This window comes from Trichosurus vulpecula, chromosome 3, assembly GCF_011100635.1.
Source record: "Trichosurus vulpecula isolate mTriVul1 chromosome 3, mTriVul1.pri, whole genome shotgun sequence".
Classification (NCBI taxonomy): domain Eukaryota; kingdom Metazoa; phylum Chordata; class Mammalia; order Diprotodontia; family Phalangeridae; genus Trichosurus; species Trichosurus vulpecula.
This window is the reverse complement of record NC_050575.1, coordinates 206,865,201-206,937,289: the sequence shown is the minus strand read 5'-3', so window position 1 is coordinate 206,937,289 and position 72,089 is coordinate 206,865,201. Positions and strand designations below refer to the sequence as shown.

The following is a 72,089-nucleotide window of genomic DNA, read 5'->3' as shown; positions in this document are numbered from 1 at the left end:
TTATCAAAGACTCCCAATTTAATCAAAGACTCTTGATTGAAACAAAGGCAAGACTCAAAGGCACTTGATGGCCTTAGTGCTGAGAAGCACTCCAAAACAAAAAATAGCAAAAAAGTCCCACCCTGCTTGCTATTACACTATTCAATTGTAGGAATTTCTAGGAATTGTGAGAAAACTTTATTGTATTGTTTGAACATTGTTTGTTTCCCTGGGTAGTTGGGAAGCTGAACCACCCTCTACCTGCTGTTTAGAGACCCTTAAGAACATAGGTTATACTGATCAGAAATACAGTCAGATCTGAAGATTGATAAAAAGCATTTTCTCACAGTTATACATCTTGAGCAACTCATACATCTTATCTGAAAACTGGTCCTGTAATGGAACACTTGGGTGGGAGGGGGATACTCCTTTTCTGATTTCAGGGAATCGTACCTGTTCGTTCATCACCTTCCAACTTGGAAAGTCCCTGATCTTTCCTCCAATTAGAAATCAGGTAATTTAATCTCACATCTTGGTTTATATACTGTTAATCGTTTGCTTTTAATGCACAAAAATCTGTCTCCCCCTGTATTTGTGGTCCAGCGACAACCTGAGGGTGCCTGGTCCTGATTTGTTATATAATTGGCATGCATTGCTTAATAAATCAAAATTCTAGGAAGCTCGAACCTTTGTTTTCTCAGTTATTTCAGATTTCACCCACCACAGGGAAAAGGTACTAATATAGAGGCCTAGAGAAGTCCAGAGAGTCAGGACCAGACCCTGGAGAAGAGTGAAGGAGTGAGTATGGCTAGGCTGAACACTTCCTCAAAATGGAGGTTCTGGAAGGAACTCACCAATTTGAGAAGGGGGCTGCATGGGCAGAGAGATCTTCTAGGGTAAGAAGGTTTCAGAGAAAGATGCTTGATGGAGAAGTATAGATAATAAATAACCTTACCTCTAGTCATTAAAATAGCTAGAGTAACATAACGAAAAGAAACAAAAAGCAGCATTCTGACCATAACAAGATAGCCCACAGAGGCCTGTGCAATGGTGGGGAAGAGAGAGAAACAAGTGTGTTTCTTGCACAATACAAAAAGTAAGTAATGGATCCTTGAAGTCAAAAGTGTGAGTTGAAAGTCCAGGCCAGAAGATATTGAAAGGAATAGGTAGTGCTCTTATACTGTTTTTTTGTCCTTTGTTTTCAAAGAGGACCAGTGATGTCGGGGTGCTGTCTTGATTTGTGGGAGAATTGGATTTAAGTGAGGCAGAGTTGCACAAAGTCATCACCCTCACTCTCTCTTCCAGTCATCAAAGTTCAGTGGCAGGATATAAGATGACTGGAGATGGCCCAGGATGCAGCGGATGACCAAGATGTCTGACCAAGGTCTAAGTGCTTTACAACGCCTGCTTCCGCTGCCTTCATGACTGTCAGAACAGATTGTTCTCATCCACCTATTCCACTGGGGGCAGTGTTCACACGCTTTGCATAGACTTATTCTGTTATGCTAAAAACTATAGAAAGACTAGATGTAAACAGGAGACACCATAATTACATCAATCCTTAGTAATTTTATTTAGAACATCTTACTCATGGGGTGGTCTGTGGAGGAGCTTTGGCTCAGGAGGAAACTTTTCCACCTCATCTTGCCTGGGCATAGGCCTCCATGCCACTTCCCAGCCATCTCCTCGTCATGCTGCCCACCCTCCAGCCATCATTTTCATTTCCTTTCTTGGATTTCACGCCTGGTTCTCTCAGCTCCAATAGGTGAGCTTTTACCTTGCCTTGCCTGTAATCAGGCCTCCATGTCTCTTCCAGCCATCTCCTCACCAGGTAACCTTCTCTGTCCTTTCCACTCTTTTTCCCACTCCCCTTTATGTGTTGTCTTCTCCCATTAGAACGTAAGTTCCTTGAAGGCAGGATCTATCTTGATGGCTTGTATTTGTATCCTCAGAATGTCTAGCACTAACAGGGTCTAACACATAATAAACACTTAATGAATGCTCTTTCAATCTCTATATCTACCTAGATATATCTGTATCTATCTATATAGATCTAGATCCAAATAGATATTTATCTATATTTATGGATCTATATCTATCTTTAGATAGATATTGATCTATATCTATATTTATAGAGAGAGACATATCTAGTTAACCATAGTTGTTCCGTCATTTTAGTCATGTCCAACTCTTTGTGACCCCATTTGGGATTTTCTTAGCAAAGATACTAGAGTGGTTTGCTATTTCCTTCTCCAGCTCATTTTATAGGTGAGGAAACTGAGGCAAATACAGTTAAGTGACTTGCCCAGGGTCACACAGCTTAATAAATGTTTGAGGCTAGATTTGAACTCAGGAAGAAGAGTCTCTCTGACTCCAGGCCTGACACTCTATCCATTGTGCCACCTAGCTGCATATAAATGTCTCTCTATTTACATGTGTGTATGTATATGTATTATGCATGTATATACATATATACGTGTGTATGTATATATATATATATATATATATATATATATTTACATCTAGAAATAGATACAGATCCATAAATGTAGATGTCTCACAACACTATCTTCCCAGGGAATTCCTTATACCACTGATAACATGATATTGGTCCTCCAAACACAATTCAATAGATATGAAGTCACAAACTAACTTAAGGTCAAGTATCACCATCAACCACCACCAGCCGATCAGCTGACCAGCTTGAGAACTACCTCCAGACTCACCCAATGACAGACAAGGAGAAACCTTGTAACTGTCCTCTCTCTCCCAGGATCACGAGACCAGACCACTTCTCCTTTACCATAACCCAGGAAGAAAAAAGGCAAAAAAGAAGTTGGCAGTAGAGACTAGTTCTAAAGAGATTAAGTCCAAATGTGAACATTTCTAGCACTTTTCTCTCCAAGATATGATATAGTACTCTTAACCCAAAAGGAAAACATATGGTAGTTGGTGGCAGCCTCTGAGTCAACAGAAAATTGCATGTTTCTTGTACAAAGCTTTTGTCACTTAGGAAAAATGAAAGCAGGGTAGTATGACAGTTCCACCCAGTCCTGCCTTATATTTATTCTTGGCCTGCCTCACCCTTCACTGTGTTAACTTTCAGGGGCCTGCCAACACCTTCAGAATATCCCTGTGATATTATCTATAGAGAGAGGAAAAGGAGAGGTTGTCTTGGATGCATTCCATTTCTTTCCTTCTGAGGTCAAGTATCACTGGCCCACAGAGCCATTCCAATCATTCTAATCTAACCTTTCCTACCCTCCAATAAGTAAAGCCAAGATGTACCACATGACATACATTCCCTACCATTCTCCTGGAGTTGGTAGTGTTCTGACACTGTATGTTCTTGGCTGTCCAGGGTCCTGACCTTATCTACCTTGATTTACTTTTTTTTTTTTCCAAGTATGACCATAAGGGTTTCCTTTCCAAGATGTAATGACCTGGGTTCTGGAAACTCTGTAGGGACTCTTTTCCATTGTCTCATGGAATTCACAATTCAAAAATATTTCCTGTGATTTAGTATAAATTCCCTTTTGCATAGTTCATCCCATCTCTCTTTTCTTGTCCCATCCCCGTGCAGCCCCAAACAGATGGCTCTCATTAACAATCAGAGATAGCCTTCATAGATGACTTGGCTTTGCCAAAACTTCATTATTTTAATCTGAAAGATTCCTCTGAGCACAGGATCAGGTCTCCCAATAGAAATACAGGCATCTTTTCTTCTAACTTAGCTTGTCATACAGAATGTCAGACTTAGAGAATTCTTAAGAAAAACACCATTAGCTAATTTTGCAAAACACAAAGCTTTAACTTACAGAATTTACAAGTTAGATTGTATATATTATATAGCAGGACCTATTGGTAGGGTATAGTATTGTAAGCCACATCTATCAGACATCAGAACACTCAAGAAAGCTGTTCCAAGGGATCTTCATGCCTTGCATCTCATGAGCTCTCTTCTTTCAAGAACCATACAATCTGTTTGCCCCTACTTTTCCCCATCCTTGTTGCTGTCACCTGATGAGCTACATGCCATTCTCACAACTTTTTCAGTGACTATGATGCTTACCTAGGTAGTACTGTTCCTCTCTGCTCCTCCCTCTGTCATCATCTTTGGAAGATCAATGTATCCATTGATGAACCTGAACACACACTTCCCCAACTCTGGCTTCCTCTTCCACCCCATGTCAGCCACACACTGACATGGTCACATCTTAAATTTCAATATCTGTGTAAATGTTCTAGATCCAAGATCTAGAATTTGAAAAAAGTCATCCTCTGACCACAACCTCTTATCCTTCTATGTCTCCCACATTTTCATGCACACTAAGCCCATTCCTTGCCTTATCAGTGGCCATCCATATTCTCCAATCCGTGTCCCACACCCTAACTTCCCTTTCTGCCATATCCATCCTTAAGTCCATGGTCTAATCTTAATCTTTCACTCTCTGTTACCATAACATCCCCTGAACTTCTGCCATTCTCAATGTGTAAATCCTCATCCCTGGGTAACTCCTGATATCTCTGATTTCTGTCCTCTACCTCCAGGGCTGCTAAAGGTAGATAGGGAAAATCAGAAAATTAAGCCAATTTCACCTATGCCAAATCTGTGCTATGTAACCTTCTTCACGGCGCACAATCTCTCCATTTCCCATGAGCTTGCTTTCCTCTGGATTTTTCTATCACATACCAGTATGATGTACCATCTGTGCTTTGTCATGTACCTGGAAAATCCCTTCAGCCCTGGAACTCCTACCTGGGAAGTAAGCTCTGCTTCTGGGGCCCCTCCCTCTGATTGGAGGGTGGAGGATTCTGTTCAGAACCTCTCTTTATGGAAGGAGCCCAGGTCAGCCATCACTTCATTTCCCCCAGGACTGCACTCCTCCAGACTTTATCATTTCTGGTGTCAGATACTTTCCCACACACACACCCTAATTTTCAGTTTCCTTTTTTGTTGTCCTCCCCATTAGAATATAAGCTTTTTAAAGGCAAGGCTATCTTTCTTTTTGCTTATATTTTTATTCCCAGTTCTTATCATAGTGCCTGGCACATAAGTGATTAATAATGTGATTATATATATGTATATACCACATTGTATATATAATATGGCATATTATTACATATCATAAGTGAATAAGTGATTAATAAATGTTTCTTGATTGACTGACTAAGCTAGGTCTTCACTGTTACTCAACAATCCTATTCTCCTTGCAAAGCCCCATGATAAACTTCTTTAAAACATTTACTTTGCCAATGACTTGGCCTTTACTGGTCCTTCAAAGTTACACATACACATTTGGTGTATATTGTTATATATGCATATTCACTCCCCTTTTTGAATGTAATGTCCTTGAGGGCAGGGACTGTTTCAACCAACTGCCTGCATTGGCAGAGCCCTACAACTAAGAATAGTTTTTAGAGTATTACCTTATTACAATATGTAAAAACTATTCTTAGCTCCTACCTATACTGGATTTGGCCAGCTGAGATCCCCGAGTCCTGTCACAGTGCTGGGTATACAGTAGGTGCTTAGTAAATACTTCCTGATTGTCTTCGTGACTGATTGCTACACCAGATGCTTCTGGGTTCTCTCTATGTACTCACTTCAGCTGTGCTCCAGCTTCTGCCCTCCCCTCTCTAATGAAACCATCTATTCACAGATTACCAGTGTCTTCCTAATCAACAAATACTTTTGAAAGTCCTTTTATGAAATTTCACCCTCCTTCACGAGAAGCTAGGCGACACAGTGGATAAAGTGCCAGGCCTGGAGTCAAGAAGACTTATCTTAATGCGTTCAAATTCAGCCTCAGACATTTACTAATTTTGTGACCCTGAGTAAGTCACTTAACCCTGTTTGCCTTGGTTTCCTCATCTGTAAAATGAACTGGAGAAGGAAATGGCAAATCATTCCAGTATCTTTGCCAAGAAAACCCCAAATGTGGCCATGAAGAGTCAGACAGGACTGGAAACAACTGAACAGCAAATCCTCCTGCACATCTCTATACTCTTGATCATCCTCTCTGGCTGCCCATTTCATTCCAACTTCTTTTTTTTATCCCAACCCTATACGACCTCAAGTAAATCCAGATGGTGCTCATTAGCTAAAAGAGATGACCATCATAAATGACTTGGCTTTGCTAAGACTTTACTATTTTAATCTGAAAGATTTATCTGAATTCTCTCTTCCTTTGGCTTCAGAGATCCCATGCTTTCCAGTTCCTCCTGTTTCTCCACCTACTCCTTTTCTAACTCTTTCACTGGCTCCTCACCCTCTCCACAATCCCTCACTGTAGGTGTTTGCCAAAGGTCTGTCCTTGGCCGTCTCCTCTTTTCTCTTTATTACCGTCTCCCTTTGGTAATCTCATTGATCCTCTAATTTGTAAGTATTTCCTCTAAGCAGATGACTCCCAAGTCTGTATGTCCACTTCCGATGCCTCTTTTGAGTTCCAGAGCCACATGTCCAAATGCCTACAGGAATCTTCAGGCAGATGTTCTCTGTCTATTTCAAATATCCCAAACTGAGATAGTATACTTAGATAGATACTATCATCATCTGCTCCGCCCCAGCGCCAAACTTCTCCTGTCATCACTTTTTCTTTCCAGAGAGCTACCGTTCACCGGTCTCCCCTGTTTATAAACTTGGGATTATCTTTGATTCTTTACTCCTTCCTCACCTCTCATATCAGATCAGATACCAGAGCCAATGGATTCCAGTTCCACACCATCTCGTACGTCTCTACCCTCTTCTCTATTCCTACCATCACCACCGCAGTGAAAACACTTTTTACCACTCTTCTTAATTCTTAATGCAGCCTCCAATGTGTCCATGCTGCTACTAGAACCCGCTTTCTTGGGCAAAGATCTGACTGTGTCATTCCTCTCTACTCAATGAAGGGCAAACTTCTCTGCACGGCATTCAAGCCCTCAGCAAAGAGGCAGCGACCTACCTTTCCAGTCTTATCTCATATTAACATCTATGTTCCTCAACACATGAATCTTGGCTCTTACTAGCTGTGTGACCCTGAGAAAAACATCTAACCTCTCTCGGCCTCAGTTTCTTCATCAATAAAACGCAAATTGTAATAGGACCTCTCTCATGGGGTTGTTGTGAGGTTCTAATGAGGTCATGTGTACAAAGCACTTTGTAAACCTTGTCACTTTTTAAGTCTTAGCTATTACACTCCGAGCCTCAATCTATCAAGCATTTATTAAGTGCCTGCTGTTTGCCAGGCACTGTGCTAGGCCGATATGCCCTGTGCTGTCAGGCCCACACAAAAACTGTGTTGGTAATTGTGCAGAAAATGAAGCCTTACCTTAATGAATTCACAGGCTGGATTGTAAGTTCCTGTGACTCAAAACATACGAAATTGAACTCAGTATCTTTCCCCCAAAATACTCCCCCCCTTCCAAGCTTCCTTAAACTATCAGGGGCACCACTATTTTCCCAAACACCCAGGCTCAAAACCTAGATATCATTCTTGACTCCTCAGGATCTCTCATCCTCCACATCCAATCCGTTGCCGAAGCCCATCTATTTTCCCTTTGTAACATCTCTCTTCTATGTCCTCATTTCTCCTCTGGCACTGCCACTATCCTGGTGCAGAAAGAAAGGAAACATTCATTAAGTGCCTACTATGTGCCAGGCACCGTGAAGTGCTTTTACAAATATCTCATTTGATCCCTGAGTGGTAGATGTGAATATCATCCCCATTTTACAGTTGAAGAAACTGAGGCAGATAGCGATTAAGTGACTCACCAAGGATCATAGAGCTAATGAGTGTCTGAGGCTGGATTTGAATTCAGGTCTTCCTGACTCCAAGTCCAGCACTCTATCCACTGCACAACCCAGCTGCCCCTATACCTCATAGCTCACAGACTCTTACAGTAGTTTGCTGGTTGGACTCCCCCATCCCTCTCCCAAGTCTCTTCCCACTTCAGTCTTCTGCTTAAGCTGTCAATCGTCTTCAGGTGCAGATCTGATACTATGCTCTGTCCCATTCAATAAATTCCAATGGCTCCCTATTGCCTTCAGAACCAAATATAAAATCCTCTGCTTGGTATTCAAAGTCCTTCATAACCTCCTCCCCGCCATCCCACCCCCACACTTTTCTAGGCTTCTTATAATTCACACCCTAGCCACACACTCTTCAATCCAATAACACTGACTTCTTTGCTGTTCCATCTCCAGACACTGGGTATTTTTACTGGCCGTCCCCAATGCCTGGAATGCTCTCCCTCTCCATCTCTGCCTTCTGAATTCTTGGCTTCCTTCAAGCCCCAGCTACAAGCCCACCTTCTACAAGAAGCCTTTCCCAATTCCTCTTAATTCTAGTGCCTTCTTTCCATTGTTATTTTGTCGATTAGTCATGTCTGATTCTTCATGACCCCATTTGGGATTTTCTTGGAAAGAATACTGGTTTGTCATTTCCTTCTCCAGCCCATTTTACAGATGAGAAAACTGAGGTATACAGGATTAAGTGACTTTCTTCAGGGTCACGCAGCTAATAAGCATCTGAAGCCAGATTTGTATTCAGGCCTTCCTGACTCCAGGCTGGGCACTCAATCTACTGGGGCTTCTAGCTGTCCTTTTCTCTCTGTTAATTATTTCCAATTTATTCTGTATATATCTTGTTTGCATGTAGTTGTTAGCATGTCGTCTCCCCCATTTCGCTGTGAGCTCCTTTAGAGCAGGCACTGTTGGAGTTTTTTGTATTCTCAGTGTTTACAGTGCCTTGCACACAGTAAGTCCTTAACAAATGCTTCCTGACTACTTGCCCTCTTTTCTAGACCTGTAATATCCTTCCTCCCCTTCCTGGCCTATTTAATTCCTCCCCATCCTAGTTCAAACCCTAACTCAAATACCAATCTCTCCAAAAATTCTTCTTTCCTCCCTCAGGTTTGTAAGGACCTTCCAGAAGTGGAGCAGTATACAGGAGTGGGAAAAGAGCTTAATTGGAAGCTAGAGGACCTGGGTTTACCTCCAGCCTCTGCTACTTAAGGTCTCTAGACTGTCCTAGACCTATATAGCCCATTTCTGTTACAGGGCAAATCTTTCGACCTCTCTGCTCCTAGGTTTTCTCATCTGTAAAGTGAGGTGGTGGGACTAGGTGAATACTGGGGGCCCGAGAAACTCTAAATCTACAAAGGGCCAGGCCTGGAATCAGGAAGACCTGAATTCAATCTGACCGCAGACACTACTAGCTACGTGACTTTGCACAAGTGACTTACCCTTTGTTTGCTTCAGTTTCTTCAAATAGGGATGGGGCAGCAGGGTGGTGCAGTGGATACAGTGCCAGGCCTGAAGTCAGGATGAGTCATCTTCCTAAGTTCAAATCTGACCTCAGACACTTACTGTGTGATCCTGGACCCTGTTTGCCTCAGTTTCCTCATCTATAAAATGAGCTGTCAAACCATTCCAGTATCTTTGCCAAGAAAATCCCAAACAGGGCCATGAAGAGTCAGACAAGACTGAAAGGATTGAACAACAGCAAAAAATTGGGGATAACAGTGGTAACTACCTCCCAAGGTTGCCATCACGATCAAACAAGATCATGATTGTGAAGCCAAAGCACTATATGAGTATTAGCTATTATTATGATTATTAATCCTAAAGCTTCAGATAATGCTTTGTTTTGCGATACTTTAATATGCTTCAGGGCAGGATCTGTTTCCTTTTTCGTTTGTACACCCAGGGAACCCAACACCTAATAAGCATTTAACAAGTGTTTGTCCAATTGCATTGAAACTGAAATTGTGTTCGGTCTCATGCCCTCTGCTGAACTGTAAGCTCCTGGAGGACGGGTGCTAGGTCCTCTCTAAACATTCTGTCCTCCCCAGGGATTAGCATTGCGCTTTGTGCCCATAGGCGTTTAATCAGTATTGTTATTGTTTATACTTGCTAAACCCTGATTCCAACCCCTCTGCCCAGGAAGGTATGGCCTCAATCTTCCTCCTTCTGGACACTCATCAAAAACATCTGCTAATGGGCAACACTCCCCAGTGCCATGTCTGTAGAGCATACGTTGGAGAAGGGAGAAACTTGAGGCTGGGAGACCAACCAGCAGGCAATACAGTAGACCAGGAAAAAGGTGACAGGGACCTGAACTGAGGTGGTGCCTGTATAAATAGCAAGAAGGTAAGGATTAGAGTTGTTATACAATCAGTGCTTAATAAGGATTTGTGGAGTAAGTCATTGAACTTGGCAACTGATTGGCAGGATCAGGCGGGGGAGGGAGGAAGAGGGAAAGAGAGAGAGAGACAGAGAGAGAAAGACAGAGAAGACAGATGGAGACAGAGAGAGACAGAGAGAGAGGACTTGAAGCAAACTCTGAGGTTGCAAACTTGGATAATTGGAAGAACGGTGTGAAGCTCGTCCCAAATTGGGAAGTTATGGAGAATGGTAGTTTTGAGGAAGGAAAGAAAATGAGTCCCATTTTGGACATGTTGAGTTTGAGATGTCTATGACATACCCATTTAGGAATGCCCAGTAGGCAGTTGGTGATGCAGAACTGAAGCTCAGGAGACAGATTAGGGCTAAACAGATCTGGGAGCCAACTGCACAGATACGATAACTGAACTCATGGGAGCTGGTAAGAACACTACAGAGAAATATGAGAAGAGGCCCCGTTATACAGCCTTGGGGACACAAACTGTTAGGGGATAGGATGTGGATGATGATTCAACAAAAGAGATTGGAAAGGAGTGATTGGACAGGCAAGATGAAAATTGAGAGATAACAGCGAAGAACAAAAACAAGAAGAGAGAAGGAGAAGAAGAAAAGAAGATGATGGTGACAACAATGACTATGATGACAAAAAACAAAACCATGGATAAGGAAATATTCAGGAAGGCGGGAGATCAGCAGGGATGCTGGAGGGATTTCAAGAAGGATGAGGATTAAGAAATTTCTAACGGCCTGGGGACAAGAATGGAGAAGTATACACTGTCCTGTAAGGAAACTATTCCCTACCAAAAACACACCCCTTGCCTATGTACAAACACAAGCCAATTTTTCCATGGTCGATAGACAATGACCTCTTCATCCCATCCCACAAGCCCTACCAAGAGATCTTTATATTTGACCGCCGTGCACAAGGGTTGGAGATAGCCAACTTTCAAACCCACCAGGTGAACTCTCTGCTAAGGCAAAATATTGATCCCTGAGAGCCCAACAAACTGAAAGCATCTGTGTAACCACAGCCATCATCCCCTCAAGGACACCAGGAAGCTGTTAAAGACTACAGAAGTTACAAAGGTGCTCCTGACCTGCAACAGTGGAGGAATAGTAGGATTCATACCTAGGTCTTCCCGACTCATCAGGAACTCTCCATGATGAAAGCACAGGAATGGACCAACCCCTCCCCCAAACACACACACACAAACCCAGCCCAAAGGCCTTTCCTAGTGTGTTAGCCACCATAGCAAGAGTTCTTCTATTGGATCCTTTTAGTAGTGTAATGGAGCCTATGGACTCTTCTCAGAAGAATGTTTTTAAATAATTGAAGGAAATGCTAACCTTGAGTTAGAAGTTAGTGAAAATAAAGATGTAATTTTTTCCATGCAAATTCATGAGCCCCCTAAAAATCTTATCCATTCTCCCCCTTTCCAGATTAAGAATCCTTAAACTATAGAATGATGATTCACAAATATGAGTTTTAAGATTTGTAAAGCACATTTAATCAATTAACAAATATTTATATGATGTTCCAGGTACTGTGCTGGACATGGGGGATTCAAGTACAAAGGAAAAAACAATTCCTACTCCAAAGGAGGATATATTTTCTCATAACAACCCTGTGAGTCAGACAGTATAAGTATTATTATCCCCGTTTGAAGATGAAGAAACTGAGAGGTTACATGATGTGTCCATCATTACATAGTGAATATCTAATGTGGAATTCAAATTCAGGTCTCCTGACGGAAAGTTCAGGACTATATCCTTCAGTAGTCCACAAATTACTCCATGGAAGGACACTAGGAATATCAGAAAACATTGGAACTCCTAGCCTGGGCTTTTTGGTGGCCTCCAGTCCATTGGATCATGAAGTTTTTGTGCGGTTTTATGACATGTACACACCCCAAGATGCCCATCTCCCCAGCAAAAGCCTCCATGGAATGCACTAGGTATTGCCAAGCCCTTGAAGACCTAAGGCTGGCAATTCTCTCAACCTCATTAAAGCCCCTCCTCCATCCAGAAGAAGCATCCTAAGCCATCTAAGTGGTCCCCAACATACTCACCAAAATGGCTCATTATTGTTCCTGCAAGAACTTTCTCTAGCACCACTCCCAGACCACCCACCTGGTCTTGTACCACATTTTCCAGTTACCAGCCTCCTAGATGGTATTCTTTCTCATTTAAAGGCATTAATTTAGTTCCTGGTTTTGGAAGAACTTTCTGGTATTTCTAGGCAATGAAACCTACCTAGCAACTGCCTACCAAGAATGACTGATTGAACATAAATAATTACGATGACATGTAATGACATTTTAGGGTTTACAAAGTTCTTGACACATATCATCTACTTTGAGCTCCACCACAACTCTGTGAGGCAGGCAGAAAAGGAGTTATAGTGATGGTGGTAGTGGTAGTGGTCAGGACTGGAGCTATTTCATTGGCATTTGCCATGGGGAACCTCCTAGAAGGAAATCTCCTCTACCAATGCAGATAGGCAGTGGTTTTGCAACCTACAATCTTGGAGCGTTACCTGGGACCCTGAGAAGTTAAGCAACATGACCAGGTCCATCGGAGTGCTCCATCAGGCTCTAGCATGGAAAACCCCTGCCCTGGATTTTTAGAGGTTATGGCTACACTCCTTTTCAGTTTCTTTTGTTGCATCATCATCCCGGTCATGACAGAGATTCGAATCCAGGGCCATGAAGCCAGTGTGTGTCAGATATTTGCAACTCCAAGTCCACTTATCTGTCTCCCGCACATGACGCTGCCTAGTGTGGGATATATTCATGCCTCTGACTCAGTTTAATGAAACACATTATGAAGTGACTTTTGTGTAACTGGCCCAAGCTAGGCACTAAGATACAAAAACGAAAGTGAAGTGGTTTCTGACCTAAAGGAGCTTATATTCTATTTCTCCCCATTTTACAGATTAGGAAACAAAGATTCATCAAAGTGAAGGGAGTTGTTCATGGTCTTACAGCTAAGAAGTATCCAAAGTAGGATTCATACCTAGGTCTTCCCAACTCCAAGGCCAGCACTCAGTACACTACACCTAGGCACTTCAGATGATCAGCAACATAACTGCATCACTGGTTGAATTCACTCACAACACCTTATGTGAGTTGCTCAACCAGGATGCCCTCTATATAGATGATGGATTCCATCCATAAAACATGCCCACTCACCCGCTTCTATCACTTGTCCCCATGGGCAATAACTGGATAGCACATGGGCCAGTTAGAACTCACCCATCTTTTGAACCAGGATAGGGGCAAAAAACAATTGGAGCTATCCTGGGAAGGACCTCTGTTCTTCATTGAACAAGTTGTGGTTCTCCACTGGGCATCAGCAGAGCCATCCAAAAGGGTGAACCACAGATGTCTAGGCTTACCCAAGAGCATATCCTCCAGGGATGATAAAGAACCATAGAACTATAGAGATCCTGGCCAATAATATCTCATAGAATCACAGAACCTGAGAACTGAAAGGGATCCCCCTGACTTCAATGCTTAAATTGGTCTCTTTGCTACTTCTACAGGTTGTTCCTGGTTCTTCACTCTGAGGCCAGACAGAACAAATCTAACCCTTCCTCCATGCAATAGCACTCCAAATACATGAATACAGAGATCATATCCCATGAGTGTTCTCTTCTCTGGGCTAAACATCCCCAATGCTTTCAAATGATCCTTATATGAGACAGAGATGGAACTGAATGCAAGTCTTGCCACTGGATTCCAATGGCTCTGGAGGAGAGAGGGAGGCTGACGACTTTTGCACAGCTCTGCCTCATTTAAATCCAATTCACTTGCAAGTTAGGACATCGCCTTCCTGATGTCACTGGTACTCTTCTAGAAAGAAAGACTAGCAAGAACAACAATATGACATGGATACAGAACTCAATACGATACTGCAGATGAGGTCCGATGGGGCAGAGTAGAGTGGGGCTATCACCTCCCTGTTCCTGGAAGTCAGACTCTTTAATGGGACCTCCAGTTCTCCCCTGGCCCGGTTGCCTCAGGAAGTGTTCCACTCCCTCCTTAAAGAAAACTCCATCCTCCCAACAAAGCCTGGATTAGATGACCTCTGAGTCCCCTTCCAGCCCTGAGGTTCTCTGATTCTGTAATCATAGAATCTAAGCACAGCCAGAGACCTGACATTTGCTAGCAATTAGAGTTACTAGGGAGTGGGGATGGGAGGAGGGCTGGAGAGCAGGGGAGGGGAAGGAGAGCAGAGAGAGAGTGGGCCGGGGGAAGCAGAAGAGTTTTGTGTCAGATTTCCCTGAGCCTGTCAGCTGAAAGCATCCCAGTCTGCCCCGCCCTAGGGAGCTGCTAACATTTTCTCCCACTGGGGGCAAGGTGGGTGTGAGCCACCAAAGGGGAACTCCCGGGGTGTTGTCGAAGGTGGAAGGGGAGCAGAGGCGACAGGGGGGCGGTTCACAGGGAGGAAACAGCCACACAAAGAAGTCCTGGCCGCGGCAGTTTCAAAAATACCAAGGAAGTTGATCTGGGCTTTGGCCCAAGAAGTGACGAGGCTGGGAGAGGGAGGAGAAGGAGAGGGAGGCACGGGAAGCCTGGATCACACACTTGGAGTTTGGATGTCTAGTGGGAAACAGGGTGACTCCTTGCTGTTGGGTGAGTGGGGAGGGATGGTTAGAGAGAACAGCTGTGTCAGCTCCAGGCCCTAGGCAGCAAATGCCAGTGGGGAGGAGTCACCGCAGGGTACAATTCTAACCTGGGGCATGAAATAAACCCTCGAATCCCAGGCCTTTGAGGGAGCCCTGAGAGAGGTCCAGAGGCTAAGGATGAGTCCAGAAAGCTAATCCCTTCCCCATTGTAGCTCTTGGGTTGAGAGGGGCACTAAGATGCTTTGTATAGTCCTCTAGGGAGTCACCTGCCATCCTGTCCTGGGCCACCAAAGCTAACCCCTCCCAGGTCATTCCAAGAAGCATCTGAAGCTTCCCAAGAGCCCCTTTCACCACCTTCCACCTCTGGCTCCCGACTAACAACGAGACCATGAAAGGTAAGTTCTGGGCAAAGATGGGGCCTAGGGTTAGGGAGAGCCCTTCGGGGTCAGGCCTGCTAAAAGACACCTTCTTCCCTCTGACCATTGGGAGAAGCTGGGGACAGGGAACACAATGGGCTGCTTTGTCTGAAAGGCTGCTGTGGGTGTCCCGGGATGGAAACATTCAAGTTCAGGGCAGGAGAGGAGCGGGGGAGGTGTGTCTGTATGCATTCTAACCATACTGGGAGATCCCGATTCTGTGACAGGCGGCAAGGGAGCAGGGCAGAGAGCATTTAAATAAACAGATGGACAGAAGAGCTCTTAAGTAGACAGATAGAGGGGGTGGAGGAGAGATAGGAAGGTGGGGCGGAGAAATGATGGAGAGTAGTAACCAGGGCAGAAGAGTTCCAGCATACGAGACCCACAGGAAGTTATTTCTCTGATAAGGTTTCTGCTTTTCCTCTCATCCAAACAGTCAGGTTGTTAGACCAGTGCCGTCCCTCCTTCCCCATCACATGTCTCTCCAACTCCCATACCCATTTGATGAGGAAAGTGAGGCTTAAAGAGATTACTACTTGAATCCTAGAGGAGCTCTAACTTCCAATGACAGCAACTGCAACCAAGTAGTGAGATTTGATAAGTCAAGTGGCCCCACCTGTCCCTGCCCCATAACAGTGCAAAGCATCTAACCATCACTAGTCTGAGGTACAGCTCTGCCAGTTGTCCCCAGGAATGATTCCCAGGAATTGGCTTCAAGGGATGGCCAGCACCTCTGCTCTCTTACTTGGGATGAAGAATTCCAGTAGGATGGGGGCACAAAAAGAATGATGGTCCAAAGCTTCTTAGCCCTGCCTGCTCTGGCGCTGCTCCCCCCACCTCACTCCTGACTTCCTCAAATCTCTCTACAGGTCTCCCCTGTCCTCATCCTGACCCTACTGTGCCTCTCACCTACACCATTCTCTAGAAATAAGTAGCTAGGGCCAAAACTAAGCAGGGCAACCTGCGCCAGCTGAGGAACTGAGCCCTTCACCCCAGGTCAATAGGGATTTTGTCTTGGAAGAAACTTTTCGGACTGTTTTTGGTGTTGGGATCAAGATTCAGATAGAGCCCTCTCCTCTGCTATATCTCTTCTTCCCACTACTCTTGTCCCTTAAGTCTGTCATAAGTGATAATTAGCACTAGCGTATCACATGGCCCAATCTCCCAAGTCTGGGCAGAGAAGGAGAGATGTTGGAAGAATCTGGCAGTCACAGGGAACAGAGGTCTTAGCCTTCACAAAGGTCTTAGAAATTGCCTGGTCCTCCCTCTTTTCCTTTATTTAAAAATATTTATATAAACAATAAATATATTTATAATAATATACAATAAATGTATTATAAATATATATATTAACCTCAGCTAAATAGCTTTGTAAAAAGTCCTATTTGCTTCCCAATCCCCTTCTATTCTCTTTTCTTCTGCTTACTCTTTTATTTTATCATTTTTATATAATGCGTACAATGTTCTGCTTCCTTAATTCACCGTCACCTCATGTAAGTTGCACATATTTTTTCATATTCAGATTTCTAATTTCTTACACTGCGATGACATTCCATCATAGTCATAAACCACAACTTGTTCAGCCATTTCCCAACTGTTAAACATCTACTATGATCTATTTCTAGGTTCAGAATTTTTCTTCCTTCCTTCTTTCTTTTGCTCATTTCTTCTTTCTTTCTTCTCTTGCTTCTTTTCTTTCTTTCCTTCCCTCTTTGTTCCTTTCTTCTTTCCCTCTTTTCTTCCTTCCTGTCATCCTTTCTTCCTTCTTTTCTTCCTATCTTCTCTCCCTTCTTTCTTCCTTCTTCCTTCCTTTCCTCCCTTTCTCCTTCCTTTCTCTCCCTTTTCTCTCTTCCTTTTCTCTTTCCTCCTATCATTTCTTCCTTTCTTCACAAATGCAGTTGCTATGGAAAGTTTTATGCAGATAAGAGGAATTTCTTTTTCCCCCTATCCTTAGGATATAATCCTCCCCAAACCCCTCATTTGGACAGAGAGGGGCAGTAGAAAACACAGTAAATGTGTAGTGGGTGTGCATGCTGGCTCTGCCGCTAATGATCCATGTGACTTCAGACTAGCCAACCTCTTGGCCCTCAGTTTTCTTCTCCATAAAATGAAGGAGGTTGGGCTACATGACCTCTACAATCCCTTCCAGCACTAAATGTATGCTCTTGCTAATTCCTATTTTATTTATGTAGCACTTGAGGTTTACAAAGTACTTTCCATATGTCCAACAATGGGGACAGCTCGATGTAAGAGAAGAGTATTGTGCTGTGACAAAGTATAAGGAAAGACACTTGGTGACTTGCTCCTGGACACACAAGAGGTCAGTAACAGAGCTGAGTCAAGAGCTCTTCCCACTATACCATAAGGCACATTTCTTTGTGTTCAAGATCATATCATCCTAACCTTGCACACACCCAGAGATCTTCATTATTTACAAAGACGTTCTCATAAATCCTCACAAACTCTCATAAATCTGGAGCTGGAAGGGACCTTAGATATCCCCTAGTCTAATCCCCACATTTTATGAGTGAAAAAACTGAGGACAGAGAAATCAGGCCACTTGTTTAAGATCCGGTGGAAATCCAGGACACAAGTCGAGGTCAAGTCATCAAGTCAAATCAACAGCATTTTTTATGCACCTACTATGTGTCAGGCGCTGAGTCAAGCCCCATAGCACTTTCTTGCATTGTGCTACACTCCCCACAGGGTTTCTTCAAGGTATCATCCCATTTTGCAGATGAGGAAACTGAGATGTGGAGAGAGTTGATGACTTGCCAATTAGTAGTAAGGGGTAGAACTCGGAGTTAGTTCCCACCTCATAAAGTCCAATGCACTACCTAGATCTGTGTAAAATCCCACCTTTCCATTACCCTTTCTATGTGACTCCCCTTCATGAATAACAAAACTCTTTTCAGTCCCAGGGGTTTCCAGGGCTTGACAGTGGGGGATCCCATCCAGTCAGCTCCATTCTATAGCTTCCTGGACACCCAAATCTCAGGGGTTATTGTCGAACCTTTAAGAAGGTATTGGTTATTTATTACCTGAGGGAATCAGGAGGAGCTTTAAGCCCTGACTGGGACCTTACCTCTGGATGCTGGGCCTACACATGACCAAGCCTGGGATGGTGGCAAGCCTAGGTCCAACGTCCCGTCAGGGTGGCTTGGGGTCTTGCCAGCATTCCAGGCATAAACATCATAAGATAAAAATAATGATAGGGTGGGGAATGATGGAGGCCTTTGCCTTTAAAGACAGAGCCCCAGTCTGCTGAGGTTGCACCAATACAGCCCAGCTCCAAAGAAGAAAGGAAGCCTGTAACTTAAGTCATCTGGGAATAGTGGAAAAGAGTCATGGATTTGGAGTCAGAGGAGTGGGTTGCAATCTCAGTTCTGCCATAGCCTGTGTGACCTTGTGTGAGTCCCTAAACTTCCTCTAGTCTCAATTTCTTCATTAAAAATGAGAATGTTGAACTAAGTGACCACTAAAGTCCATTCTACCACTAAATCTATGATCCAATGAGTCTATGTTTTAAAGCATTGGTGTCAAATTCAAATAGGAATGGTGGGGTCACTAAACCATATATAAAGATCCCTGCAGACTACATATTAACTTATAAAACCACATGTCAACATTATCTATGATCTATTGTATTTCTATTTATTTTGCTAAATATTTCCCAATTATATTTTAATATGGTTCAGGCCCACTCAAGAGTGTTGTGGGATGCATCCCACAGGTCACATGCTTAATATCGCTGTTCTAAGGTCTCTTCAAATTCCAAATCCCACGGTCCTTCACCCTTCACAGGGGTAACTCAGAAAAGAAATCCAGGTTTGGAAGATTAAAGATCACAGATCCTAAGTTTAAAGCTAGAAGAGACCTTAGAGGTCACCTAGTCCAGCAACCCCTTCACTTTACAGAAAGGGAAACTGAGGAACAAAGAAATGAAGTGACACATGGAGTAAATATCAGAGCCAGGGTTTGAAGTCAGTCATCTGACTCTAAATCTATTTCCTATTGTACCATTTTTCAGAATGGTGTGGTTGTGAAATAATGATAAGGAGGGGGAGAAAGTTCTGGAAATAACATTTTGAACCTTTAGTAGAATCAATCAACATGCATTTATTAAACACTTACTATGTACCAGGCACTGCTGCTAGGGGATACAAACACAGAAGTGAATCAGCCTTTCCCCTCAAAGAACTTATATTCTATTAGAAGAGACATCTACTAAGATACTTCTCACTTGGTCAAGGATGCTTCATTAACTACTACAATCAAACCCAAGTCCTACCTTTCCTATCATGCAGTAGGTTCTTCAACAAATGACTGCTGAATTGAATTGAATCACCCCTTCTCCATCACCAAGGATGAAGAGTCTCGTCCTTAAGAGTAGAATTTTGGAGTTTGGCAGGGAGGCTTCAGCTCCACTGTCAGAGAGCAGAAATGCTATGGAACTTTTTGTGCAGTCATACAATAGATAACTAGAGACAGAGCTTTAACTGGGGCAGAGCAATGTGGGCTTTGTACCAAGGTGCCAGATTTAGAAGTAGAAAATCAAAAGAAGGAATAGAAGTCAGCACCCTGTCAGCAAAAAGAATTACTGAAAATAGGAAGTTACTAGGTGGCCTGCTTCCCAGATGAACTCCTCTTCAGCCAACCCCCCACTCTACACCTCTACCAGCAACAGTACCCCCTCCTCCAGGCAGCAGCAACCTCAAAATGTCCAAGGGTCTCCACTGACCAGGATCATCATTGTCCTGGTTTAAAAAGTTGATTGAGGGTGAGTTTCATGGAACTTACCTTGGATGTGGCTTGTAGTACCCAGTCACAAAAATTGCTAGTTATAGCTTTGATTTGAGACTAACTCAACTGTTTTTTTTGTTTTCTGTTTGTTTGGGGTTTTTTTGTTGCTTTTTGTTTTTGAGCCTGGGTTTGTCTATGTCACCCAGGCTAAAAGTGTTGTAGCCACTCAATAGCCCAAACCCAATATTGATCAATACAGAAGGTTTGGGTTATTTTTTTCTTGGGGGTGGGGTTTGTATATTTTTACAAAAATGTTTTTCAATTTCATGTTTATTTATTTTTGACAATTTTTTTCTTTTTAAATTTTGAGTTCCAAATTCTCTCTCTTCCCCACCCACTAAGAAGGCAAGCAAATTGATATCAGTTACACATGTGAAATAATGCAAAATATTTACATATTAGTCATATAAAGAAAGAAAGAAAGGAGGGAAGGAAGGAAGGAAGGAAGGAAGGAAGGAAGGAAGGAAGGAAGGAAGGAAGGAAGGAAAAGAAAGAGAGAAAATTATACTTCAATTTGTACTCTGAGTTCATCAGTTCTTTTTATGGAAGTGAGCAGCATTTTTCATCATGAGTCCCTTGGAGCTGTCTTGGATCATGTATTGATCAGAGTAACCTATTTCACAGGTGATCATCTACAACATTGCTGTTCCTGTGCACAATGAACTCCTGGTTCTTTTTACTTCACTTTGCATCAGTTCATTTAGGTCTTGTGATGTTTTTTTTCCCTTTGTCATTTCTTATAGCACAATTTCCAACACAATCTTTTGCCACAATGATTCAACCATTGCCCAGTTTATGAGCATCCTCTCAATATCTACCTCTTTGCCACCACAAAAAGAACTGTTATAAACATTTGTTTATGTATAGGTTCTTTTCCTTTTTCTTTGATCCCTTTGGGGTATAGACCTAGTGGTGGTATTGTGAATCAAAAGGCATGCATCCCTTTGGGTATGGTTCGAAATTGTTCTTCAGAATGATTGGAATAGTTCACAACTCCACCAACAGTTTATGAAGGTACATATTTTCCCTCACTTCCTCCATCATTTGTCATTTCTGATGTGTGTGAAATGGCACCTCAGAGTTTTGATAGGAGGTTGTGACCTGCTCTGTTCTCCCCACCTGGGCTGGTTTGCCCCTCCTTAGGTAGCCTGGCGGCACTCTGCCCCCACCATATTGGTGCCGTTAGTGCTGATACTGGATCAACCTCAGCCCTACTATAACTCAGAACACTTGAATTTAAGTGCTCCACCAGCCTTATCCTGGGCAGCTTGGTGGCGCAGTGCATAGAATGTGAGGCCTCAAGTCAGGAAGACTTATCTTCCTGAATTCAAATCTGGCCTCAGACACTTACTAGCTATGTGACCCTGGGCAAGTTAACCTTGTTTGCCTCATTTTCCTCATCTGTAAAATGAGCGGGAGAAGGAAATGGCAAACCACTCTAGTATCTCTGCCAAGAAAACCCCAGATGGGGTCATGAAGAGTCAGACACAACTGAAACAACTGAACAACAAAGACTTATCCTTCCCCAGTGGCAGGGATTACATATGTGGGCCACCATGCTTGGCTTCACCTGTTTCCTAGTATGTTCTCTGGAAAAGCATTAGAGGTATACACTACAAAACAACCCTACTGGAAGAGGGCCTGCTCTGAAGTCAGAGGACCACAGAGGACCTCAGTTCAAATTCCAGCTCCAATGCTCATTATTCATATGACCTTGGGCTAAGTGTTCCTGGGCCTTATTTCACTTCCTCTGTAAAATGAGAAGGTTAGACCAGATGGTCTCTAAGGTTCTTTTCTACTCTCCATCTACAATCCTATCATCCCTCAGGGCACTAAGCACATTGGGTCACTGACCTTTTGGGGATGTCTGTGTCCTAATGATTAATGATTTTATGTGGAATGTGGGATAGTGGACTTGGAGTCAGAAGACACGAATGCTGGCCCTTATTAACCGTATAGCTCTGAATGACTTACTTTACTTCAGTTTCCTCGTCTACTAAACAAGAGGGTTGGACTAGATGGCTTCCAAGGTACCTCCTAGCTCTAAACCTATAATCCTAGAACCTTCCTGAGCTTCTTTCTTCATCTGGAAAATGAGGAAGAGTTATTATTTGGATCTAGTGACAAAATACTTATAATTGCTCTATGCCTCAGTTTCCTCATCTGTAAAATGAAGCAGTTGGACTAGTTGACAGAACCACAGCTCCAAAAGTTGGGAGGCACCTCTGTGGCCATCTTATCCACCCCACACTGGAAAGGAACCCCCAACTATAACCTCCCCAACAGGTGATCAGCCAGACTCTTCTTGAAGAACTCCAAACCCATTGCCCCTTTAGGTAGCCCAATCTACTTTGAGTTAGCTCTAATTGTTAGGAAGATTTCCTGACATCAAACCTAAATCTGATTCTTTGCAAATGACACTCATTTTTTTTGTCTATGTATCCATTAGTAGTGAGTACTTTATCTGGCATGTGATAGGAGCTTAGTAAACACTTATTGATTAATTAGCTGATCCTTGTTTCATACTCTAGGACCAAGTCTAATCAAATCTAAGAGGCTCTCTAAAGCCCCTTCCAGTCCTAATTGTCAGATCCTATGACTGATAGGCTTCAACACTGAACTTGATCTTAGAACAAGGAGAAACCTTAAGGATCACCTGATTTAACTTTCTTGTTTTACAAAGGAAGAAACTGGAACCCACAGAGGTAAAATGATTTGCCCAGCTCCTTTACCTCTGTTAATATCACAGTCTTTTATCAGTTCAGGCATAGCAGGGTCTGTCTATAGCTGAGCAGGGCTATGGACAGTCTTCTTGGTAAACGGTTAAAGCTGGGGTTCTGATCCAGGTCCGTTGACTCCAAATCTAAGACTCTTCCTACTGTCCTTCTGTGTTTTGTAACTGTAAAGGGCTATAGAAACAGGAACGATTATTACTTCTGGGGACCCAAGGGCATAGCATTCCTGATGGGGTCCTGCTGTCCCCTCAGCCCTGAAATACAAAGATATTCAACCTTGGATCCATTAACTTTTTTAAAAAATGATTTTTATTACTGTATTTAACTATAATTGGTTTCTTTTGTAATACTAAATTTTTTATTTTATGTATTAAAACACTATTCTGTTAAGAAGTCCATAAGATATATAGGCTGCCAAAGGGGTCTATGTCATTTAAATAGGTTAAAGACCCCTGTTCTTGAGAAAAGTTAGAAAAATTCTGTATCCATATTCTATAGGAGATCTGAGTTAAAGTACTAACATCCCTCTGACAGTATTAAGCTGGGCAGGAAAGGTGGCAGCACAGAACAGTGTTTTCCCAGGCTACAGACACTGAACATTTGAGCTGCTTTCTGATGCTAGTGACCTACAGAATATGTACTGTAAGATGATAGAATTTTGGTAGTTGTCTTTATTTCTTTCCCATGGAAAACAACTGGGCTGGGAAGGGGGAGGGAGAGAATAGGGGTCCCTTCCAGGCTGAATCTTCTCTGAAAGGAAGCCCTGGATTTTATAAGCTTTCTGGAAATGGCACCACCAAAGCCCCAGCTGATCCTCTGAGATTCACATTTTTTGGCAAAACCTTCCTGTGTCCCCATCCCCCCACTCCTCTCAAACCAAATAGTGTCAAGTTATGGATTTTTTTTTGAGGAGAGGGCTGAGAGAAGGGAAAACCACATGCATAAGATTCCTCATCTGTAAAATGAGGGGGTTGGTCTCTAAGGTCCTTTCCAGCTCTGAGATTCTATGTTCTTGAAGAAAACATGCATATGCACGCACATACACACACACACATACACGCTAATAACAGAACACTCTACTCCTGGGCAGGGTGCCCAGGACAACTCTGCCAAGGCGAGTCCCTTCCAACCTGCTGTTCCCCTCTTTCCTGCCTCACCAGCCCCAGCCGCCCACATACGCCATCTCTTTCCATGAAAATCCACAGCTGGCATGGACCAGGGCACATCTGAAGGTTCCCTCCCCATACCCCCCACACCCTCAAAACACAGATCCCTTGCTCCACAGCAATAGGGCTGGGTCCGAATCTCTTTCCATGGCTTCCTGCCTGCATGTCAGAGCCATTACTAGCTACCAAGAGGCCCTTTTGGGAGAAGGACATGGCATGAGAAGCCAAGATTACTATTTTAAAGTTCTGACCCCTAATTCCCTCAGGACCTTGGGCCAAAGGTTCCAGAGGAAGAGGCATTGAGTGGTTCTGTGGATATAGGCCCAGGCTGCTGCCTCCAAAGGAGCCTATTAGCCACTCTTTTGATCATGGGAGCCCTATAGACTCAGCTGTCATGAATGCTGGTGGCTAGGTTCACACCCTGCTACTCTCCCCTGCATGAAGAGATGGTTCCCAATGCCCATCTCTTTGCGGGGGTGGGTGAGATTCCACGGCCCCCATCAAGTGTCATAAACACAGCTCCCTAGAGCAAAGAAATGGGCTGAAGGGAGGCAAGAGAAAGTGACATAATCCCAAGGAAAATCTACTTCATGCAGGCTAGCCGTGGGGTGATTAAATTCTGCTACTGGCCTCATGAGCTGGCCCCACGCCCTGACTAGGACTATGGGCCTCCCTCGGAAAGCTCCAATTCCAGACTGCAAACCTCTGATGTTTGCTAGAGACCAGAGGCTGCAGCAAAGATGTTTAAGGTGGCCAAGCAGTGTTCTTTGAAAATGGCACTTTCTTAGGATCAAAGCCTTAGGGACAGAAGGGACCTCAGAGGCCACATAGTCCAACCTCTGCATTTTTACAGAAGGGGAAACTGAGGCTCAAGTGATTTGCCAAACGTCACACAGGTAGTAAGTGGCAGAGCCAAGATTCAGATCCAGCTCCACCATAATAGAAAGGTGGAGTATTATAGTAGAAAGAGCACTGACTGGAGTCTGAGGACCTGAGTTCAATCCCTACCTTCAGCATTTATTATTTGTAAGACCTTGGATAAGTGTCTTTCCTTTGCTCTGGTTAAATGTAGGGGGTTAGACTACATGCCCGCTAAGGTACCTTACAGCTCTGATGATCTTTGAGTCTATGAGAAAAAGAGTTGTTCTTCTACTCAGAATTGATTTGTTTTTTAAATAGAAATCTGTGAGTTGAGGAGAGAGACTAGGGAGTGTCTCTAACTTGGCACCTCTCGGACAGGAACAGGCCCTGGGTGGTGGAGGATGGCTTAGGGCTGGCCCCGGCTGCTCAGAGCACTTATTATCAACACCATATATTTTTAGCACTTGATTCTATTCACTTCAGCTCTCTGCCATCTGGAATTGTTCTCTAATTTATTCAAGCCAGTAAAGGATAGGAAGAGAGGGAAAGGGAGATGAGGCAGTCTCATGAAAAATTAGCCCTTCTCTTTACACGGAGGTTTCACAGTTTACAAGGAACATTCACAGCCACCATTTTACTTGCCCCCCCCACCAGTATTATAATTCCCATTTTACAAATGCAAAAACTGAGGCTCAGAATGTAGGCTCATAGATTTAGACCTGGAAGGGATCCTGAGAACCATCCATTCCAACACTCATTTTATAGATGTGGAAGCTAGAGTTAAAAAAAGGTTAGGTGACTAGTGTAAGGTCTAACAGGTAATAAATACTAAAGTCAAGATTAGAAATCAGATCCCAAACCCTTCATTTTACAGAGGAGAAAACTTGAAGCAAAGTGCCTAGGTCTCACCCCTTTGTTGTTGTCGTTGTTCAGTCGTTTTCAGTCCTATCTGATTCTCTGTGACCCCATTTGGGGTTTTCTTGGCAAAGATCCTGGAGTGGTTCGCCATGTCCTTCTCCAGCTCATTTTACAGATGAGGAAACTGAGGCAAACAGGGTTAAGTGATTTGCCCAGGGCCACATAGCTAGTAAGCATCAAAGGCCAGGTTTGAACTCATGAAGATGAGTCTTCTTGACTCCGGGCTCGGCCCTCTATCCACTGAGACACCTAGCCCTAGTACATGGCAAAACCAAGATTTGATTCCATCCCAAGTCCTCTGATTTCAGATCCAGCATTCCTCCCAGTGAACCAAAATGGCGAAGTGGGCTACCAAGGATCCCAGAGTGAATCAAAAATGAAAAAGAAATCAGTGAAAAAAGAAAAAAATCAAAATTAAAAGGGGAAAGAAACAAAACAAGGGTAAGATAGTTGATGAGAGTGAAAGGGGTGTAAAGCTTTGGGTGGAGGCGATAAGGATGAGACATCTGTGTCCAGAGCAACCAGTGTGGATGGAAGCCCTGGGGTCCAAATGGAGGTATATGTCAGAGGCAGGAGCAAGGGAGGCCAGGGTGCCATGAGAAGTGAAGCAAGAAGCTTCAGGTGGAAGGATGAGATTCACAAAGGTGAAGAGAGAAGGGCAAATTAATAGACTCTGACGTATATCCATGCAAGTACTCATATGCACATACACACAGAGAAGTTCAGAGGGAAGTTACAAGTGAGGACTACGGCTGGCAGGCTGGGACTAATGAAAATCATTTTGCAATCTTAATTGCAGCATTTTCTAACCTTAACTATAGCTATCCCCCAACTGAAATTATAGTGTTGACTACCAATAGACTCAAAGCTTTTTATTTCTTTTTAGACAAACAGCTATTTAGAAAACCCACACTGTTAACTTGACAAAAGATAACCATCGAAATATGTTCTTTGAAGCTACAGAAAACTTCAGTTATAATTCCTTGACTCTGCCCCTTGTTGCCCCTTATGGGAACAGATGGTCCAAGACAGACCAGAGAATGATCTAAGACCGTAACCTTTGGTTACCAAGAGTTTAGGGCTGGAGCTGGAGTCAGGAAAACCTGGGTTTGAACCCTGACTCAAACACTTATTAGCCCGGAGACTCTAAACAAATCACTCAGCCTCTCTGGTCCTGAGTGTCTCATGTAAAATGAAGGACTGGATTTGATGACCAGGTATCTTTTAGCTCCAAATCTATGATTCTATCTAGGGCTGAGCTAGCAGGAGACTTCTTGGTTAACAGCTTCAGGCTATTTTCTGCCTTCAGAGAGCTAAACCAATCTCATTACGAATATTTAGAAGATACAGAGAGAAACATCAAGACACACTCAAATTCTCTATCTTGCTCTTCTGGACTAGAAACAAAGAAGTATATCAAAGAAAACAAGAAACAAAGAAGTATATGTAGTCTATTAAAAAGAGCCCTCGATTGGTGCGACCTTAGGCAAATCACCTTACCCCAATTTCCTCACCTGTAAAATGAAAAGTATTGGAATAGATGGCCCCTTCCAGTTCTGAATCTGTGGTGCTAAAGAATATCCACCCTTGTTTCTGCCCTGCCCTATTGTTTCAGTTGGATAATATCTCACTGGGGCCATAGACCTCAGCACCTAAACAAGAGATTTTCCAAAAGTGCCTTTTAAAATCTGTAACAGTTAATGCAATTTCCTGGATTTGAGTCTTTAAGACTAACCCTTCAGACACTATCTCTTCTTAGGTGCTATCTCTGTAACTGGTTAACCTAAGATGCAACTGGCTAATCTTCCTACAAGGGCATGAATGCAAGGAAGAAGAAGAAAAAATATAGTATACTTTTCCTGCCAATTATATTTTTCTGCAAAAAAATAAACTGCTAAATAAAATAAGTCATAACAATTCATCTGTAATCACTAAAAATAAAAATATACATAATTTGGAGCAAGATTTAATGAAATACAAATATAGGAACTATCTGGTAGCTTTCACACTAATCTTTAAACATCAACAATCACTGTTTAATCTAGCTATAGTCCTATCTCTGAAATAAGGGAGACAAAACACTTGAACTTTTCTGTAGAGTTAGAAGCCTTCTAAAGTAGATAATAAGTTCCAAATTTGCTATTGCTTTGGAATTTAGGGTTTATCATAACAGTATAGTATTAAAAATTCTGACAAATGGCTTTCTCCAATCTGTAGCTCATGCTCTGGACTCACACTATCAAAATTATCAAGGGGAAAAATGCTATTTGTCCTTCTATTTGCTTGCTTTCTTTAATTTTCACATCAAAACAAGAAAAGGTTAAGTGACCATTCTAAGGTCTCACCAGTTATAAGTAGCACAGTTAGAATTAGAACTCAGGACCCATCCCCTTTATTTTTCTAAAGAGAAAACTGAGATGAAATGATTAACTAGTAAGCAGCAGAGACAATCTGCACCACACTACGACTTTTTTGTTGTTGAATCATTTCAGTCATGTCCAATACTCTGTGACCCCATTTGGGGTTTTCTTGGCAAAGATACTGGATTGATTTGATATTTCCTTCTCCAGCTCATTTTACAGATGAAGAACTGAGGCAAATAGATCAGAAATAGGCAAAGTGACTTGTCCAGCGTCAAAGAGCTACTAAGTGTCTGAGGCTGGATTTGAACTCAGGTCCTCCTAATTCCACGTGCCACTGTGCCACCTAGCTGACTGTGTAAAAATTAATGATTTTCTCTTTCCAATTTGGAGGTCATTTTCCTCCAGCTGAGTGGTCTTACCCAGTTTCTTGTTCTTAAAACCTCAGGCTACTATAAAATGCCCAATTTATATCACATAGTGAAGATTATCCACTAACCATTCTTGTTATTCTTGTGGACTTTTACCTCTCTTCAAACTTGCTCCCAATTTTTAAGGGATGGAGCTTTTTTCTGAACATTTAAAAATATATTTGAACAAAATAATATTTTTAAATGGAGTCATACAGAGGCTTTTCCATAAAATAAATGTCCTTTTAATAGATCTTTCTGAGGGACCTAATAAAAGAATAAATAAAATATATGTTTTATTTCATTCCTGAAACCGTTTCCTTGACCCTGACCCTGGCCCACATGCATTCTCTTGGGTTAAGGAGTCTTTAACTATTTATTCGATTAGTCCAATGGAATGGTACAATCTCATCTTGTTCATGAGTAGGTTTTTTTAAAATGGTAGTGACTTCTAGGAAGAGGTAGAATGAGGTAGGAGAGGTGAACTATTGGTCTGGTACAGAGACTAGAACTAAATGTAGGGTTAATAGATCCCTTTAGTATTGAACAATTCCACACAGTAACCCCCAATTTCCTTCTTCTGAGAAGGTTTCCTTACCATTTCTGGTTCTGGAGCATTAGCCAGGAATCTCATAGTTGAGAGTCTGGAGTAAGGCAAGATGAGGTCTGGTAGGACAAGTGATGAGTGAAACAGCTGCTGTCCCCTCCCTCCAATATTTCTTACATAGCCCTAGAGTTCAGCCCTGGGAGATAATTCTTTATTCTGACACTCGGCAAAGGTAGAGTAACTTAACCAAAGTTGCTGTGTATATGAGGGGCATGAAAAAGAAAGAACCAAAAAGAATTCCTGCCCTGATTGAGCTTATAAGCTAGTAGGGGAGAAAAGACTGGCTCCCTCAGCTCACACACCACCTCTTCCAGGAGGACTTTCCTAGTCCCCCCAGCTATCAGTGCCATTCTCTCTAAAGTCACCTTCCATCTACAGTTATCCCTTCTACATTGCAACTTTCCCCATATCAGTTTTGATATATCTCAGGTCAGCATAAGAAATTAAATGGGAATTCTGGGGGAGTTTTGTGGAAGACACAGATAACATGTGAAGGCCAGCAGACAACACAGAAAAAGTTTAGAAACTCAGAAATGCATTATAAATACATATAGTATTGTATAATATCAATATATTTTATCTTTTAATACCATAATAATTCAGACTTCTTCTCTGGTATGAAGGGAGAGCCAAAAAATTTTACATGGATTTTCCAGATCAAGGAGGTGCCCACTTCTAATGCCCTCGGTATGGAAGGGATGACTGTAATCCGGGTTTGTCTTGTTTGCATTGAGTTATGGATGCTGCCTTTCCCTTTTAGAATTGAGCTCCTTGAGATTGGGATTGTTTTGCTCCTGCTTTATATTCCAGTGCTTAGCAGTGCCTGGTGCATAGTAGGTGCTTAATAAATTCTTGGTGACTTGTTAGTTGGCTGATTACACATAGGAAAAGTGAAGGATGAAAAAGAGAAAACAATAGGAGGAGGAAGGAAAGAAGGGAGGGATGGCATTCTAGGTTAGTACAGCACCATTTATACAGACACAGAGGGGGGATGAACCTAGAATGGCTGTGGGATCATAAAGCAACCCAGGAGTCCAGGATTTTCCAACTACTATTTCATGGGAATTTGTCACTAGTCCACAAAGCTCCCACTACCTAAGATCCCGGCATCATAGGTTCATAGATTTAGAGCTGAAAGGACTTAGATGTCATCAAATCTAATGCCCTCATTTTACAGATGAGGAAACTGAGTCCCTAGAGAAGTAATTAGCTGAGGGTTACTCAGCTAATAAGTGTCCAAGGTGGGATTCAAACCCAGATCTTCTTGACTCCAGTTCCAGATCTCTATCCACTAGGCTACAGTTCCAATTCTTCCTTTTCTTCTCATTTTTTGTACTGCCTTGGCTCCCTGATTCTTCTTGGCTCCTGTGGCCCACCCTCCAAGAGCCCTAAACAAGGCATTCTTAACCTAGGACATTCAGAGGAAGTCTTTGGATGGGATAAAAAAGTTACATCTTTATTTTCACTAAACTCTAACTGAACTTTATTATTTCCTTCAATTAATTAAAAGCATTATTCTCAGAATTGATCCATAGGCTTTAATAGATTGCCAAAGGGATCCATTACACACAAAAAAAAGTTAAGAACTCCTGTCCTAGGAGTAGTTATGTGGTGCAGTAGAGTCAGAAGGACCTGGGTTCAAAGCCAGCCTCGAATACTTACTACTTGTAAGACCCTGGGCAAGTCACTTAACCCTGATTGTCTAAAAAAAAAAAAAAGAACCTCTGTCCTGGAACAAACTAACCTGAGGCTATGAAGCAGAGGTACCTTAGAATTTTTGTCACAGAATAAAAGGTGGATCAAGACAGAGGTGATGGGGTATACCTGGGGTGTAGCCATCAGGGGAGGAGAATCGCACTTTGGGATCCCTTTGGGAGGTTTAGTTTAATTGAGAAACATGACACTAGACAAGATCAGAGGATGTATGTTAGGGAGTAATGGGAAATAACAATTGTTTAGATAAGATGGGAACAGATTATGGAGAGCTTAAAATCAAGGCAGAGGAATTCAGATTTCATACATCAAAAGACACATACTTTTCTCCGGATGGGCAGTCTCTCCTTCAAAATAGAACGTAGCCTCCTACACACACACACGCGCACGCGCGCGCGCACACACACATGCACATACACACATGCACACACATATGCACACACGCACATGCATGCACACACACACGCATGTGCACACGCACACATACACACACACACACCCCTTAGTTGATGACCATCCTGAGTTTTTATGGCCAAAAAGTCTGTCCCCAGTGGGCAACCCTCTGTGGACGAGTTTCTTCAGACTTAGCAAAGCTGATTCTCAGACAACAGAAGAAACACAATCCATTGCTGGGTCTGCCAAAATTTGTGTTTTGCTGGCATAGGCTCCAAGACCTCAAAGTCACCCTTGTACCATGAGGAGGCATCAGAAGAGGACTCCAGTGGAGGGGATATTCAATATGGTAGACAAAAAAAAGTCACAGAGTGGTTTTTTAGCCCAGGAGTGACGTGACACAAGCTGAGTTTAGGGAAGATTTGACTGGCGGCTGGGCTATATCCCCACTGGGACATCTGAGGACATTTCAGGGTATTCCAGCTCCAGCTAAAAGTATCCCAATCTCAAAAGGTTACTTTCCTTTTTTATATGCCTGCCATCTATTTTGAGGGTCCATTAGTCCAAAACATTCAGATATATCCCTATCGAGTAGCAATGCAACAACTGCAATGTGCTCACATGGAGATGGAGAAACTAGATTTAGAGAAACCAGTTAGGAGGCTCTCCTCTGGGATAAAATACAAATTGCTCCATTTGACATTTAAAGCCTTTCACAATCTGGCTCCAGTCTGTTTTTCCAAGCTGATTAAACATTAGTCCCCTTCACACCTTCTACAGGGTGTCCCTAAAGTCTGGACACATAGGCAAAAATGCATATTTTCAAGAAACGAAATGAATGAAACTTTCAACAACATTTTATTTAATTGGGATATTAACAAATAACATCTTCAATATGATTTCCATCATTTGTGATGCAAAGGTTGATGTGCTTTGCAAGATTCACGTGAACTTGATGCAATAACTCCACATTGCCCATGTGTCCAGACTTTATATTCCTACCCAATCGGTGTATTTGCTATTCCCAACATTCCATCTCCTGTCAATGTGTCCTTGGGCTGGCTGTCCTCTATTCCTGGAATGCTCTACCTTCTCTCTTGAACTCTTTAGAATCTCTGGTTGCCTGAAAAATTCAGCTCAATGCTCCTTTCTACATGAGACCTTTCCTAAACCCTGACCCCATGTGACTGCTCTTCACCACATTCCCAATCAATCAATAAACATTAAGTGCCTACTATGTGCCAAATACTGTACCAAGTGCTAGGGATACAAGAAGAGACAGTCCTTGGCCTCAAGAAGCTTACAATCTAATGGGGGGGGAAACAACATGCAAAGAAATATACACAAAGTAAATTATATAGGGGATAAATAGGAAATAATTAACAAAGGGGATTGGAATTAAGTGGGCTGGGGAAGGCTGCCCGTAGAAGGTGGGATTTTAGCTGGGGCTTAAAGGAAGTCACAGAGGTAAGCCAATATTTTCATCATATATATTTTGTCTTGGCTTAACTGTGTGCATTTTGCTCCCTGTCCCCCACCAGGAGAATGCAAGCTCCTTGGGTGCAGCAGCTGTTTTAATTTTGCCTTTATACTTCATAAAGTAGGAACTTTATTGAATTGAGCTGCAACAACGTGAGAATGATGGGAAGGGGATGTGAATACACTGGATGCAGTGAGGACAGGAAGGATGAATGAGACAGCCATTGCAGAGAAAAGATTAATAGCACCATATGAGGTCCTTACAAAGCTTTATAACAATGTCCTTTTAGAACTGTACCAACTAAAGCATCTTGAGTCGGATCCAAAATGGACCAATCTTTGTTGAATTTCCATCTAAAGCCAAGAATGTTTAGAGGAGATAATACAGAATCATTAACAGGGCTTCAGTAATCCTACAACCCATGATGAGAGGGAGTGGGGCTTCTTGGGTGGGGTTAGATGGGAAGTCAGACAATAGTATCCTTCCTACCTGCACATGAGGTCATCCTGAAACACCCCAAGCGGCATGGCCTCCAGCGTCAGCACGGTCCCTTGGACAGAGTGCTGGACTTAGTCAGGAAATCCGGATTCAAACCCTGTCTCTGACTTTCACTGGCTGGGTGACCCTGGGCAAGTCACTTAACTTTTCTGAGCCTCAGTTTCTTCATCTCTCAAATGGGGATAATGATAGCACCTAACTCCTAAAGTTATTTTGAGAATCAAATGAGATAGTGTCTATAAAGAGGAAATGTCATCCATTATTAATTATTCCATAGAAATGTCATCTGTTATTATTCCATCAGTGTGTAAGTATGGGGCACCTATTCTACCGGCCCAGATGATGATGATAATGATGATAGCTAACATTTATATAGCACTTACTATATGCCAGATACTTTACAATTATTCTCTCTGTCTTCCCCCGCTACCTGTCACCCCCAAAATCGTCATGCACCCAATGTAAGGAACCTCTCTGAATTTAGTTGGCCTAAGCCCAAGACCACCTGTCTACCATCCATCATAAGGAAAGAAGGGCAAGCCTTTGCAACTTGCCAGACCTACCTGAGTTTATGCTTTGCTTTCATTGTCTTTAAGCTTCTTAAGGCTCTATGCGCACCTCTATGCCACACTGAGACGTCTGAGGAGGACCTTAGGGAAAAGTGTTAACAAGCTATTTAAAAATAGTGGCTTTCCTCTCTGTCTGCCTTAACCCTACCTCCTTGCCACCAACTCATCCCATACATATGCGCGTCCCTCCCACAAACATCTTCAAGGATGTTCATTTTTTTTAAAGTTCTGTTTTTAATGGATACCTTTTGTTTTGAAATAACTTAAACTTCCCTACAAATAAATATTCACACACTCCCACCAAGTACATTAGGGATGTTCATTTGAAGAGTTGTTTGTCCGCAATCCAGCTCACTTTGACTTATCCAAATGAGAATGCAATATATTCACAGAATCACAGATTTTGAGAGCTGAAATATAAATATATTTGAGAGATCTTGGTGGCCCTCTAGTCCAAATGATAAGCCAAAGGAAGGCCTACTCTAACATACCTCAAAAGTGGTCTTTCAGTCATTCCTGCAGGAGAGTAATACTTTTAGGGGAGCAAGGAGAGGGGAGAAAAGGGGTCCTTTGGATAGCAAGGTCTTATGGCTTGCATCCTTTGTTTCCTGGATTGCATACCAAAGATTAAAGCCAAAAATCACCATTATTCTGAGAATCACTCAAGGCACAGTGGAGGGGTGCATGATGGATTTGAGCAGGTGACAACATCTTGCAAATCAGGAAATACAAAGTATTAGTAAAGTAAAAAAGGTCTTATAAAATGACTGAATTAAAAAATAAGCTGTACCCAAAGCAAGGGTGAGGGATGGATAGATGGATAGCCTCAATGCTCCTTGTTGACCTTGCCAAGAGAGTAAAAGGAAGTTTCCAGCATGTTGGGCAGGCCTCCCCTGGTGATCTAATGGGAGGACATGGACAACGGTCACATGAGACGGGCAGGCCCAGATGGGTTGTGATCTGCCCCTTTGAAGGGGGTGTCAGAATCAATGAGATCATAGGTCCACAGGACTATCAAGTTACAGCTTGTACGGCTCATATTTCTTAAAAGACTTTCATGTCCATTAACATCTTCTGAGTCTGTAAGCTTTGAAGGACTGGCACAATCTCCTTCTCCCACAAGCACTCCCACTTCCCATGACCACCCGAGCATGAATTCTTGTAAGATGCGGTGGTAACTGAAAACCCACAGGGGAGACTCTGGGCAGAGTCATAAAATCATAAATCAGAGCTGGAAGGGAATTTAAAGGTTACCAACCCACAAAATCACAGAATATGAGGGCTGAAACAGATCATAGCAGCCACCTAGTCCAACCCACATCTGAAGAAGGTTCTTCTACAATACACCTGACGAGTCCCATCCAGTCTCTATTTGAAGACCTTCAGTAAAAAGGAGGCTCCTGAAGCAGCCCATCCCACTTTTGAGTAGCCTGACTTGGTTTTTGTTGGTTTGGGGTTTTTTGGTAAGTTTTGCCTTACAACCCCTCTATCTACAGATGAAGGAATTGAGGCCCACGGAAATAAAGTGATTTGCCTAAAATCCATCAGCAAGCATGCATTAAGCACCTACAATATCCCAGGTACTATGCTAGGCATTGGGAATAAAAATATAAAAGTGAGACAATCCCTGCTCTCAAGTAGCTTAGGTTCTACTGCTGGGATACAACATGCTCCCAGGTAATTACATGTGGGGTATATACACACACATATATGTGTATATACACATGTGTATAAGTGTACATACATAGTTATGTCTCTGTTTTATGTCACGCATATACATTTTTGTTGTTTTTCAGTCATTTTCAATTATGTCCAACTCCATTTGGAGTTTTCTCGGCAAAGACACTGCAGTAGTTTGCCATTTCCTTCTCCAGCTCATTTTACAGATGAGGAAACTGAGGCAAACAGGGTTAAGTGACTTACCCAGAGTGACACAGCCCATAAGTATCTGAGGCTGGATTTGAACTTGAGGAGATGAGTCTTCCTGATTCCAAGCCCAGTGTTCTATCCACTGCACCACCTCACTGCCCTTATATATGTGCATATGTATGCATATATGTATATATATGCAAAAATGTATGGGGACATTAAAGATCAGAGGAACCAGGAAAGGTTTCTTGAAGGAGATGGTCCTTGAGCAGAGCCTTGAAGGGTGCTGCGGTCTCCATAAGGAGGAGGTGAGGAAGAAGAGGAAGGAGAGACTTCCAGGTATGGGGGACAGCCTGGGCAAAGCCATGGATATAGAATGTTCTCTCTGGGCAGCTGTATATAGGGCAGTTTATCTGGAGTATAGAGTGTGTGAAGGGGAAAAAATTGAAAATCAGTCTGAAAAGTTAGACTGGAGCCAGATCGTGAAGATAAATGCTAAACAGAGGAGTCTGTACTTAATCCTAAAGACCATGAAAGCTGCTGAAGCCTTGGGGGCTGCTGAGAGCTGTGTTTTGGGGATAGGAATATGTCTGCTGCACGGAAGATGAACAAAGTGTACAATGAGGAGTGCGCATGAGTGGCAGCAGGTATAACCTGGGGGGGGGGGGGTTAATGGAGTCTTAGGTCTAGAGCTGGAAGGGACTTTAGTGGCCCTCTAGTCCAGCACCTTCATTTTACAGATAAAGAAACTGAAGCCCAGAGAGGTAAAGTAACTTGTCCAAGATCACAAAAGGAGCAGAGTGGCCTTTCAGGGGGTCATGAATTCAGTGTTTCAAGACCTGCTGGACTAGGTAGTGACCTTTATCACCTAAGGAAGGGACCTCAAAAGTCCTCGAATCCAACACACTCCCTTCCCCTCATTTTGGAGATGAGGAAATTCAGGCCCTGAGAAGCCAAGGCCACCCAGATGTGAGAGGTAGAATGGGTATTAGGTTCTATGTCTTTTGATTACAAATCCTTCAAGCTGTAAGGTCCTTAGGAGCTAAAAAGATGTCCCTCTACTTACTCTGTTAAACCCCCCTTCAAATCACTGTGCATTGTAAACAAGTGCTATCTTTCCTTGCTCCCAAGCTTAAATCTGGGAGTGGGCTGTTCAGGCATTATTCTCCTTTCTACATTACTAATGCTCTTCCTGATATAAACGAGAAATTAAGGGTCTGTTACAGCCCATCATCCTTAGACCCTTAGATCCTTAGACATATAGCAGATGCTTGCTATATGTCCTTCCCCAAATGTTTCCTAGGTTTTTTGGGTTTTACTTGTGTCTTCATCCACTCTGTGGACAAGCGCAATAATACCGGGGCTCCGAGAGCTGAGCTAGCTAATGCATCCTGAAGCTCTTGGCTTGTGAAAAGCACTGGATGGATATTTAAGATTATGTTCCCACTAAGGAAGGACTGTGTGGAGAATTGGCCTCATGATCTATACCTAGGTAAACGGATGCTCTCTAGAGCCTCTGAATATGATGTGTGGGTGTGAGGAACAGGAAGGCAGGAAGAAGGAAGACTAGGAAGAGATGTCTTTAGGGAATCTATGAATTATGGAGCTTGGAAATGGGTAGTGAAGGGAAAAGGGGAGAGGAAGGGTTAAATACAACCACTTGTGAACATTCTTAGCCTGGGGAGGGCTAAGAGAAAGGTGGTGGGTATCCGCCACTCACATTTTACACTCGAAGGGCCCAAGTCTCAGGCAGGCCCAGAGTAGGGTCTTGTCTGTTTTCACTCCATAACTAACTTGGCTCCAGCTTGTGACAAATTGGCCAGGGAAGCTAAGAAGCAAGGAAGCAGAGTGCCTTCAGAAGAGGGTCAACTTTGGTCTCGTTTGATTTAAACCTTCCTAGAACATCAGGGAAGGGGTATAAACACTGAAGTGATGAAACTGGCTGAGAAGCCAGAACTGGGTGGAGCCCTCGTCACCAGGGAGGGCAGAGGAACAACACCAAGGAGGGGGAAAGAAATTAGAAACACGGACAGGAAATCACAGCCAGGGCCCCGCTTCAGCAAATAAGAGTAACAGGCCCTGAGGGGTAGAAGGAAAGAGTCCTTGTGGACCCGGAGAGCCCATATAAGGCTTCTGACTCAAAGAGGCAGAGGCTGGGTCTGGGTGTGAGGGGTGGGGGGAATGGACAGTCATCTGTGAGAGTGGGTCTGAGCAGATTCTGGAGCAAAGACCCCAGCACATTCAGGGCTGCCTCCACTGGGGCATTAGCCTCTGCAAGAAGAAGTTCAGGGGAGGACTGAGAAGGCTAACTATGGACCACTGGGCTACTGAGCCTGCTACACCAAGAAGAGGTAGGTAGATAGTCATGGGAAGATGCGGGGGAGGGAGGGGAGAGGTGTGTGAGGACAGAGGGCTGAAAGGGCTAATTTATCTGGATGAGTTTAAAAAGATCAGCCTTAGTCCATCCATTCACCCCATTTATTTCCCTCCCTCTTCCCCTACCATGCATAGAAAGTCAAGGCAACAAGCATTTAAGTGTCTGCTATGTGCCAGGCACCGTGGTAAATGCTAGGGATACAAAGAAAGGTCCCAAAAAAGGGAAGGGGGGACCTATCCCTGCTCTGAAGGAGCTCACTGTCTAATGGGAGAGACAACATGCAGAAAGCTACGTATAAATAAGATACGTACAGGATAAATTAGAGGGAGTCTTTGAAGGAAGGAACGGGAGAACTGGGAAAAGCTTCTTACAGAACAGAGAAACATGGCGTATCCATGAGGAAAATCTGAAGATGGGCTGATTTGGAATCAGTGCCATGAAAAGCTTCCTAACCATTGGACCACAGGGCCTCCGAGCTCCCTTCCAGCTCTGAGATGCTGCAATTTTATGATTATGTGAAGACTCAAGTGCTGGTGGCGTTGGTCTCTGGATACTGTATAACAGACACACACAAATACACACATCCACATAAACACACACATAAACCATACATACACACACACATAAATACACACATATGCACACACATAAACATACACATACACACGCATACGCACATAAACACACACACACATAAATACACACATACGCACACACATAAACACACACACGCACACACGCACACACTCTTCCTTATTAGCCATCATTTTCTGACCTTTCTAGTGTAAAGGCCATCCTCCTTGACAGAGAAAATGCAATCAAAGTAAGAGTTTAGCAGCTTAGCCTTCTTTCCACCATCTCCTCGTTCCCCCTTAGAAACCAGTCCCTTTTGGATCCAGTGGCTTACAAGCTCCTTCAGTTCAGGGCTGCCACTACTTCTGTATGTCTTCCAAGTAGCTATCAGAGAGCCTGGAACATATTAAGCACTGCACTTGGAGCCAGGAAGAACTGAGTTCAAATCTGACCTCAGACACTTGCTAGCTGTATGACCCTGGGCAAGTTACTTAACCCTGTTTGCCTCAGTTTCCTCTTCTATAAAATGAGCTGGAGAAGGAAATGGCAAACTGCTCCAGTATCTTTGCCAAGAAAACCCCAAATGGGGTCACCAAAGAGTCAGACAGGACCGAAAAGACTGAACAACAACAATGGGAGAGGGAGAGTTCAATTTTTCTAGCCTTTTGTTTGCACACTCAGTTCAGCTCAGAAGACAATTAAGAGATTTCCTTGTTTTGTCACCACCAGCAACAGGGGACACTCACGCATGCTCTGAGGAGGACCTTTCCAGAAGCTGACTAGCTACCCCTCCATATGGATGTTGTCCCAAGTTCTAAAGCCATCACTGGCCGGTCTTTCCAATTTACATTTGCACAATCTTTGCAGAGAAGAGGTATGATAAAGTAGATTAAGTGCCAGCTTGAGAGGAGAGGGAGACCTTTGTTCTCATCAGGTCTCAGATGAGGTGCGCAAAACCTGGGCAACCTGGGCATTTCACCTCAATATCTCCGTCTGTAAAATAGAGGGTACAAGGTAGCTTGAGGCAACTTAGGGAATGCAGTGGATTAAGTGCTGGGCCTGGCGCCATAAAGATCCGAGTTCAAAATCAGCCTGAGACACTTAGTCGCTGTGTGACCCTCAGCAAGTCACTTAACCTCTATTTGCCTTGAACTTCTCCATCTGTAAAATGGGGCCAACAATAGCACCTACCTCCCAGGGTTGTTGTGAGGATTAAATGAGATTATATTTGTAAAGTGCTTAGTATACAATAGGTGCTACATAAATGCTAGCTCTTATTATCATTACTATAGATTTTACTCTTCCTTTCCCCCAACACACACGTTACCCCAACTTACATATGACAACCACAGAGGACACTACGATGCTAATTAAACTGCATTCCCAGAAGCAGAGTGTCCAGGAAGGTGGTGGTCCTTCTGTGCTTTGCCCTAGTTTGGACACATCCCGAGAAAGAATCATGTCCAGTCCTGGGAGCCATATTTTAGAAAGGCCATTGCCAAGCTGACCCTGGTTCTAGACTGTTCTGTTACCCCTCGGGGCTCAGATTGGGCATTACTATTGCTTCTCTGAAGCTTTGGCATCTAGTTCAGGTATCCCAGCGGGGGCTAGGTATAGAATAGACGCCCAGAAGCAGGCCAGCTCCTCCTTCTCCACCAGAAGCTGGTTTCTGCCCTGCTTCCTGTCCTGTTTAGGAGAAGGGCAAGGAAGGGCATTGACTCCAGCTAAGCCAAAGAAACCTTTCTTCTTCCTGGCTTCTACCTCCTGTTTGATGGGAGGCAAGAGCAAGAACACCTCCACAGCTTACATTCTGATAGCCTTTATAGTTAAAATCACTTTATATACAATTTCCCCCCTACTAACTCCCCTTTTGGGGCACGTGTCTGTCAGCCCTTATCAGATGGCAAGCTCCTTGAGGCCAGAGACCAGTATTATTTTCCAATTTTGTATCCCCAACATTTTGTACAGTGCCTTGCACACAGTAAGCATTTAATAAACGTTTGAAGGATTTAAGCAAATTGAAAAAGTCCTTCAGGATAAACCTGGGCTAAGAATCAGAAGACCTAAAGTCTAGTTTGACCTTGAATATAGGATTACTATAGGATCATAGCCAGCCTCTTTCCCATTTCTCCCTTCAATCCCCTCTTTGGAGAAACCACTTTCTCTTTGTAGCTCTTCATTTTCCTCACCTGCGTAATAAGAACCCTGCCCTTCACTCACAGGACCCTAGGATGGATTTAACAATCTCTAAGTTCCCTCCCAATTCTGATATTCTATGTCCTCATAAGGCAGCACTGTGGGCATTATTAACTCTATTTTACAGATAAGGAAACTGAGGAAAGAGAGGTGCCATGTATCCCCTAAAATCATATAGGCAGTAAGTGGCAGAAGGTGGAACTAGAACCCAGGTTTAGAACATTAGCTTTGTACTTGTGGTAAAACAGATGTTTGCATCTCTTCAAAAGCATTTCCTTGCTTGGAAATGGCCCCTATAAGTTCAGTTTGCATAAAAATCCCATCCCCTGTAACTCAAGTCCTCAAGCACTTAGCTCTTGCTTAGATCGACCGCTGTTCTGTTCAGAGAAAAGTGAGCATCCTTAGGCACCAGGGTCAAGGGTTGGAGGAAGCAGTTGGAGGGGAGGTTATGGGGTCCTGACAGGCACCAACTCCTTCTCAGTGAGGTCCACTGGAGGCGACGGAGAAGCCTTATGTGTAGCAGAAGAGGAACCTGTTGGAGAAGAGGAGGAAATGGCAGCATTCCCATGCACCCAGAATGGTAAGGGGCCTCCCCAGTATGGCGGGCAGGGCAGCCACATGGCTAGGCCCTCACACTCTCACAAGAGCAAGGCGACAGGAGGACAGTGTGGCTGAGTTGCTAGCTGAGGCTGAGGTTATGTGCTGGCCACTCTCACTTCCCACTGAAGTGATGAATGGAGAACCGATTGCCCCAGCCACACAGGATCAATAAAGCAGTTTGGAAATAGACCAAAGTTTGCAATTTGCCTACTTCCTCTCTTTCAGTGCCCCCTCTTTTATCCCTTTCAATGCCCCTTTCCTTTCCTCTTTCCTCCGTTTCAATGCCCCTCTCCTTCCTCTGCCAGAGCCTCATGCTACCCAATGGGCATTAAGAACCATGCACATACCTCACTTACGGGACCCTAGTTTGGATATTTCTGATTCACCTCACCCCCATCAAAATGACAGGCCCTTCAGTGAACAGCCATTTAATCTGGTAAAGAAATTACCATTGGGTAATATTTCTATTTTAACATGTATGGATGGGGTCTGTTATTTGGAGGCTGAGATGACCCAGAAACAGATTTTGAGGTTGTGCCTAAATACCCAGGAGCCTGAGACAAAGTTATATCGCTGTATTCTACTTGGCCTACGTTAGGCACTCTCCCCGGGCCACCACCACCACTGAGGCTGATCATAACCAGCCTCTCTCCCATTTCTCCCTTCAGTCTCCCCAGTCTCTGGCAAAGTTCCAAGCTCCACTTGGTCCCTCAGCTATCTTAGAGAGAGGTGAGGCTAGAGAAGGCTGCCGGAGGTTTGGGCTGGCCAAGGAAGATCTGACTTTTGCGACTGCAGCAGCAGGATTCAATTAAAAGCAATTAGCCAAGGCTTTAGTGAGTGGGTCCTGCCTCTGTTGGGCAGCAGTCTCCTTGGAATCTCAAGTTAGTCTAGACCAGAAACATCAAACATCCTGAGCACAGCCTGAACCAGATCAAAGCATAATTGGGAATATTTAACAAAATGAATAAAATACAATAAAATATAGATAACGCAGTTGAAATCAATATGAGGCCCATGGAGATCCTGATATACAGATTACTGGCTGTGCTTCTATTTGAGTATGACACCACTCTTTAGACATAGTATAGAGGGTTTCCCTTCAAATATACTGCACATGCTCAAAGACGACAGATGGAAATACCCACAGAAAGGGAGACAGACACAAAAACAGAGGAGGTGCTTTGATAAGGTTAACCCCACTCATTCCAAATGCCTCTAGAACCAGGAAAAAACAGATGAGAAGCCTGGAAAAGAGAGCAGAAGATTGCTCTCCTCTCGTCCCTGGTACAAGCAACCACCAACTGAGGGAGGTCATGACTGAGTTCACAGAGGGAGACCTCTATCCCCAGTGTCAGACCTAGAGTCTAAGTAAGTCCTACCCTTCTTCCCACACAGGCCCGGCAGGGCCCACCTGTAGCCGCTGTCAGAAGAACCTGTCCCTGCACACATCCGTGAGAATTCTGTACCTCTTCTTGGCCCTCCTGCTAGTGGCTGTGGCAGTGCTGGCTTCACTAGGTGAGTGGAGACCGCCCTCCCCCCAAGAGGCACATCCCACCTCCCCCAGCATGAATGACTCTCCTCATGCCAAAACTACTGAGGAAGGAGTGATCAGAGGACCCTAATAACTTCCTACTATGTACACTTCACCCCTATAAGCTTCTCAGGGTCTTCTGGCCCATGTTCCCAATCCCTGCCACTTTCTAGCCTGGAGAATCTCAGTGTCCTTTTGGACATAGATTAGAGGTTCTCAATCTTTTTTGTATCGTGGACCCATTTGGCAGCCTGGGGAAGCCTATGGGTCCCTTCTCAGAAGAATGTCTTTAAAAGCATAAAATAAAATACATCAGATTACACAGGAAACCAACTATATTGAAATAAAGATGTATTCTTTTCCCCATCCAAGTTCATGGACCCTCTAAAATCTACCCACACATCCAGGGGTCATCATGTCACATGACATAGAGCAAAGAACTCTGGAGACTTGAGTTCTCATCCCATCCTTGCCAAGAACTAATCTGGGCAAGTAACTTTGGAACCTCACTCTGGGGTCAAATGGGGGTGTTAGACTGGTCCCTTATGACCTAACTCTCTAGTAGCTGACTAGGGGGAGCTGACTAGTCTAGAGACAGATTCAGGCAATCCAAGCCCTTCTGACAGAGCGTACCACGGGGGCTGGAGTCTCTCAGAGGACTAAGACAAGGAAACAGCCTGGGCCTGGAATCAATCCACTACTTAACATGTAAGCATAGGTCCAGAGGCTCCCTTCCTAACCACAGAGGTCACAGAAGGTAGCAAGCAGAAGGAAACGTTTTCAGCTAATTCTCCCAGTGCTTTGGCTGTGCTACATTGTTTGACAGCCTGGGGACAGGGTTGGTGCAGCTAGGTAACACAGTGCATAGGGGGAGGGCCCTCAAGTCCTGGAATCAGGAGAATCTGAGTTTAAATCTGGCCTCCCATACTCACTAACTGTGTGACCCTGGGCAAGTCACTTAACCCCAATTGCCTCAAAAAAAAATAATAGCCAGTGGGTATGCTGGTAAATATTTAACAACTGCACTTTTAAATATATTCAACATGATAATGTTGTTTTTTCTCCACCACTTTATTAGTCTAAATATCAACAAATCATGCCCTGATTTGTAGTAGTCACACTGAAAACATCTGGTTCAAGCAGGCTTGGTCCTCCCCTGAAATAGCAGACATTGAAGTTTTCAAAGCTCTTTACATAGATACGGCCTGTGCTTAGTGTTGGGAGAGAGAGAGGCTTTCATAGGCCTCTGATCCCTACTTGCTACATGACCCTGGTCAAGTTACTTAACCTCTTAGGGCCCCAGACAACTCTGAATCTTCCTGTTGCTGGGAAGATGCTAACTAGAGCAGAAATTTCCTCCTATGCTTGAGATCTTCCTACCCCAATGAAAGTACAGATCAATTTCCTATCCTACCCCTTTTCATTTTCACACTGTATTTGATTTTCACATTAATCACAACCTGAGCCAGACTAAATTATAATTGAGAAATGTTTAACAAATTTTTTTAAAAATCAATACAGCATAGATAATGTCAATATGTGGTTTTCTAAGTCAACACGGGGCCTGCAGGCATCCATTTCTATTTGAGTTGGACACCACTGGACTAAAACAACATCCAAAGTCCTTTCTAGGTCTAGATCTGTTATCTTAAGTTGCCTTTAAAAAAAAATTCACTGGTGAAAGTCAACCCCAGATCACCACTGAAACTCAAATAGAGTCAGTCCTCTTCCCTCCCAGATTCTACTTCCTTTCCCAGGGATTCTGGCTTTGAGTGGCGACAGTCAGCCCCAGTCCAGGCTGCTGCTCAGGAGACAGGTATTTGTTAATGGTCCACTGGGCTCATAGACAATTCTGTTACACATCACAGGGAATTCCAGATTATTTTAATGTATCCCTGGGCAACAAGGGGGTCCCTTTCCATCATTTCCTGATCATAAAGTTATAGGATGGATTTAGAGATGAAAAGGAGTCAGCAAGACAGAATTTAGAGTCACGGGAGTCAGACCCCACTCTCCCACTTATCATAGGATCTAAAGGACCTTAGAGACCACTGAGTCCAGTCTCCTCATTTTACAGATGAAGAACTGAGCCCCAGAGAGGTTAAATAAGTGTCCGATGCGGGATTTGAACCAAGTTGCCCCTGACCCCAGGACCAATGCCCTATCTACCATACCACTCACTACCTTTGTCATTCAAAACAAGTCACTCCAATTCCCTGAGAGATCTCAACTCCCTCAACTGTAAGAGTACAAATCTGTATTGGATGACTGCTAAATGTCCCTTCGTAATCGCCAGCTCTGATTCTGTGTTACAGTCACTTACTCATTAGCATCCAGTTAACCGTGTGCCCCGTCAAGCAACAGACATTTCTGAAGCACTCCACCGTATCATTTCAGAGCCAGCAGGGCCGTCAGAGGGCTCCTAATTCAGTTTCCTCCCGTTACATGTTCCCCTAAATTATTCTGTTTTATTTATTCAAATTCCCCTAAGCCCTCACCTCTCATGTTCTCACGTGTGTTTCTTCCACAGTGTTTAAGAAGGTCGATTCTCTCTCAGAAGACATCACCATCACCCAGTCAAACTATGAGAAGAAGATAGTCTCTGTGCAGGAAAACCTCCAGGAGCTAGGTGAGTGTATCTATAGCCCTCCTCATGGCTACTCTCTGATCCAGGACAGAACCAGGGTTGCGCTCCCAAGTCACATAGCTCCTGGGAGACTAGACAGTTTCACATCAGCCATTCTGGGCAAAATACTAATAGCTGATATTACAAAGGGCTCTGAGGCCTACAAAGTTCTTTGTTCAGTTGGGTCGGACTCTTCCACACACCATAAGCCATTGCGCGTCGATTCTGTCCATGGGGTTTTCTCAGCAAAGATACTGGAGTGGTTTGCCATTTCCCTGACTAGTGAATTGAAACAAAGAGGTTAAATGACTTGCTCGGGGTCACACAGCTAGTAAGTATGTAGGCTGGATTTGAACTCAGGTCTTCTGACTCCGGACCCAGCACTATTCACTGAGCCATCTAGCTGCCTCCTAGACATACAGAAATTAAATGACTTGCCCAGGGTCGCAAAACTAGCAAGTGACTGAAGTCAAATTTGAACTCAGGTCTTCCTGACTCCAAGCCCAAAGGTCTATCCACTGAACCATCTAGCTGCCTCAGCAAAGTGTTTTGCATACATATGATGTTTCACTGAAGCCATACATACAACATCCCTGTGAGGTAGCTGCTGTATGGACCAGCCCTGTTACAGTTTATAATCTAAGAGTTGCCTGGAACATTGAGAAGTAATATTGTCAGTATGTGTCCGTGGTGAGACTCAAGCCCAGATTCTCCAGTCTTAATGCTGTGATGCGTTGTTGTCATTGTACCTGGAGAGGACCTAAGGTCGCCCAGCAGACAGTGCAAAGAGGAGAGGGCTGGATCTGAAATTAAAGAGACTGGGTTTGGATCTCAGCTCCACTACTTATTATCAGGTTGACCTTGAGTAAGTCACTTCAGCTCCCTGGGCCCATCTGAGAAATGGGATGTTTAGATGAGATGACCTCTAAATTTTCTTCCAGTTCTAAATCCTTTTTCCTAGGTGTCTGAAAAGGGATTCAGATTATCCTGACTCCAACAACAGCACTCTATTCACTACACCACACTGCCTTTGAAATAAGATTAGGAAAAAACAGGTAACTAATGCTGCAAGACACTGAAACCTCCTAAGTCCCTTTCAGCTCTAGGGTTTCCTTACTCTCTGATTGTTGCTGCCTTTCAGAGAGGGAGGCAGCCACCTGGGAACAAATACATCCCTGAAATGGAGTCAGGTGAGACCAGGGTGGGGAGGGAGAGGGAAGGGTGACTCCTAACATGCCCATCATGTTCCATGGGCAGGAGATGGAGCTCAGGAGCATGTGTAAATGTATACCTTATTCAGACCATCATTCTTTCTGGCAGAAAAAACAGGTGTGTTAGGAGTTGAGCAGGGTTCCTCTGCATTGTAGGTTAGCATCATCCTGTCCATTCTAACCTTGCTTCCTCTATTCCTGCCTTGGTCCTCACCTCCTCCCCACCAGAAACTTTGGCTCTGCCCAGGGGTTTGCTTAGAAATGATTTACATGTCCCAGGCTCTCCAAATTGGGGGATGGGGAAGCATGCATACACACTTCTAAGTTTAATCTTCATTGTTAACATGCTCTCAGGAGTCTAGACAATCAACCAAACAATAAATCAAGGTCTGGTTTATAGTGATTTCCTACTTCTGAGGTATAAATGCCCACCCTGAAAATTTAAGAGTTGGCAAAGCTGGCTCCAGCATACTGCAGACTCTACCCCTGGAAGCACCCTGGGCTCTCATAGATTGGGCTTTCACCTTATCTTTCCCAGTCCCAGGGCTTTACCTCACTTCTGGACACCTCCAGACCTAGCTACTGTGTGTGTGATGCCTGTCCTCCTCCCCGCCCACCCATACACACTTCCTTGTATCCCTCTTCTTCCATTAGAATGGCCATTCTAACTGTTCCGATTGCTTGTGTTTGTATCATCTACTACCTCCCCAGCCGTCGACAGTCATCCTGACTTGTCTCGCCACTGAACTTAGATGACTGGAAGGGACAGGCTGAAGACTTTGTGCAACTCTGCCTCACTTAAATCCAATCCATGTGCAAGTCAAGATATTACGCGGTAATGTCACTGGTCCTATTTGAAAACTAAGCATGAACAACATCATCCCCACTCTTTTTTCCCTCAGGAGGTTACCAAAAAAAACCCTGTTTTGATAATCTTAGTCATCTTCCTTAGTCTTAGAATGTTTGAGCTTCAGCACCCCAGACACTGCTCTTACAAAACTTGCATTGATTTTGTATTCTATTACCTGCCCTTGCTTCCATCTCAACACAACCTTTAAAAGGACTAACTTGGTTGATCTTGGTTGACCTGTCAAACTCCATTGATCTCTTTAACGGTTTCTCCTTTTCCTCTGAAGTATTTCTCTCCGTGTGAGGATTTCATTTTTGAGAGCTTCCTGTCCTTTCTGGACTGACATTCCCCCATGGAATTTTAGTTCATAGAATCCTTCCTACTCATCACTTCCTTGAACCCTTTGAAATCTGCTCTCCCGAGATCTAAGAATATCTATTTTTCACAACTCCCTTCTCTATCATTCTAAGACAAAGCAGTTACTTCCCCCCAGGGTTGCTGTCATTTCTCCTCCACATCAAGCTCCTCCTTATCAGTGAGAATCAGATTCAGAATAGAATTTCCTCTTGCGGTTCCTCTACCTTTTGAAAGACGGAATTATCCCTCAAACAAGACAAGGAGTAATTAATTGGCTGCTCTGCTTTTGACAGATATTTCCAGTAGATGTCTGGAAAATTGAAGTCCCCCTCAAAACCGCCATATCACGCCTTTGTGCCATGTTTTTGATCTGTTTCCCAGACTATGAATCTATTTTTCTTTTCTGTATAAGTGGTCTATGAGTCATATTCTGATGGAATATTGTTTCTGTGTCTGTCTCTGGTGATTTTCTGCTGTCTTCATCGTGCCTCTTCTCTCTGGTTCCTAGATTTCCTCACAAAAGTACATCTTTCTGATGTACAGTTATCCCTTCCACATTATGACTTTCCCCATCATAGTTTCGCTATATTGCAGGTCAGCATAAGAAATTAAATGGGAATTTTGGGGGAGCTTTGTGGAAGCTGCAGATAACACATGAAGGCCAGCAGATGACACAGAAGAAGTTTAGAAACTCAGAAATGGAGAAAATATATAGAGAGTATTGCATGATATCAACATATTTTATCTTTTAATACCGTAATAATTCAGACTTTCCTCTCTGGCATGAAGGGAGGGCCAAAAAAATGTATAGATTTTCCAGACTGAGAGGGTACTGCACTTCTAACCTCCACAATATGGAAGGAATAACTGTACAATGTCACTGCTTACATCTCACCCTTTACCTATTTGGTTCCATTTCTATAAAGCAAGGGTTTTTAAGTTAAGATGCACAGACCTTCAAGGGATCTGTGAATTTAGATGGGAGAAAAGAATTACATCTTTACTTTCCTAACCTCTTTCTGAAATTTAGCGTTTTCTTTAATTATGAACATTAGAAACAAACCTTATTCTGAGAAGGGGTCCATGGGGCTTTACCAGGATGCCATGTGGGCCCATCCCTGCTATAAAGTATACTCTTCCAGAGCCATTTTCCAGTCCTGGTTCTCATTACACCGTGTCTCCAGAAGACCTGTGAAGTCATTTAATTTTTCTGTGTCTAAGGTTCTCCACCTATCAAATGAGGTTAATAATGAATGCCTCCAGGAGCTAGTAAGAAAATCAGAGGAACCAATAACAAAAATGAAAACACTCTAAAAATTTTTGAATATTATACACATATAAGGTTTTATACTTGCTTCTTCACCGAAGTCTTATTCCTAGTCCCATTGTGGTGAGGAGGTGACCCTAGATTCTCAAAGGCTACTGAGTCTCTATTCAATCAGCAAATCAATCAACAATCCTTTATTAAATACCTACTGTATGCCACCATTGTGCTAGGCTAAGGGGATACAAGTACCAGAGTGAGACACTCCTTGCATCCAAGGAGCTAATGTTCTACCAGACTCTAGTAAAAGAGGGATATAATATGTTCGCAGATAATCTGTCAACCAACTAATAAGCAAGGCAGCTAGGTGGCACAGTGGATAGAGTGCCAGGCCTGGAGTCAGGAAGACTCATCTTTGTGAGTTCAAATCTGACCTCAGATACTTATTAGCTATGTGACTGTAGGTAAGTCACTTAACCCTCTTTGCCTCAGCTTCTTCATCTGCAAAATGAACTGGAGAAGGAAATGGCACGCTACTCCAGTATCTTTGCCAAGAAAACCCAAAATGGGGTCACAAATAGCTGGACATGACTGAAATGACTAAACAATAACAACTAATAAGCATTTATTGAGCATGTACTGTGTGCCAGGCACTGTGCTAGGTTCTAGGCATATGTAGACAAAAGGAAATAGTTCTTGCCTTCAGGGATCTTGCATAAAGGTAGAGGTTTTTAACCAAAGGTCTGGGATCTTGTTTTTTAAAGTATTTGAACTGTATTTCAACATATTGGCTTCCTTTGTAATCCAATACATCTTATTTTATGCATTAAAAAGTATTATTCTGAGAAGGGGCCCATAAGCTTCACAAGACAGTCACAGAAGTCCAAGACCCAAAAAAAGGTTAAGAACTTCTACACTAGAGGGATACAACATGCACAAAGATACGTAAATATAAAATAGATGTTCACAGTAATGGAGATAGGGCGGGGAGTCAGACAACTGAAGGGAAATCTGAAAAGCTTTCAAATAAGGTAAGGATCAACCTAGCTATTTCTCATCACCAGAAGGTTGGCCACAAGATTATTTTTCTTTTCTTTTCTTTTCTTTTTTTGGAGGGGAGGATTATAGCAACCATCTAGGAAGCTATAAAGGAATGTTAATTTATGTTAAAAGAGAGAGTAATAACTTGGAAGAATCTGAAATCTTTTGAAGTATTACATACTATTTAGATAGGTAAGTAGGTAGGTAGGTAGGTAGATACAGATAGACAGACATAGACATAGATTATAGACAGATGTAAACAGAGATAGATAGATAGATAGATAGATAGACAGATAGAGATAGATAGAACACTTATTAGGGACTTACTATAGGTCAGATATTATGCTAAGCACTGGGAACGCAAATACAAGCAAACAAAACAATCTCTGCTTTTAAGGAGATAATTCTAACTTCTAATGGAGGAAAACTAGTAAGAAAAAAGTACTCAACAGCTTAAGAGAGACACACAAGGGCATGGTCTGGAGATGGCCCAGATGGGTCTGGCAGGGGTGCTGCCCTTTGACAGAACCAATTTATTCTGTGAAGGTTGGGTTCAGTCAAAGGGCCAAACTTGAGGACCTAGAAGGCCACAGGTGGCCTTGAAACCACAGGTTCCCCACTTCTGGCTCTGAGCCAAAGATAAAACAAAATCCCACCTATAGCTGGGCCCAGGGTTCTAGGGTCATTTATCATCACCATTATCATAGCTTTATATTTCAGAAAATCTATAGTGACAAAATCCTGTGGGCCTGTGGTGGAATGGGTAATAGAGGATCAGTTTTTCCAGACCTTGATTTATGAAAAACACTCCAGGTAAATGAGAAGCTTTCCTAAGTGAAATTTTGTAGGGGCAGCTAGGTGGTACAGTGAGTAGAGCACTGGCTCTGGAGTCAGAAGGATCTGAGTTCAAATCCAGCCTCAGACACATGACATACTTAATAGTTGTGTGACCTTGGGCAAGTCACTTGACCCTAATTGCCCTGCCTTTCCCCCTCCAAAAAATAAATTTTGGAGAAGGAATCATAAAAAGAGTTCAATGTATCTCCTACTTATTTACCTTTGAATTTCTCTGAGTTAATGCCTAGTATGGTTCACTGCATATATTGGTACCTAAATTATGAATGAATTTATGATGCCTGATGGGGCAGCAGCCAGTTAATGCTTTCGCGCCAATCAGTAGTGAGATTAGACCCTTAATTTGCCTCTGTATTTCTAGCCTGGGTAAGATGAGGAGACTCAAGCTTTAAAAAATTTAAATTTAAAAAAATTTTAGTGAATGAATGTAAAAATAAACTCCTTTCTCTATCAGTGTACAGAAGCTGCCCCTGCTCTATGACCCTCCAACCCTAGAGATCTACCAGCTTTATCATTTTCTCCTACAGATCAGAAAGCCCTGGGCAATTGCTCCTTCTGCCATGACACAGGGCAGTTGGGACAAGAGATCCACAAACTTCAGCAGGAGCTGGAGGAAATCCAGAAGATGCTTCTAGTCCAAGAGATTCAGCTGGATCAGACTTCCCAGACCCATCAGCAGCTCTTCTCTACCAGTAACCAAATCACAACTGTGGTAGACAGCTGCTCCTTCTCTATCCACCAGGTCAACCAGACTCTAGGGCAATTCCTGGCCCAGGTGAGGGGCTGGCAGGCTGCCATGGCTGGATTGGATTTTTCGCTAAAGGGCCTGACCCAGGACTGTTATGATGTTAAGGCAGCCGTGCAGCAGATCAACTTCACAGTGGGGCAGACCTCAGACTGGGTCCACATGATCCAGCGGAAAACAGAAGAAGAGACCTTGACCCTGCAAAAAATGGTCAGTGAGTGGCAGAACTACACCCGGCTCTTTGGTGGCCTGAGGGCCACCTCGGCCAAAACTGGGGAACTGGTCAAGAGCATACAGACCAGCCTCAGTACCGCCTCCCAGCGCATCAACCAAAATTCTGAGGGCATCCATGACCTGGTGTTGCAGGTGATGGGCCTGCAGCTGCAGCTGGACAATGTCTCGTCCTTCCTGGATGACCATGAAGAGAACATGCATGATCTACAGTACCACACACGCTATGCCCAGAACCGGACTGTGGAGCATTTCGAGACCCTGGAAGGGCGCATGACTTCTCATGAGATCGAGATAAACACCATTTTCACCAACATCAATGCCACAGACAACCACGTACACAGTATGCTCAAATACCTGGATGATGTGCGGCTCTCCTGCACACTGGGCTTCCACACCCATGCCGAAGAACTCTACTACCTCAACAAGTCCGTCTCCGTCATGCTGAGCACCACGGATGTGCTGAGGGAGCGCTTCAGCCTGCTTCGTGCCCGGCTGGACTTTGACATCCAGAACCTCTCGATGGTCATGGAGGAAATGAAGGCTGTGGATGTCCAGCATGGAGCCATTCTCCAGAACGTCACCATCCTAAGAGGTGAGGGCTCTTGGTGTGTGTTTTATGGGTTGATAGGGATGAGTCACTTAGCCTGAATTAAATCTAACTCAATTCAATTAATGATAATAATAATAATGTAATTATCACATTAATGATAATAGCTGGCATTTATATAATATGTTAAGGTTTCCAAAGTACTTTAGGAAGGAAGGAAATAAGCATTTATTAAGTGTATTAAGTATATCAAGTGTAAGTATTATTGTGTGCCAGGCACTGTGCTAAGAGCTTTACAAATAGTGTCCATTTTGTTCTCACAACAACCCTGGGAGAAAGATGTTACTATTATCCGTATTTTATAGATGAGGAAACTGAGTCATATGGAAGATGAATGGCTCACCCAGGTCACACAGCTAGTAAATATCTGAAGGAGGATTTGAACTCTCCTCTTCTTGACTCCAGGTCCAGTGCTCTGTCCTTTGTATCAAGCATCTGTCTCATTTCAGTTCAGTTTAACTTGATTTAATTCAACAAGCAATTTTAAGGTACCTACTAATGTGCCCAGGACAGCTAGGTGGCACAGTGGATAGAGTGTCAGGCCTAGAGTCTGGAAGACTCATCTTCCCGAGTTCAAATCTGGCCTCAGACTCTTACTAGCTGTGTGACCCTGGACGAGTCACTTAACCCTGTTTGCCTCTGTTTCCTCATCTACAAAATGAGCTGAAGAAAGAAATGGCAAACCACTGCAGTATCTCTGCCATGAAAACCCCAACTGGGGTCACCAAGAGTCAGAGACGACTGAAAAGAATTGAACAATAGCAACACTATGCGCTCAAGACAGTGCTGGGGATACAAACATGATTCCTGTCCTCCAGAAGCTTATATTTTACTGGATTTCCTTTTTCTTATCTGTAAAATGGGGTTAACTATATTTGGGTCACTAATGTCACAGGACAAGATTCTGTTATCCTGATAAAGAGGATAATAGCTTCATAATAATTTAGACCTGGAAGGAAACTTAGAGGTAATCTAGTCTACCGTGATGATAAGAGAAGATGACTGGTTTAAAAAAAAAAAAAAGCTTTTTTAAAAAAGTTAAAAGTCCTAGGCCTGTAGAAAGAACTATTATTGTTCATTTAAGTTTATAGTCAAAGGCCCAATAGCAGAACAGAACTCAAGGTGGGCAGCATGGAGTTGACGTGTCCAACAGTCAGCCTAACTTGAATTATAACAACAACTCTGTCAACTTTTTTGTGGCTCTGATTCTTTGCTTCCTTATCTGTTCAAATGAAGAAGTGGAGATGCTGTGCAGCCTTCCAGAATATCATATTCCAAGTTTTCTAATCCTTTAATGTAGAAGTGGCAATAATCTGGATAAGAGAAGATGAGGATTTGAACTAAGATGGTGGCTTTGTGAATAGAGAGAAAGGGCTGGAATTAAGAAATGTTGTGGAGGTCAAAATGTCAAGATTTGGTGACTAATTGCATAATTGGAGTGAGAGAAAATGAGGAGTTGAGGAAAATGCTAAGGTTATATATTTGGGAGACTAGAAGGATGGTGATGCTTTTGATAGAAACACAGATTTTTCTAGAAGAGGATAGGATTTGGGGAGATAGCTAATGAGATCAATTTTGCATATATTGAATTAGAGATGCTTGCAGGACATCCAATCTGGAATGTCTCATAGGCAAATGGTGATGTAGGTCTGAGGCTTGAGAGAGAGTGGAGCTAGATGTATATGTACCAGAGAGAGAGAGAGAGAGAGAGAGAGAGAGAGAGAGAGAGAGAGAGAGAGAGAGAGAGAGAATAGGGATGTTAAACTCATGGGAACCAATGAGGTTATTACAGAAGAAAAATGTAGAGGGAGAAGAAAAGAGGGATTGGGACAGAACCATAGAGAACCTCCTGAGTCAGGGAGTATGACATGGATGATGAGCCATCAAGAAAGATTGAGAAGGAGCAATCAGACAGATAGAAATGGAACTAGGAAAGAAGGGTCTCAGAGTGAGTGTCTGACGCCATGAGACCAGTGTGACAACTCCCATGGATATGTGTTCTGGCTGAGATGATATAACAATTCCTGATTGGGTCCCATGACTGAGGAGGTTATGTTGATGCCAGAGTTCATGACCAGAACCAAGGGAGGTGCCACAGTCTAGAAAATTAGGGATTCCCCAGATCACTTTTTTTATAAGCCATTGAGGAGACTGAGGCCCAAAGAGATTAAATGACTGGCTCAAAGTCATATCCTCTTCTTGACTCCAAGTCTAGCAATCTACTCTCTGTACCTCCTAGCTGCCTCTAGAGGTCACTTAGACCAGTAGTGTTAAACTCAAACAGAAAGGGGAGCCGCTAATCCGCACATAAAGATCCCTGCAGGCTGTGTATTGACTTAGGTTTAAAAATGTAATGTTATCTATGTTTTATTGTATTTTTATTTATTTTGTTAAGTATTTCCCAATTACACTTCAATCTGCTTCAGGCCACAATGTGGGCTACATATTTGACACCTCTGATCTAGACCAACTTCTCATTTTACAGATGGGGAAACTGAGAAACAGAGGGGTTAAGTGATTTGCCCTGGGTTATACAGCTAGTGCCTGAGGCAGGTTTTGAAGTCTTCCTGACCCAGGCCAGTTTCTCAAATGACTAATCCATGCTGCCTCTCCAGGGGTGGAGGAAGACATTCCAGGTAGCAAAATCAGTGTGAGCCAAGGTTTAGAGCTGGGACTACGTACACCTTTTAAGAACTCCAAGGGGACTGGTAGTGATCTAGTAGGCAATTGTTAGGAAAGAACTTAGGTCTGTCCACTCTTAATATGACTCATTCTCTGTCCTCCTATCTTTATAATAAAAAGACAACAATCCATTCCGATTGTATGCAGATACAGAAACATAAGAATCTACCATCTAGCTGCTAGATGGAGCATTCTTAGCTGACTTACATCAGTAAACCAGTGTATCACAAAGCTTAACAACACCTTGGCTCTAAGTGAAAGAAACATTGGCGATGAAGCTCTGATCATTTCATCTCCAGGAGTTTACACTTGAGGGACCAGACATCTGGGCCCAATCATACCGGGAATTTCAGCATGAGACACTTGCTGGAAGGAGGAAAGGAAGTAGACATCTTGGAAATCTATGCTGCCAAGTGCCCAGTAGACACTTGTGGTGTAGTTGGACAGCCCAAAATACTTTTCTTTCTCCTTGATTCTCTTTAACTATTTATCTCTAGACATTCCTGTGTTATCTCAGCACAATCAAATGGAATGATGGGTAGAGGAGGAATTGTAGAGGGGTAGAAGGTATTATAGGGAAATGTTCAACCACTTTTCCTAGTGTTGCATTTTTCCAAGTATGAGGCAGAGAGCAAACGAAAATTTTTCTAAAGACACTTGGGCACCTTTTTGAAGCTGGGAGGTTGCTACCAATCATGAATTCACACAAATTCTATTCCTATTCAGACCCTTTAATGTTTTTTATTATTCCACAACAAAAATGAAAAACTCTGAGTCTATATAAGCAGAGGACAGAGCGAAACCAGACTGAGGTAAATAACAAGTCTGTCTTTAAAATCCTGTTGTTGTTGCTTTTAATCTTACATCTAAGGTTCACAGAAAAATAAAGAAAACTCCCCCAAAAGTCCTGTTGACTTTTATGCAACTAGGACTTTCAGATTGTGGTTGGAGTGACTTACATATGTGCATAAATCTTTGCAAATGCAACTTCAATGTTTATATAAGGGCAGGAAAGCAGAGGTCCAAGTAAATATGAACACTGTTCTTTGGGAAAAACTGCAACTCTATAGTTGAAAAATATGGGTGAACTTTAAATATAATCCACATAAAATATTTTTGTAAAATAAAATATTATGTAAAGGACTAACTGAAAGGACCCAAATGGAATGAGATACAATGCCTCCTTCCTTTCCTCTGTGTCACCTGGTGGGTTCTCTTTAAAGTACAAAGACTCCACTGCATTACCTTGTCAAGAAAGGAACTTGAGAGCACTCCTAAAATCATACTGTGACTTAGAGCTGGAAATGACCTTAGACACCAAGGCCAACCCCCTCATTTTACAGATGAAGAAACCGAGGCCCAGAGAGACGAAATGATTTATCCAGTGTCAGGAAGGTAGTAAGGGGGAAAGGAAGGATCTGAACCCCAAATCCTGTCAAAATATTTCCATTGAACCAAAGCTCCTGGAATTCCTTGCCCTGGGGCCTCCACCTGAAACCTGATTATCAACCAATGGATATAGAAAAAACAAATCAGTTCCTGCCTTCAAGGAGCTTATACTCTATGAGGAAAACAACATATTCACATATAAATAAATATAAAATATACACAAAATAAACAAAAGGCAGTTTGAAAGGGGAAGCACTGATAGCTGGGAGGTTCAGTATAGGTTTTATGTAGGAGGTGGCATTGAAGGAGGCTAGGAATTCCAACAGGCAGAGGTAAGGAGATGGTGTAAAGGCCCATGCAAAGGCATGAAGATGAGAAATCCAGTGTTATGTGTGAGCAAGAACAAGAAGGCCAGTTTGAATGGACCATAAAGTGCTTTAAGGACAGTAACATGACTTGGCCAAGGTCTCTACTAGTCATTGGCAAAGCCAGAAGTATATCTACTGGCTCCACTCTCTTTCCACTATTCCACACCATCTAAGAGGCACTGCCTTGATGTTCATTTCCTGTATGTGCCATTGGTGTTCCCTGGCCTTGTAATCTCTGTCCCAGCAGCCTGGAGGGCTTGGGGCTCAGAGCAGCCCCTGCCTAACCTCCCACCCCCTAGTTTCAGCCATATAGACCACCCACTTTTCCCAGACTTGAAGTCATTTGTGGACTGAACTTAATGGGCATGAATTACTTAATTACAACTTCTGACTTCCTGACTCTTCCTTAGTAATTAAGGGGCCTGCTAGGACTCATGTGTTTTCTGTTCACTTCTTTCCCTGCCTCCTGACCTTGGTAACTCCCGATGGCACCCTTCACTTCTGTGCTCTGAATTCCCTTATGCCCTGTTGATACCCCCCAGCAATCCTCCTTATCCCCTTTTTTTCCCAGAACTGGTGAGCTAATGTTAGCCTTAACCCCTCCCTACCCTTCCTGACCTGATGCCTGTTCCCTATCATTTGGAAACAATTGGGGTTTCTGTGGTAGGAAAGGCTCCATGAGGGGTTTTGAGCTACGGTGAATGATCAACTTCTAGTCACATTCCTAACCCCTCTTTCCACCAGCTTAATTATAGTTGGGAACTTCCTCCCTGAGGCCCAGCTCAGTCACAAACTGCTAGAAAAGCTGACTTATACCCAGAGCTTCCTGCTACAATGTCCTAGAATGCTATGCTTCATGGCTGGCATACGGAGCATCAGAGAAGGACATATCCTGAGCTCAGAAAGAAACCTTTAAAATTGGCCCCATACACATCTCCGAGAAAGACAGAGAATGAGCTCCTTATTCCTTCCAGGTAGTGTGGAGGACAATCAGTATAATCCCCAAGATAAGCAGAGTGTTGGCCTTTGAGGGAGGGGGATGCTCCTGAGGGGGGAGGAGTAAGGAAAAAATTATACTAACGGCAGCTAGTATAAGTGTAAGTATAAGACTTTCACAGAGTCTCTGAGCTCACTCTCCTACCCCTTTCCCCAGCATTGTAGTATCAATCCCTTGGAGCTCGTTCCCTTTCTTAGGGTTTAGGGTACCCTGAGGGAGGTATCTTTTTTCTAGTATTTTCTGGTATCATATTGCCTTCATTGCTACAGCCCTCACTCTCTCAGTGGGTGACCTCTAAGGACCCTTCTCATTCCTGGGCTCAAAAACCTTCAAAGATGCTTCCCTGATTACGAGATTCAATCGGAATCCCTCAAACTAGTATACACATTGACACATTCTAACTCCTATCAAGCAATCAACAAGCACCTACTGGGTACCAGCCTTCTTGTTGTTGTCGTGTGTTTGTTCTTGGTTTCTGAAGAGGACCGTGGCATCAGGGAAATGATGACGACTTACAGTTGACTTTGATTTGAGTGAGGGAGGGCTGTGCAAGGGTCACCCAGCCTCATTTTCTCCTCCAGAGTCATCTGGGTCCAGTGGCCTGATATTCACTAGGACAACTGGAGATGGCCCAGGATGCTTTGGGAGACCCTGGCCCTTTTAGACTAAAGCCTTTTCATGTACTCACTTAGAGTGAGGTGAATCAAGGGATGGCCCCTTTAATTAGAAAAAAAGAAAAAAAAAAACCAAGCTGGGAGGAAAAGACTCTCAGGGTTGCTGTTCCAAAGAGAAACAGTTACCACTGACATTCACTGGTAAGGCAGGAGGGCCCAAGATACAGGCAGTGCTTGGGCAGGGACCTACTGTGGTCCAATCTACAAGCTTCAGAGTGAACTGGGTTTATGGTTGTGTGTGTGTGTGTGTGTGTGTGTGAGAGAGAGAGAGAGAGAGAGAGAGAGAGAGAGAGAGAGAGAGAGAGAGAGAGAAATCTAACCAGTAAAGTGGGCAGCTTCTGGCCATCAAAATTTACCTTCCTTTGGAGAGGAGGAGAGGGAGAAGGAGAGGGAGAGGAAAAACAAAGGGTACCAGGCACTGTGTTAATGACCCAGGGCACAAATATAAAGAATGAAGCAATTCCTATTCTTAAAGAACTTACATTCTTTTTTTCTTCTGTTTTTATTTTATTTTTTTAAATTTTATTTTAGACTCAAACACCAGAACACAAATATAAAATAGAGAAAAGAAAAACACCATAAACTTATATATAATAAATAAATAAATATAAGAAAAGAAAAAAAGCATTGCCATGTGTATAGTAGAACCTAAGAGAGGATTCAAAAAATGTAATGATAAATTTTCATTTCAAGAAAGCCTATATGATAATAATACACATTGAGAGTTGTCCATCTTTTCTTGGCTTCCTTGTAAGTTTTCTTTTGTTCTCCGCTGTGCACATTTTAACTTTGTTCTTTTTTTGCCTTTCCTCCCCTTCCCTCTCCCCAGGCTGCAATTAAGTGCAGATATATTTCTATATAGATATAGATATGTACATACATATATAGACTTATACTTTCCCTAACAAATTCTACTCTTGATCTTTGTTTTTAATGTTTGTCCATATCTCTTGTTTCCTATCTCTCCTGACTGCTCTACTTTATTTCTACCTGCTACCTTACCCTCCTATTACTTAGCTTACCCCCCTCCAAGGATCTCTCCCATATCCTCCCATTTCCATATATCTAAACACCCTTCTACAGCCCCCTATAACCTATTCCCTCCCCCTTCCCTCTAGAGATCCCTACCTTGTCCTCTCCCCCTCCCTATCCCCTTACTGTTTTATTTCTTCTGAATTTAGAAGACTGTTATACTCTTCTAAATATATATATGTATGTATATATTATTCCCTCTTAAGGGAATTTACATTCTATTGAGGGAAAACAGCTTGTACACATACACATACAGTACATGTATGTATGGTGAATAAACAAAGCAGTTAGGGAGAAAGGGTGCCAGCAGTTGGAGGGGTCAAGAAGGGCTGCATGTAGACAGTGGTGTTTGAGCTGCAGCTTGAAGGAAGAGAAAAATTCTACGAGGAAGAGGTAAGAAGAGAAGTCCCCATTCCAGACCTGGCTAGGGGCCACAATGTGAGGGAATGCTGTGTGGGGGGAATAAAGAGAAAACCAGAGTGTCTGGTCCACAGAGTGCAGGAAAGAGAGTCATGTATAATGAGGCAGGCTGAGAAAAGAGGTCGGGGCCAGTTGGTCGAAGTCTGAAGCCAAAATTTCAAAAGGGTGAGGGTTGGTGTTTTCTCCAGCATCTCCTCCTGGAGTTGAGTAAGAATAGGAAGAGCACCTAGACCTGGGATTTCACTGGCATAGGATACTCTCAAGTAAGGAAACTCTCTCTACCAGTGCAGTTCACACCTCCTCTGCAACTTGTCCTAGAGAGTTGTCTAGGCCAGTGATGTCAAACTTAAATAGAAATGGCCACTAAACTTTATACATAAGAATACCTGCTGCCACATACTAATTTGGAAAACCACATGTTAATATTACATATGTTCTATTGTATTTTTATTTATTTTGTTAAATATTTCCCAATTATATCTTAATCTGATTGGGACCACACTCAGAAGCAGATTGGACTGCATGTTTGACAACTCTGGTCTAGAGAACTGAGAAGCTAAGTGACTTGTCTAGGGTCACACAGTCAGTTGGTGTCAGAAGAGGGACCCCTGGCTTCAAGTCCAGTTTTCTATCTAAAACACAGAGATTCCCAAACTTATTTGGCCTACTGCTCCCTTTAAAAAAAATTATTCAGCGCCCACCTGGAAATCTGCTTTCTTTAACCCTTAAACTCTTTTTTTTAACATTGTGTCATTTCAAAAAATATATAATTTTTTGAAATGACACATCTTAAATTTAATAATTTATTGTAAATTTGTGGGGTTTTTCCTACATTGAAACTTAGATAATGTAGTATTGCATCATGGAACCATATAGTATGGAAACAAGTCATTACATGCACACATTCCTGCCCATGCATGCTGGACTTCCCGACAACGTGCAACACGCTTGCCTGCCAACATTTGCTTGTTAAAATCTGTTGGCAGACTTGACCAGTGATCAGTTATAACTTGGATTTTGTGTGTTCATTTGAAAAATAATGTAGTCACCACAACTTTAACTCTGTTACACAACAGATGAAACATGCATGAACAGTTTTGCTTCTCTTCTCTTCTTTCCTTATGCTTCCACCACCCCTTATTTTTATTCAACATCCCCATTGCACCTGAGGCTACTACCACCACCTGGATTGTTTCAGCGCCCCCCCAGAGGATGGCATCACCCACTTTGGGAACCTATGAATTCTACCATAACCTTTCTACTGGTTAGTAAGGGTAGGAAACTCAGAACATGGTATCTGAGACAAGGGTCTAGAGAATGATTTTTCAGCTTTCACCCTAGGCCAATAACCCACTGGTGGCTCAACTAATCCACAATTAAGGTCTAATTCCTTCCAGTCGTTAATAGTACACACAGACCAGCATAGCCATATGAGAGGATTCCATCCTCCCAGGTACATGGAAGACAGGACACATCTACTCTGGGTCAGTGGCAGCTGCCTCATTCTTGGAGAATAATGCATAGAATCCCCAACACCAAATACAGGAGGTATGGATTATCAAATGCTGTGAGGATAGAGGTCCTTTTGGGCAGGGAATCCTTCAAAGAACTTCTCTCCGGAGCTTTTGTCGTTGTTTAGTCATTTCAATCATGTTCCACTCTCCTTGACACCATTTGGGGTTTTCTTGGCAAAGATACTGCAGGAGTTTGCCATTTCCTTCTCTAGATCATTTTACAAATGAGGAACAGGGTTAAGTGACTTTGGCTGGGTCACACAACTAGTTTGTATCTGAGGTTGGATTTGAACTCAGGAAGATGAGTCCTCCTGATTCCAAGCCCAGTGCTCTATCTACTACACCACCTAGCTGCCCTGTCTCTGGGGCTAGGGGAGCTCTGAAATAACCCTCTGCAGGTTGAGGCTGATTTACCTCAGGCAACCAGCAAGCGGTGGAGGCTCCTGCCTTAGTCTTTATGGTCTGCCTTCAAGGTGCTCTGATTAGGCAGACCTCATCCCTCTGCCTCCATATCCCTGAATAGCAACAGTTGCCACACAAGATGAGTGTGTTTACCGGCAATAAGACAGGGAGGCATGAAAAGACCTGGCAACTCAGCTGAGTCAATGCTATAGCCAAGAGCCCCACTGCTGCAAAGGGAAAGTCCTTTCAAAAGATTTTGTACAAGTAAATAAACAGGGTTATCGAGAGCAGAAAGGAGGCCACCTGGGAAAATTAGAGTAACTTCATAGTATCTAAGTCACAGACTTCTAGAGCTGGGAGGGCACCTCCAGTCCCAAAGCCAATTTCTAAAAGCCCAAAACTGTTTCACACACACATGGAAACAAACTCCGCTTCAAAAATACTTTCAGAGATTTAAAACAAACCTTGGGCTGTTTATAACAAGGGTGCTGAAGTTTTACTATAGATATACTGAGCAACCACTTTTGGGCTCCAAGAAGTCCTTATGACACTATAGGGGGACCGTGATTAAATGTTGATAAGATTTGCCTGTTCCAGTGAGGAGGATCTCCTTTCTACCTAATAATAGCTCCCATTTATGTAGTGCTTTAAGGTTTGAAAAGCACTTTAATTAATTAAATTAATTAATTCATTTGGTCCCCTCACAACAATCTTGTGAGGTAGGGGCCATTATTATCCCCATTTTATAGATGTGGAAATCAAGACTGAGAGAAGCTGCTGGGCTGGCCCAGCGTCACACAGCTAGTAAAGATTTAGAACCTGTGGAGGTGGAAGGTTGGGTTACCCCTACATTGTTGCACACCGCTCTCCTCCCTGTGTGCTTGGTACAGTGTTATGGCTTTAATACAGTTGGGAAGCAATGAGTTCCACAACAGACAATTTACACACTATTGTTATCATCATCATCATCATCATCATTATTATTCAAATGAACATTTATTAAGCTCTTCCTGGGTGCAGAGTATCACCCTAGCCATTGGGAAGGGCATTTCACATAAAGGAAGGGTGCGTAATGAAAAACATTCTGATTTGGGGGTCAGAAGACCTGGCTTCTAATCCTGATTCTGTTACTTTCTACAAATGAGATGCAGTAAGTGAAAGTACTTCGGAAACCTCTGAGCACACAGGCAGGCACACCCTGAATCACCGCACCAGCCACTTGGCTTCGCAATAACATTGTGAATGCGTTGTAACCAAAGCCTATTGTAAAGTCATCAAGGCTTGCTGTAACATCATTTGGCCAGTGAAGCCAATTAGGACATTTATAATACTGTCCCTTTTGCAGCTAACCGTCCTGGATAATATTTTGGCTTGACGTCATGTTTTTGTAAAATCGATTAATAATGTTAAGTGGGATAGGTCTATAAGAATAAAAGCTATGAAAACATAAAAACATTTTTGTTGAAAATAAATAGGATCTTTTTATTCTCTTGACTTTGATACCTACTGGTAAAGCAGACAAGAGAAAAAGTATTGTAGAAAATGAGCAAATCTGAAAGACTTGAGAGCTCTGACCAATTCAGTGATCAACAAGGATGCAAGAGATCAGTGACGAAGAATGTTCACCACCTCCTGAGAGAGGGAGACGATAGATGAACATGCAGGAGACCTACGTTTTCTTTCTGTCACTTAACCTCTGTCTACCTCAGTTTTCTCATCTGTAAAAAGGGAGTAATCGTGATAATGCCTGCCTCCCAGGGTCAAAGGAGAGATTCGTAAAGTGCTTTGCAAACCTTAAAGTCTTATATTATCATTATTACTATTTTCCTTTTTTAATAGGTGGAGGAAGGAAGGAAGGAGGTAGAAAATCAAATGCTTGATCCCTGAAATAAACAAAGATATAGATAGATAGATAGATAGATAGATAGATAGATAGATAGATAGATATACACACGTATATGTATATACACGCATACATATTAAAAGAATGAGTACAGCACTATACAACGAATAAGGTCAAAGGATGTGAATAATTTCAAAAGGGGAAAAATTATTAGTTATCCCTTAAAACAGTACACAAACTCACTAATAATTCAAGAGATGAAAATTAAAGAAAGAAAACTGGCCCTGTTAGGTCAAGGCCCCAGGATTGGGGCCAGGGAGCTGGTGCAGCCCTGGTTTATAGGCTATATTCTAGTATCGGGTGTGGGTGTTATAATGAGACAGGATTAGTTTTGTTTTACCATTCTTCCCTTTTGCTTTGTTGTAGTCATTGTGACTATATTGTTTTCTTGATTCTGCTTACTTCACTCTGCATCGATTCAAATGAGTCTTTCCATCTTCCTCTGAACCAACCCCTCTATGTTACAGATAGGAAACTGAGGCCCATATCTGGTGGTAGATGCAGTAGTTGGCAACAGAATCAGAACTAGGCCCCAGGAGTTCTTCTGACTCCTAATCCCAGTGTCCATTCCACCACATTCACCAGGCCAACGCTCCAGCCCTAAAATGGTGCTTATGTTTTGGCAAATTTGAGCAGAGCCAGGTTACAAACAACTCTAGCTCCAGAGTCATGACCCTTGGGCAGTGCTTCAGGGAGCCTATGTTGTTTTTGCTGCCATCCCATGGAGCGGATAGGGGGGCGGTTATAATGGAAAATGGGCCAGGGCAAAGCTTCTTGGGCTGTTGGCATTTCAAAAGCCCCACAGCCGCCCTCCTCAGTCTCCTTCCCCCAGACAACCTAGAAGCACACAGGGAATTCTGCTCTCTGTTATTGATATATCTGAGTGAGTCAATACATGACAACATCTTCTAGTGGAGGGGGAGAGGCTGGGCGGGGAAGGCTAGGGATGGAGGTGGCAAGAAACTGGGGCCTGAAGTTTTGGTTGGCTCTAGTGTGGTAGAGACTGGGCTGTGATTCCTGGTTTAGGTCATAATAGAGCAACACTTACAGCCTCTCTGTTCCACTTAGAAGGAATCACTCCAGGAGAGGTGATGGGGGCGTGGGGGAAGAAGGATGAGGGGTAGAGGCTAGAGGGAGGACAAAGGGTGGGGCTAGAGGGAGTGTTGCTAGAATCTGAAAAATCAGAAAAGTTATGGGGTGTTGTGGGAAGGGCTCTGGTGGGGACTAGGCTGGTTTACAGTAACTCCCAGGGAGCTTTAAACTGTCCAGAGTTCCCAGGGGGCCCGTCTCCCTGAAAACTAAGGTTCTGTAAGTAGCAATATCACATCATGGCCAGAGCTTTGAGTCTACAGTCAAAGGACCTGGGTTTGAATCCTAGTTTTGATACTACCCACGTGTGTGCCTCTCTGGACCTCTTTCCCTATGTAAAGTGAGGAGAATTGACTAGAATTTTCTAGCTCCGCCCTTCTATAATTCTGTTATAAAGCATACATGAGAAAGGAGGGTGGGCCTTGGCCTTCAAAGCCCCTTATAACCTAGGCCCCTTCTACCTTCCCAGTCTCCTTACACCTTAATCCCTGCCACTTTCTCTTCAGTCAGGCCACGCTGGCCTCCTGATTCAACAGATAAGACATTCCATCTTTCCCCTCTGGGTATTTTCTCTAGTTGTCCCCTATGTCTATTGATATAGGCTGTCCCTCTTAATCTCTGCCGCTGGCTTCCCTGGCTTCCTTTAAGTCCTAACTAAAATCTTACCTTCTACACAAAGCCTTCCCCAATTCCTCTAAATTCTAGTGCCTTCTTTGCCATAATGGCTTATTTCCTAATTGTGTGTGTGTGTGTGTGTGTGTGTGTGTGTGTGTAATTATAGCTTTTTGTATCTATTTGTCTACTTGTTGTCTCCCTCATTAGACTGTAAGTTCCTTGAGGGCAGGGACTGTCTTTTGTCTCTTTTGTATCCCTAGCACTTAGCACAGTGCCTGGCACATGGGAAGCATTTAACAAATATTTGTTAACTGAGTGTGCATTGGTAGAGAGAGGTTCCTCACTGCAAGCCCCCATATATCAGTGAAATTATAGGTCCAAGTTTTAAAAAATATCCATGGGTCATTGCACTAAGCCCTGGAGTACAAGGTGTACAGGACACAGGACTTATCCTGTTCTAGCTGGGGAGAAAGAACATAAACACAAAAATATTATTGATGTTACAAGGAAAGCTAGGCTAAGGGCCATGAAAATCATAGAGAAGATGAGTTCTAAGGGAGTTGAAAGGAAGGAAGCACCCTCTGAGCATTGGGATGGGCAGGGGAAGGTTTCAAGGAGACCTGAAGCCATAAAAAGAGCATTATATTTTAGAGTCAGAGGACCTGAAGTGCAAAACTGGAGAAACAAAACAGGAAAAATAACAAATGTTGGAGAAGATGTAGGAAAATTGGAACACTGATACATGTTGGTGGAGTTGTTAACTGATCCAATCATTCTGGAGAGCATTTTGGAACTATGTCCAAAGGGCAATAAAACTGTGCATACCCTTTGATCCAGCAACACCACTACTAGGTCTGTATCCCAAAGAGATCATAAAAACGGGAAAGGGCCTGCATGTACAAAAATATTTATAGCAGCTCTTTTTGTGGTGGCAAAGAATTGGAAATTAAAAGGATGCCCATCAATCCAGGAATGGCTGAACAAGTTGTGGTATATGAATGTAATGGTTTACTTTTGTGCTATAAGAAATGATGAACAGGCAGATTTCAGAAAAACCTGGAAAGACTTATATGAACCGATTCTGAGTGAAGTGAGCAGAACCAGGAGAACATTGTACAGAGTGATAGCAATACTGTGAGATGAACAACTTTGATAAACTTAACTCTTATCAGCAATACAATTATCTAAGAGAATTCCAAAAGACTCATGATGGAAAATGCTATCTACATCCAGAGAAAGAACTATGAAGCCTGAATGCAGAGCGAAGTATACAGTCTTTTCTCTTTTTTCTTTCTTTCTTGTGTTTTTTCCCTTTAGTTCTGCTTCTTCTTTTAAAACATGACAAATGTGGAAATATGCTTAATATTATCGTACATGTATAGCCCTATATCAAATTGCTTGCTGTCTTGGGGACGGGGGAGGAGAGAGAGGGAGGGAGGGAGAAAAACTTTGGAACTCAAAATCTTATAAAAGTGAATGTTGAAAGCTATCTTTACATGTAATTGGAAAAATAAAATACTAATCAGTGTACCAAAGAAATTAGTAGAACAAATGCTGAGGGACAGTGGTGGAATAGGGAAGAGTGCCTGACTTGGCATCAGAAAGACTCAAGTTAAAATCCTACCTAAGATCCTCACTAGCTGTATGATCTTGGCCAAGTCTATTTCTCTCTCTCAACTTCAGTTTCCTCACCTGTAGAATGGAAGTAATAACAGTTCTGACCTCACAATGTTATTACGAAGTTCAAGTTCGATAATCTACATAAAGTGTTAGAAACCTTAAAGGGCTGTGTAAATGTTAGTCATTATTGTTATCATCAGTATTATTATTATGCTAAACTAAAGTCAGAAAAACTGGAGTTCTTGGTCTGATTTCACAATTCCCTGTCTCCATGACCTTAGGCAAGTCATTTCATGGATCAATAAAAGATAAAGCATTTGTTAAGTTCTTTTTAAAAAACATTTATTTTTAATAATATTTTATTTTCCCCCAATTACACGTACAATTTTTAACATTTTTTTTTAAGTTTTGAGTTCCAAATTCTATCCGTCTCTTCCTTCTTCCCCTCCCCCTCCCTGAGAGAGTAAGCAATCTGATACAGATTACACACATGTAATCTAATAAAACATTTCCGTATTAGTCACTTTGCGCAAGAATATTTGAACAAAAAAAGGTGAAAAATAGTATGCTTCGGTCTGTATTCAGACAACATGAGTCCTTTCTCTGAAGGGGGATAGCATTTTTCACCATGAGTCCTTTGGGATTGTCTTGGATCACTGTATCGCTGAGAATAGCTAAGTCATTCATAGTGGATCATTGTACGATATCGCTGTTACTGGCTACAATGTTTTCCTTGTTCTGCTCAGTTCACTTTGTATCAGTTCACATTAGTCTTCCCCGATGTTTCTTAAGTTCTTACCTTGTGCTGGGCATAGTGCTATATGCTGGGGACACAAAGACAAAAGCAGAGACAACTCCTGCCCTCAAGAAGCTTATATTCTAACAGGAGAAAACAATATGTATAGGGAAGTGGTAGCTAGGGAGGAGTGTTTTGGTTTGGGAAATCACAAGGATGGTGAGTAGCCTCATAGGTCAATCAATTGATACTCTCTTTCCAGGAAAGATAGGTTATTGATTTGTTTCGTGTTCACAAAGGTAAATGTGGACCTGAGAACAGAGGGAAGGCGGCGGTGGCCTAGCAGGAAGATAGGTGTAGTGGAATTGGGTGTGAGGCTGGGACCATATGGTGAACCCTCACCAATCAGGTGAGCACAATTCCAGAATGGGAGCTAGAGGTAAAGGTCCAGATCAGAGGGAAAGGGTAGAATAGCAAGCAAGGTCAATAGTGGAAGCAACAGGATAACATGTCAGGATGATGGCTGGGGTACCAACGTGGTTGGGTAAGCCCTCACCATTCTGGGCCTCAGTTTCCTCATCTGTAAAATGAGACAATTGGACTAGATGATCTCCAAGTTCTCTTCTAGAAGTCACATTCTACATTCTTCACAATATTAAGCAAATTCTGATGTCTTAACCTCCCATTTTCTTCCAATTCTAGGGATCCCTGGACCTCCAGGACCAAGAGGACTCAAAGGCGATGTGGGAGTGAAGGGACCCTATGGGAGTAGGGGTCCCAAAGGAGACAATGGCACTATGGGCCCCCCTGGACCCCAGGGCCTTCAGGGGCAGCCTGGTAAAGCTGGGCCGGCAGGTGAAAGGGGACCCAGTGGCCTTAAAGGTTTCCCAGGCCTTAAAGGATCTAAAGGCAGCTTTGGATCAGCAGGACTAAAAGGACAGCCAGGCCCTAAGGGTGATATGGGACCCCAGGGGCCAGAGGGACCCCCAGGTTCTCCAGGTCCACCAGGACCCCAGGGCAAGCCAGGGATTGCCGGGAAGACAGGGTCACCAGGCCAGGTTGGGCCCATGGGTCCAAAGGGTGAGCCTGGCATACAGGGTCCCCCGGGTCTTCCTGGGCCTCCAGGGCTACCAGGAAACCAGAGTCCCTATTGAACAGAGTTTACTTCCTAGAAATGCTGCCACACAAAAGTTCTGGGGAAAGGGACTGCCCAAAGCAGCCCAGGGCCCCATCAAGGAAGAAGCATCTCCGCAAAGACAACTGTGCTTCCTTCATCTCCACTAGGATTCCTCCTGGATCTGACCTGTCCATTTCCAGCTTTCAAAGGACTTACTGCTTGCTGCTTTGGCTAGTCCCAATGGGGATCCTAGAACCCTATCCATCCTTACCCCCCAAAGGCTGCTGCCGTAGTCCCCAGTGCTAAATTAATGGGACTAAACTTTTTAGTTCTTAGGGGGAAGATGGTGATGGGGATGATGATTATGGTGGTAGTGGTAGTCGTGGTGGTCATGATCATGGTAATGATTGTGGTGGATTGATGATAAAGAAGCAGCAACTCCCTTCTTACTCTTCTTCTTTCCCATACAGCCTTTCTCCACTGAATAGGGATCTAACTAGACTAGCGTTGGGAGGGTGGAAGTGCAGGCCACGAGGAGGGGCAAATGGGTCTGGGGGTGCCTATGCAGATGAGAATTAAGCAAATTACTGTGTGAGATTCAGTGCATAAATTTGGTAGTGACCACCCAGGAGAGGGTGTTGAACCAGCATCATCACTGGTAAGTCAAATATTCTCTCTTATTCCCCCATCATATCCAATATGGCTAGGGCCAACTATGTGCTAGATGTGTCGAGGAAGGAGGAGACAAAAAAGGACTTTCTGCTTGTGGAGACCATTAGGGAGTAGGTCTATGTGGCCATGAAAAAAGCTTCTTGGGTTGGACTGTACCATGTTGGAGGTGACTCAGAAACCTTTAGAGGAATAACTTCAGAAAGAAATGCTCTTCTTGATTGGAGTAGAAAGAAATGGCCATGCCATCCTCAGGGCCCTATCTCTGGTTTCAACCTCCCCACCTCCTCTTTGGGCATGTGGCAGCCCAGTAGGAACTGATGTGGAAGAATGTCCTCACTTTATAGAGAAAATGCAGCATTTGAAAGTACACCCTAAAGTTTGGGTTTGGGTCTGGAACTGTAATTTTATTGGTGCAGGAAACTCCCCATGAGGCAACTCTTTTCACTAACAGATCTGCACCTGCTCTGTATCTTCTAGTCTTTGAAAACTACTTAAAGTAGGCTGGTGAAAATGGATGGAGAAGGCCACTGATGTTGGGATGAGGTAGAGACAACAAACTGAAGAGGACAGTCCTAGTTAAACATATTCATGTTTGGGTGCTTTGGGAAGATAGCTCTTCATTCAGAGTCCCTCCCCTCCACACACACACACACACACACACACACACGCCCCTTCACACCAAACCCTGAGGCTGGCCCTCTCTGTTCCCTGAATGAGAGTTCATTGTTGTCATGGTGAATGTATCAGGCAGAGGCAGGTACCCCCTGCTAACCAGAGCCCTACTTCTACCACACTAGGTCCAACTGGCCCTAGCACACACTAAACAGCTGCTCATCCTGTACACATATTTACAGTGATCCCACAAGTTGTGCCTTTCTGCTGCCCTATCCGGGACTAAAAATCGCCCCCAGCCGATCCAGTGAAGAGGGATGAGATCATACCAGTAGTGGGCAGGACTCACCACTTAAAGATCAAGGACAGGGCCCTCAAGTGAGTACAGTGTTTGATCCTCTTGTTTCCCAAGGAGATACTGACCATCCCTCTACTTCCACCACCCTCAGCTTCCAGAGGGCACTGCTGGAGAGAAGTATCAAGAAATTCCTTGTAAAAGTATCAAGATCCCCAAAGCTATGGCCCTCTCTGGGCTGTGGGAACCACAGAAGCCACCTACGCTCATAATTCTGCAGAATCACAATCCCAGAGTTTAGGGAAGAAGGGGTTCGGGTCTTTGTGACCAGACTGATTGGTCTGGAACGGAGCCCTTGTACTACTTGCTGGGGCCTGAAGTGGCACCTTAATTTCATTGTCTTTGTTCCAATTAATATGCAACTGGTTTGCATCTTCCCCCATTGCTGCTGTGTAACCCTCGTATCTACTTATATCACAAAATGTTGTATTACTGGATCAATAAAGAGATACCTACCTGAGGGAGATGGGCTTCCTGACCTTTCTTCCAAGGAGGTGCCATTTTGGTGGAGTATAGAGGAATCACCCACAGATACATCCACCTCATGGAGAGTATCCATGTGTAGACCTCTCTTCCGGGAGGTGCTGCTCTTGTGGAACATAGAGAAATCACCTCCAGATACATCCAACTCCATCTAGAGTCTTCATATCTGTACCTCCTTCCACAGGGGTGCTGCTCTGATAGAACATGGAGGAATCACTCCAAGATAGGTCCATCCCATATAGAGTCTCTATTTCTGGACACTGGTCCATCTATCCATCAACAATCCTTTACCGAGTGGCTCCTTTATGGACAACATGGTGTTTGACCAGGGGATTAGGAAGGTAGAGGATGCAGTCCCCGCCTGGGAGGTCTTTATGGCTGAGTTGGGCAGTAGAAGAAGACAAAGTGGGAGAGAACATCTACATAAAAAGATGCCCAAAGATAAAAAGAAAATAAAACAATAGCAGATAGCATTTATATAGCACTGCAAATTTTGCAAAGTGCTTTCCACAAGTTATCTCATATTATTTAAAATATGGGCAGAGTTCCAATTGAGCAGTATAGGCGATAATTTCCAGAGGATCATAAATTTAGAACTAGAGTGATTTTAGAGTGTATCCTAACTTCTCCATTTTACAGATGAAGAGATTAACACTCAGGAGGTCTAAGTAACCTGCCCATGGTCATATACAGGCATACCTCAGAGACATTACAGGTTTAGTTCCAGACCACCGCAATAAAGCAAATATTGCAATAAAGCAAGT

The 72,089-nt window shown here is 43.1% G+C and overlaps 1 protein-coding gene across 1 annotated transcript; it reads left to right on the top strand.

The window, feature by feature from the left end:
* The first annotated feature begins 14,863 nt into the window (after window positions 1-14,863).
* Window positions 14,864-71,355, top strand: SCARA3 (scavenger receptor class A member 3). Its single transcript, XM_036752984.1, has 6 exons — window positions 14,864-15,175; window positions 41,206-41,304; window positions 42,720-42,839; window positions 45,386-45,484; window positions 51,587-52,630; window positions 68,789-71,355. The coding sequence occupies exons 1-6, from the start codon at window positions 15,169-15,171 to the stop codon at window positions 69,238-69,240; spliced, it is 1,821 nt and encodes a 606-aa protein (XP_036608879.1). The 5' UTR covers window positions 14,864-15,168; the 3' UTR covers window positions 69,241-71,355.
* The last annotated feature ends 734 nt before the right edge of the window (window positions 71,356-72,089 follow it).

Coding starts and splice junctions, on each gene's coding strand:
- SCARA3 (XM_036752984.1), top strand. Junction 42,840..45,385: donor GGCAGTGCTGGCTTCACTAG/GTGAGTGGAGAC, acceptor TTTCTTCCACAG/TGTTTAAGAAGGTCGATTCT. Junction 52,631..68,788: donor GAACGTCACCATCCTAAGAG/GTGAGGGCTCTT, acceptor TTCCAATTCTAG/GGATCCCTGGACCTCCAGGA.